General features: G+C 40.5%; 2 protein-coding genes across 2 annotated transcripts; both read right to left on the bottom strand.

The window, feature by feature from the left end:
- Positions 1 to 430: 430 nt before the first annotated feature.
- LOC115574879 (NACHT, LRR and PYD domains-containing protein 12-like) lies at positions 431 to 17793 on the bottom strand. The gene is made up of 12 exons (XM_030406503.1): positions 17701 to 17793; positions 15896 to 15972; positions 15265 to 15567; positions 12659 to 14393; positions 12392 to 12565; positions 10286 to 10459; positions 10012 to 10185; positions 8726 to 8899; positions 8417 to 8590; positions 3410 to 3583; positions 2784 to 2830; positions 431 to 2616 (listed from the first exon to the last, which is right to left on the bottom strand). Exons 3-12 carry the CDS (start codon positions 15536 to 15538, stop codon positions 2060 to 2062), a joined length of 3657 nt encoding a protein of 1218 aa, XP_030262363.1. The 5' UTR covers positions 15539 to 15567; positions 15896 to 15972; positions 17701 to 17793; the 3' UTR covers positions 431 to 2059.
- A 990-nt stretch (positions 17794 to 18783) lies between these two features.
- On the bottom strand, positions 18784 to 29484 carry nags (N-acetylglutamate synthase). Its single transcript, XM_030408597.1, has 8 exons — positions 28948 to 29484; positions 28038 to 28318; positions 27104 to 27317; positions 26729 to 26909; positions 26472 to 26511; positions 26136 to 26267; positions 25790 to 25972; positions 18784 to 21449 (listed from the first exon to the last, which is right to left on the bottom strand). Exons 1-8 carry the CDS (start codon positions 29320 to 29322, stop codon positions 21299 to 21301), a joined length of 1557 nt encoding a protein of 518 aa, XP_030264457.1. The 5' UTR covers positions 29323 to 29484; the 3' UTR covers positions 18784 to 21298.
- Between the last annotated feature and the right edge of the window lie 28692 nt (positions 29485 to 58176).

The raw sequence follows: 58176 nt of genomic DNA on the forward strand, positions 1-58176 counted from the left end.
ACATATATCATATAAACTGTATCAGATATCGTGTCAATGCTAATTGTAAATTGTGATTTTGTTGTTCTGTTCTATTCATGCGACATCTATTGCATGTCTGTCCACCCTGCGAGAGGGATCCCTCCTCTGTGGCTCATCCTGAGGTTTCTTCCATCTTTCCCCTGTTAAAAGTCGTTTTTTTTTTTCTCTATATAGCAGGTTTTTCCTCACTTGAAGGGGTCTAAGGATAGAGGGTTCAATGTCGCTCACTGTACAGATTGTGAAGCCCACTGAGGCAATGTGATTTGGATTTTGGCTGATATAGACAAAATTGATTTGGTATGTTTTGGCTTCATGAGGCCATGTTACATATTTAAATGTATAAAATCGCATAGAAATGAATTCCTTTTTTAATGTTTAGGGTTTGTTGGTCAAAAAAGTTGCAATTTTATGCAATTTTTTACAGAATCAGTATTCCTTTATTGTCTGACAGACGGGGAAATTTCGCAAAAGGACAGTAGTGTTTTAAAAAACAGTAACAATAGTGAAAAATAAACAAAATAATTAAAAGGTAAGAAATAGAATATAAGTGGACAGAATAGTTTTGGTTTTTGGAGAAAGAAACATGCAACAAACATCTAATAATTTTTAGACATTTTAGTACAGAAATCTTTCATAATATATCTTTATAACAGTACAAGACCATAACTGAGGACAAACAACTGGAACTCAGCATCAACAGTTTTTACTGGACATCAATCTACGAAATAACACGTTACCTGTCAGGCCTAGGCTGGAAGGAGGACTCAGAAGCAGGGCGAGAACAGTTAAACCAAGATTTTATTCTGAACACCTGAGTTTCTCCTGAGAGATGAGTGACAAACCAATGGCTATGAAACTCTACATAAAGCAGTAACATGAAAAGGGGAAAGGGGAAGGCGGACAAGGCGAGGAGAACACAAAAAAACAAAACAGAAGGCGCTCCAAATGGAGGGAAAAATAGAAAAGGCGAAAACTGATCTACTCTGATGAGGACTAACTATGAAATTTAAGCAACAAAGAACGCTCCAAAAGGGAGGATACAGGGGCTACAAAAGATTACTCTCCACTGATATATCTAATAACAAAGAACAGAAAGCGCTCCAGAGGAGCGAATCAAACAACAACCAAAATACAAAATAACAGAAAATGCTCCAAGGGAGGAAAATCAACAGCAAAGAAAACCTAGCTTCACTCTGAGCTGGAAAAAGTTACAAAATAAGGAATCACTCTTCTGAGGAAAAAACGAGAATCGAGAAAAAGGAATCGAGAATGCAAACACACTCTTGGTCTTGGAAACAATGGCTGTGACAAGGGCTTGAGGTACACGCAGGATGACATACTCTGGCAACGAGACAGGGGAAGACACAGACTATATACACATCAGGGGAGGGAGCACAGATGAGAACAATCAGGGATTAGGGGAGACATCAGACCGGTGACACAGAAGGAAGGGCAAGTGACCTGAAACAAGAGGGGAGTTATTTTTCAAAATAAAACATGAAATTCACAAGACAGAAAACCCAAGACAGGATGACCCTCACCGCGGTGTGACAGTTACCTATATTGATTTAACTTATCTGCTTTATCTTGTAACATTAGTCTTAAACCCATGTGATGCTGTGTTATTTGCTGTATCATTACCTCCAGCACTAGCTCACCTGATACTTGAAACCCTAGTTTTTGAAATATTTATGGTCATCATTTTTTTTTCTGCAAAAGCCCTGTAATGTATTTATAATAAGTAATTACCCAAGTTTAGTTATTTTGATTGTAAGAGGTATAGTTCCCCATTCTTCTGCTGGACTCAGTTTATCTTTCTGTGTATATATAATAATCAATTGTTTTATCTCACTGAATCATCTTTCACTGTTTCTTGTCTATAGTGGAGCTGTATTAACTTACTGCTGATGCAAATTAACACCCCTGAAAGTCACCCTGAACTGGATTTGTTATATCTGAAACAGTTCTTCTGGAGATTTAGAGCAGACCCCTAATAGCATCAGAATTCTGCACTCACTGATTCACTCACGGATTCTGTTCAATCATCTTCCTGACACAGAGACAGTGACAAACTCGCCCCACCAGACGAACGCTCAAAGCCAAACCCAGGGTAAAGGGGTTCAGTGAATCTGGAGTAGACAGGGTAGATGTGTGCCAGTGTGTCAGAGTCGACTTTGTAGAAGGACAGAGAGCCAGCAGGCCAGTCTAGATACACTGCTACTTTTGTACTGTTTTCACTGTGAGGGCAACATATCTGTGTTTCTGTGTTATTGTGGCAAAGAGCGGGCCAGTTGTAGACCTGCAGACTCCAGGACTTGTCATTCCTCCCAAATTTGCAATCATAACCATGGCCTCTCCTGCTGATTCCCCTGTAAGTCACTGTGATGTCAACCAGTCCCTTAATCTCGATTTCCCAGTAACAGCGACCAGCCAAAGCGTTTCTACACATCAGCTGTTTGAAGCAATTAAACCTCTCTGGATGAAAGGGATAAGACTGTTCCTCTTTTTCTTCCACATATTCCACTCGTTTGTGGTCCTCAGACAGTTTAAGCCGTCTGTGTGCTGTGTTTGGGTCCAGTGTGAGTTCACAGTGATCTGATGGAAAGAATAAGACACGATAAAGCTACAGAACATGCTCGTTATAGTCTGATGTTTAGTGAACAATATACAGTGCACACATACACTTAAACTGTAATGTTGTATAGATACCTTGGTAATGTGACAATATGCTAATAGTCAATGGTAGTCATTAAAATACGTACACTTCTGCAGGCCACGTTGTAACCTCTGCTCTCCACCATGGTCCATGCTGAAAGAATGGAAAAATGATCAAAAACAAATCTGCTCAGGCCCTGAGGTGCAGACACAATGACCACTAAGAAACAGCGTTCCACAAACCCAACAACATTACAGAAACCACAACTACATTTCTTAAAGCACAACAGCAATACAGTGAACACACCATTTAAAAAACACAAAACCATATGGTTGGGTTTTTGGATTTGATGTTGTGTTTTGCAAAATGTTGTTCTATGGTTTTGTTGTTTTCTGGGATTTATTTGTTTCTACTAATTTCATTGTGTTTTTGCACTTGAGGGAAACAATAATATTGTCTGTGGCTGTATAAACAAGAGCATTACAGATCCTTCATCAGGCAAAAGCAGACCTTTCTATCAGTTATAATAAAGAAAATGTTCACCAAAGTCACGGTATATAAGTAATAATTTTACAATTTGCCTGTTTTCTCCCCAAAGGTATATCTGGTGGTTTCCAATGATTGTTCCCAAGTTGTTCCCAACTTAAAATCACTTAATAACTGTTACATGTAACATCTGAATTAAGGTTTTACATTTCTCGGCATGAGCTATCAGCCCTCAATGAGCCATACTTTAGAGTTTCCAGTCTCCACTGTGGATCCTCCAGTCCAGCAGAGAGGAGTGCCACCCCTGTGTCTCCTGGATGATTGTAGCTCAGGTCCAGCTCTCTCAGATGGGAGGGGTTGGAGCTCAGAGCTGAGGCCAGAGAACAACAGCCTTCCTCTGTGACCAGACAGCCTGACAGCCTAGTAACATTGATGCACAGTTAGTTATTTGTTGTTTACCATATTTTTGAATGGTCTTTCATGCTTTGAGGTTGTAGAAAGTCATCTTTGTAAATAGATGTTATATTGTATGAATGGTTTGCAAAAACCACAACAACAAAAAAATACATGGACAAGGAGAATCAAATGCTGTACAGTGATTCAGAAAGACTGACAATCAAAAGGGCAGAACGAGACAAAGATGCCTATGAGCAGCTGCTGAATGAGAATCTGGCAAATCACTAGTCACTGGTAAAAGAAAATGTCTTTTGCAGATTTAAACAGGAACAGATTGCTGTATCAGTGTCAAGTGTACAATACTACCAAATGACAAGCTAGAAAAACTAGAAATGTGTTGTTTGATACTGTCGTTAGGGTTGGAAACTTATTCTCAAAGCATTTTTGTTATAATTGTAGAAAATCTCTTAAATTCTGACAACAATCAATAAACCAAATTTCCTGACAAATAATAGAGAAAAAATTAGTAACTCTGGCAGTTGCAGGACTCTAATAAGCCCATCCACCGATTTGGTGCGCGTCAACATGTTGGTGATGGATAGTGCGCCCTCGATGGCGGGCAGGGATCAGGGGCTCGTCGGGAGGATGGCAGCCGCGGCTCCGCAGGTGAGATCTCTACATTGCCTCATCCACCAAAGCCTCATGTGTGAGTTAAAAGAGACCATGGACTGTCATGGCCATTATAAACTTTATCTGCTGTACCTCCAGTTTACAGCACCGCCTTTTCCGCAAGCTGTTGACTGACATGTCTGCTGAATATAAAGATTTGCTCATTCACAATGACATTAGGTGGCTTAGCAAAGGAAACGCTCTGAAACGTTTTTGTGAACTAAGAGAGGAGATTCTGGTGTTTCTCCGCTCTTCACAATTAAAAAAAGCTGGCAAGTTCCTGTCTCTGATGGAAAATGATGAGTTTAATGCCGCTGTTTGCTTTTTGAGTGACATTTTCCACCATTTGAACCAACTCAACATGGAGTTGCAGGGCAGAGATAAAACAGTCGCAGAACTTGTGGAGAACCTTCATGCTTTTCAAAGAAAGCTCTCACAGTTCTCTGCTGATCTTTGTCCTGGCAAGATGCTCCACTTCCCAACATTGAGAAAATCTGGCCTGCAAATTACAGAGATGATGTCAGGCTTTATTGACTCATTGAAAAATAACTTTGCCACTAGGTTTGAGGATTTCAGCATCTCCAGTGAAGTGATGAGATTTGTGAAGGACCCTTTCTGTGTGAATGTTGAGACAGACTTTCCATTAAAAGGAAAGGAGCTGGTATCATCACTGGATGAGGGGTCTTTACAACTGGAACTCATTGACATTCAGACGTCAGATGATTTGCGACAGTCATTGCAGCAGGCAGGTTTTTAAAAATTCTGGACCCATGAAGTCACCCGAGAGAAATTTCCACATTCAAGGGGTCTTGCCCTTTTTCTTCTGACAATGTTTGGCTCAACATACACTTGTGAGTCGTCATTCTCTCACATGAATGCCATTAAAACTCACAATCGCATATCCCTTACTGACCAGCATCGCAACACTGCTTGCACATTGCTCTGACAACATATACACCTGACTTCACTGCTCTTGCCAAGTCAAAAAAATGCCATTTCTCTCATTAGATGGCAAATGCAGGCAAACTACATGCTAGGTAACAGGCATGTTAGTCAAGCAAGAAATGTGAATTGATTTTTGAACAGTATGATCTAATTAACATGTTATTTACCTCATATTATGCACTTAATGGTTTTCTTGATGTGGTATTATTGTTGAATGCAGTTTGAAATGTTTTGGCTTGATAAAGTGCCATGCACTGATATGTTGTTATAAGTCTATTCAGAGGCATACTATGCAGTTTTTTTTGTTTTGTTGGTGCACTTGGAATTAAAGTTATTTGTTAGATAAATGAATGAAATTCAACTGATATGGCTCACCTAAACTGAGTGATGCAGTTTGAAATACATTGCCTTGATAAAATACCATCAATACCATGTTGTTTTAATTCTATTCTGTACCATACTATGCACTTTGGTTTATTTTTTTTGGTGGAGATATATTTGATGTTGCCTGTCACTCAAATGAGTGCAATCTTAAATATACGTGATATGGCTGACCTAGATTGATTGTTAAGGTGTCTGGTGTATGTTCAAAATGGACAAAAGTGAGTACAGTAGTAGTCCATATGTGGATTTATAGGGAGTCTATTTATTTTTTTTTTAAAAGGAAAACAAGTGTGAGATGTATTCAGTTACGGATTAGCTGCATTTCTGTTTTTAGCCCGTGGAGAAGGGGGACAGTTTGATGTTTCTGAGAATTATTTCCCTCTTTACTTGTAACACTGACATGTATCTCCTCATTGTCAATTGATCTAGGGTCACTTAGGACTGGTAAGCAATTTGTCATAAAGTTGCTTGTATCCTCTTGTGAAGAACCAATACACACCATCAGTGATCATTCCTAACGTCTGTGACATATTCTACAGAAAAAGACATTAAAACTGTAGTATAACATTGGTGTGATGTTGACATGACTGTCTACATGTCGTTTTCAGATCTATTTTTGCAGAGAACTGCTTGTGTCGCGGTAAGAATAGGCCAGACTGAATCTCTAGGTTATACGCCACTGCAGCCTCGCTTGACACGTGCATGAAACACACCAGTCACGCAAACAATGTGGCTGCTCAAACCTGTTAACGTGCATGCTGAAATTAATAGAAAGATGTTGTGATCCTGCTTCAGGACTGCTCAATCCACTGAGACGGCCCTCCTCACCGTGACTGAGTCAATCAGTGCTGCCAGAGCCTCATCTCACTCATCATTCTCCTCGACTTATCTCCTGCGTTTCAGTCAAACAAATCCTCCTCTCCACCTTGGCTGAACTCAGCAATACTGACACTGCTCTAACATGGTTCACATACCTGAAAAATTGCACCTTTCAGGTCATATAGAATGGCTCCTTTTCCAAACCCAGCTTTCTAAATTCTGGTGTCCCTCAAGGATCAGTATTAGAACCACTTCTGTTTTCACTATACACTAGATCAGTGGTTCCCAACCTTTTTTCCTTGAAGCCCCCCTTGCCTGTGTCGAAGACAAGCCAGCCCCCCCCAACCCCAACCCGCATACACTGAAAGAATAAAGTGATTAATTACAAACTTTTACTTGCAAAAATAAAGAACAGTTGTAGGTTTTTGCTCGTATTCTCCTTGGTTTACAATGTATATAGATACATTTCTTCCTTTTTTGTGTCATCAGATGTATCACACACAAACACACACACACAGTTTACCTACCTACCTGCCTACCTCATGGGGGTGTTGGTGATAAATAGCTTAATGAATTTAAATGTGGACCAAAAATACGTTCAATTTGGATTATACAGACTTTTGATTATCCAGTTGGGTGTGTTATTGGGATTTTATATATTTAATGTGCACAAATATAATTTTGGTAACCTCACAACCTCAGAGCAGACAAAGTTGTGCGCCCCCCCTGCGATCTCTGGCGCCCCCCTAGGGGGGGCTTGGACCCCAGGTTGGGAACCACTGCACTAGATCATTAGGCTTCGCAATCACATCACATGGATTCTCTTACCACTGTTGTGCAGATGACACCCAACTGTCCCTCTATTTTCCCCCATCCTCCTCCAACACCCTCGTTGCAACACGCATCTCAGAATATCTGGCATCCCAGGGAAAGACTGCCCACGCATGGACCTATCAGTCACTATCGAGGATGTCATGGTATCGCCTTCGTCAACTGCGAGGAACATGGGCGTAATCCCGGACGATGGACTGTTGCGTGCCCCCAACATCACTTCTGTGGCCCTATCCAGTAGATCTGCCCACGGTATCTGGTCTTTCCTCACAAAGGACGCTACACAACTCCTGATCCAAGCACTGGTCATCTCCCACCTGGACTACTGCAATTCGCTCTCAGCTGGATGCTGCAGTGTATCCGGAATGATACAGTGTGCCTTGTTTTCAATCTACCCAAATTCTCCCATGTGACCCCCCTCCTCCTTGAGCTCTGCCACATTGTGCTCATGCAGCCAGGGTGTCCAGCAACTGAATGCCTTGCTTTGAGGCTTTCAGCACAATGCTTCGTAGATAAGCACAATGTCTGTCATTGGGATTGTTTTGGCAACTGTTTCTGGGAACTTAAGTTGGTTCCTTGTCAACTTTCAGCTCCCAGTCTGCCATTGCTAGCAGGCCAGAGATGGTGGTCCTGGTAGCTGATGATGGCTATTCCCTCGCCAAAAGAAACAGTCTTCTTCAATAGGCCTTCAGGATTTGGTCATGGCACCAGCAGTAGCACCCCTAGCCCAGGGATTTTGAACTGCTGCTACTTGGTACTTTGACTTGGAAACTGAATTTTACTTGGGGCCTGACTTTGTAAGCTCAACACATTAGTCCATAATGCTGCTTGATCACATTTTGTCCAGACTCCACGCTGTAACATTCAACTATCCAGCTGGCTCTCTTTCCTTCTTAACATATGCTCACACCTCATACTGGTTTTAAACTTGCCAGATCGGCCTGACTTTGAGTCTTAAACTGAATTGATTTGAGCAAACTGAATTGGTTTTAGGATTAGATGTCCAACAAGATGATATGGCTGTGATGGTCAGGTTTTAAGTAACTCTGGGCCATGTAGTACATTTGGTGTCAGAATTATAGTTTTCTTCTATATTAATTAATTATTATTATTGAAGAAAAGAGGGAAAGCAGCAGTGTAACAGGTGATTCCAAACTTATGAACAGTGATGTGTGTGACAGATGCTTTGTGTGTCCATGGCAATCTAACCTGAGAGTTTCCAGTCTACACTGAGGACTCTCAAGTCCAGCAGAAAGAAGCTTCACTCCTGAGTCCAGCAGGTCATTGGTACTCAGGTCCAACTCTTTCAAACTGGAGGGCTGAGAGGTAAGAGCTGAGGCCAGAGATTCACAACTTCTCTCTGACAGCAGACAGTGACTCAACCTGGATAAGAATAAATGATGATGATATAAAAACAGGGTGGGTCATCATACACAATTATTCAAGATATTATTGTAAAACCTTTTTTAAAAAAGATACGACCATCTTTAAAGATACCGCACATGTCACTCTGCTGACCTGAGACATTCCAGGGTACAGTGTGGACTCTGCAGTCCTGCAGAAAGGAACTTCGCTCCTGAATCCTCTAGACTGTTGTTGGTCAAGTCCAGCACTCGCAAGCTGGAGGTCTGGAGGGTGAGAACCGAGGCCAGAGCTTCACAGCTTTTTCCTGACAGGTCACACGCACTTATCCTGAAGAGGAAGGAGTTATAAACAAAAATCCTGAAAATTAAAGTTGTGATATTTAAAAGATTGATAAACCAACAAATACTATTTAAGACAGAAGAATATTGATGCGGCCCCCATTCAAGAGTCAGAATAGATGTTAACAGTTTTTAAAATTAATATCATAAGACTGCCACTTCCTATAGTGAAAGCACTAAAACACGGACTCCATTGTTTTACTTTATGGAAAATGCTCCTTCACAAAAGATAAAACCAGTAAAAACCAAACAAGCAGGATATCCTATATATGTACCACGATAAGAGGCAATGAAAATTGCTTTTGTTTCTGTATATGCACCCTCAGGGTTTGATGAAAATTTCTTTCCTCATCTCACCAGTGAATTGTTTTCACTTAGCCATACTTAATCATGGGGGATTCTTACATGTGGTCCGGTAATGTGAAATGGTGCATGACTTTTGGGATGAATCAACCTCAATTATATCTGATATGATTGGCCATCAAATCCCTATTGACCCAATTGTTTTGTTTCTTAATGATGATTCTAAATTAAACTTCTGTGCTAAACAGAGGAAAATTGGAGGGGGAAGGACTTTTCATACCTTCAGATAGCTACTCTGTATCAGTCAGTGCGTTTACATGCACAGCTTAGTTGGATTACAGCCATAGTTCGACTATGCTACTCAACCAGACGATTGCAATTATCCAAGTATACATGCCGGTGAGAAAATTGGATCATTGGGCCGAAGCATGTCATACCCTGGTACGATAGGTGGCGCTGTACCCATTTCAACTAGTGGTAACAGAGCCACCTCAAGCTGACCTCTTTACGTCACCAGCTGCCTCGGCATTCAAGATTATTATACCTGTATTGAATGAATGGTGTCAAAAAAAAATGTATCACAAAAAACTAAAAGTAAACCAGCAAAACAACTGTTTGGTATTGCTTCTTGAGAAATGATGGCACACTCTACACACTACATGACTAAACACTGTTCTTTCTTTTAGTAGCTGTGACAGCTGCACATGCATCTTGGTGCATTTGAGTATCTTTCCATCCTCCTTACATCCCTTTTTTAACATGGCAGCCAAATGAGAAGCTTTTGAGAAACCTGCTGACCTGAGAGTTTCCAGTTTACTGTGTGGACTCTCCAGTCCAGCACTGAACACCTGCACTCCTGAATCCTGCAGTTTGTTCATACTAAGGTCCAGCTGTTTCAGACAAGACGACTGGGAGTTAAGGAAAAAGGCCACAGCATCGCAGCTCTTCCATGTCAGTCCACAGCCAATCAATCTAAAAAGTAGGAAGTGTTAGAGACAAATATCACATTTTAAAATGACGTGGCATGGTGGCTTCAAACACATTTAAGTGTTTAATCATGGGGTTGGCTGACCTGAGGGTTTCCAGTCTACAGTGTGGACTCTCCAATCCCGCAGAGAGCAGCTCCACACCTGAATCCCTCAGACAGTTGTTAGTAAGGTCCAGCCTTCTAAGACTGGAAGACTGGCAACTGAGGACTGTAGACAGAGCTTCCAAACTCTCGGGTCTCAGTTCACAGCTACTTAGCCTGAAGAAGAATAAAAGATGAAGATGGGCAATTTTATTTTTATTTACATATAGGGCGCTGACTTTCACTGCCTTCATACTTCTGGGCATACTTGATAGCTTTCTGCTCCAAACCTTGCAAAGCAGCTGGATTTGCAGATCATAGGAATACGTAATCTCGCAAATACATCCTGTAGGGCAGGCTTTCGTCGAACAAACAGTAATTCAGATCAAAAGGTAACCAATGAGGAACTACTAGCAGCTACAGGCATGGTTGAGATGTGATGACCAGTTTAATGTAGAAGCTGCTATAGCATCAGTTATATCAGAACAATAGAGGAAAGAACATAACACTTGGCTTTTTTAACAGAAAAGATGTCATGTCATCTGGGTGACTTTGATACTAGCTTGGCTGGCAATGCTGATGGTAGCCCTGTCCTACTGTCGATCTGATTGGCTAAAGGTAGCTTGTGACAGTTGGTGACAGACAGATGGTTCGTCCAATCACCTGCAGAGTATTTTTTGACCGGGATTTTTCCAAACAGGTTCTGGTGTCCCCTACCCAGTCCCTCTGTGTAACAAACCACCTGGCACGTCAAGTTACCCAAGATCCAAGTGATTTCACCTTGATCATACTCACATGACTATATTTATTTTTAGACAGGAGTACACTGTCAATGAGCTAAATCAAATGAAACAGAAAAGACACAAGGATGGGGGAAGTGGCAGAAATGCAAAAGAACGTGTCTCCAAAGACACCTTTGCTGAGGAAACACTCCATAACCAACTAAAGGGGAAACCTTTGTGGTACCTGTTGATCTAAATGTAATCTAAATGTTGTATGTAAGATTATTTCAATCTGGAAAAAAAATAAGAAGCCAGGGGATCACTGAATTATTAGGATAGAAAACCGAAACATTTTGGTTCTAGATGACACATCAGGTGATTTTTAAATAGTATGGATGTAAGGATACCAAAAACTCACTGTACGAAATCATCACAATATTAATTAAAAAAGAAAAGAAAAAGATGACCTGAACAATGTTCTTTAATAATAAATATCATGTGTACAACATTTATTTAGTTTTTACTTTTGACTTAAGGTCCTTCTGCTTTCCTTCTACAGCATAATAAAAGTAGTGGGCTCTGACTTCCGCATGTGTGAAAATAAGCCATTGGAATTTACAATTGCAAAACAAAACAGCAACTAGTAGGAATCCCTTCCTCCCTCTGGATGTTCCAGGGCACACAGGTGGTGTAACACAGGAGGATAGCAAAGAACAGGCACATCCACATATCCCACCGATATCCCTCGCTTTTGTTGTCCAGCAGTGGACCAGGGCCACAAAAAGTGTCAGTGTAACAGACACGTTATTTTTTCCCATCTGTATATTGAGTGGTTGTCTTGTTTATGGGTAGACATGTTTTTCTCGCTGTTACCGTGGAGTAGAGCATAGACACTGCTGAGACGTGCCATGGTGCAGCCGGTTGAAACACGAGTAATGACTAGAACGGCCACAATCAGCTCTGGCGACTGCATCATGTCCGTAATGTGCCCATAGAGAAGGTAATCAACTAAACAGAACAATTCAATGACATGGCCAGAATATTGAATGCATTCAAACTAATTTTGCTTGTTAGATCCATTAACTTTTAAGCAAAATAGCCACATGACAGGTTGGTAGATATTGTCACAGTCTCGCAGCATTTACAGCATTTTTTTGTCGTGATTTTCAGTAAATCATTGCAGCCCGATTAAATAGTGACTTGTCCTTTGAGGATGCTGAACACCTGTTACATAAATCACGGCAGATAATATTTCAGATAATACACCCTTAGAGTCACACCATTATCATTGCTAAAAAGTCTATAAAGTGTAACAATATATTTTAAATACCTACAAAACCTTAACAAACAGAAGTAAAATGTTATTTCGTCAATAAAGCAAGCAGACCTGAGAGTCTCCAGTTTACATTGTGGATCCGTCAACCCCCTTGTGAGCTCCTTGAAACTTTGATTCACCGCAGGGTTGTAACTCAGGTCCAGTTCTCTCAGATTAGAAGACTTGGAGCCAAGAACTGAGGCCAGAGCTTCACAGCTTCTCCAAGACAGATTACAGCCACTCAGCCTAAAGATGTCATAACCAATGAAAGAGTGAGCAAGAACCTAAAAATAGAACATAATACTACAGTATTTAATATGTGCTAAATTGCAAACCCACATAGCTAGACAGGAAGCCTGAACCACTGGCTGCAATCTCAGAAAACCTTTCTCTGAAGCAGAGAATTTCTTCAGGTCTAACACCTCAAACTCATTCTCTGATGACAGTAAGATGAAGACCAGAGCTGACCACTGAGCAGGAGATAGTTTGTTTGAGGAAAAACATCCTGAACTGAGGTACTGTTGGATCTCCTCAACTAGAGACTGATCCTTCAACTCATTCAGACAGTGAAAGAGGTTGATGCATCGCTCTGGACAGGGATTCTCCCTGATCTTCTGTTTGATATACTGGACTGTGTCTTGATTGCTCTGTAGGCTACTTCCTGATTGTTTCAGTAGGTCTTGGAGTAGTTCTTGATTGTTTTGTAGTGAGAGACCACTGAGAAAGCGGAGGAACAAGTCCAAGTGTCCATTTGAACTCTGCATAGCCTTGGTGACTGCTGACTGGTAGAGTTGGCTTACTTCTGATTGCTCTGTGGTGAGCACAGACTGTTTGGAGGTTGATTGTTCTTCAGACAAGAGGTTGATACCTGAGTTAATGAAAGACACTATGACATGAATAGTAGCCAGGAACTCCTGAAAGCTCAAATGGACAAAGGAGAATTGCCTGTCCTGGTGCAGCCCTCGATCCTCTTTAAAGATCTCTGAGATTACTTCTGAGTACTTGGAAGCGGCCCCAATGTCAATGCCACACTCCACTAGATTTTCTTCATAGAAGATCAGGTTTCCTTTCTGTAGCTGCTCAAAAGCCAGTTTCCCCAGGGACAGAATCATTGTTCTGGTCTCTGTGCTCCAGATTGGATCTGTCTCAGATCTTCCATGATGTTTGACATTTGCCAGTTTGGACTGAACTAGCAGGAAGTGTATGTACATCTCAGTCAGAGTCTTGGGAAGCTCTCCTCTGTCATCTGTTTTCAACATATCTTCCAGAACTGTGGCAGTGATCCAACAGAAGACAGGGATGTTGCACATGATGTGCAGGCTTCGTGATGTCTTGATATGGGAAATGATTCTGCTGGCCAGTTCTTTATTCCTGAATCTCTTCCTGATGTACTCTTCCTGCTTTGGATGAGAGAATCCTCTCACCTCTGTCACCATGTCAATGGACTCTCGAGGGATTCGACCGGCTGCCTCAGGAGTTGTGGTTATCCAGACTTGGGCAGACGGGAACAGTTTCCCCATGATGAGGTTTGTCAGCAGCACATCCACTGAAGCTGAGTCTGTGACATCAGTCAGGATCTCGTTGTTGTGGAAGTCCAAAGCAAGTTGACACTCATCCAGACCATCAAGGATAAACAAAGACGGGAATTTGTCGAAACTGCATGTTCCTGCTCCTTTGGTGTCAGCAAAGAAGTGATGAATTAGATCCAGCCAGCAGTATTTCTTCCCCTTCAGCAAATTCAACTCTCGGAAAGTGAATGGAAATATGAACAGTGTATTGCTGTTAACTTTGTCTTCAGCCCAATCCAGGGCAAACTTCTGTGTTGTGACTGTTTTCCCAATACCAGACACTCCTTTCATCATTAATGATCTAAGTGATCCATCTTGACCAGGTAAGAGTTCAAGTAAGTTTCCTATAGTGACGGTGCGTTCCAAATTTTCATCTGTGATATGGAGCTCAGTGTAGATCTCATTCATCAACATCTGCTTCCCAGATTTTGTAGACTGAACAAACAAATGCTGAAACTTTTTCCTCAGGTCAAACTTGAGTTTGCGCTGACAATCAGTGAGAGCCTCTGAAAGAATAAACAACAGATATACAAATGGAGTTATGCAATATTTCCAGATAAATGGACACAATCAACACTGACGTATATTCACATTTGTATTCCCAACAGCTAGCCAAAGAAACAATGTATGAAGTTTGGTGAGGCCTTGTGCCCCGTAGGAATTACCTGGGTGTGTCACCTTGCTTAAAGGGATATTCCAGTGTAAATTTAATCCATGGTCTAACACACCGTGAAACTGTGTTAGACTCCCTCTCGAGAGATAAAGTTTGCAGACTGCTAGCTAACATAGTTTTAGCATCCTCAGAAACGACCGCACGACAACATTACATTGAAGTAAATGGGCCCAAATATAAAACCACATTAATGCTCAGAACACCACCAAACTTCAGCAACATTAGAAATAGGGTTCCAGCACATATTTCGAGGCATCAAACATTTGATATAGTTGCCGTAAAATAAAAATGAAACTCACCACCCGAGAAGCCTTCCTTGCTGTGGGGAAGCCCTGTGAGTTGATTACCGAGAGCAGTAGAGTCCCGCAGTAATGATCATCATTGAGCTGCGGAACTCTACTGCACTCGGTAATTGTTTATCTATTCCAAGAAATCCGGCAATGATATCAAATGTTTGATGCCTCGAAATATGTGCTGGGACCCTATTTGTAATGTTGCTGAAGCTGTTTTCTGCTCACATGAACACACCAGTGGCTCTTACTCTTGGCATACGTTTATAATGTAAGACTATTATTATTATTTTTCAATTAAGACAATGAGGAAAAGACATTATTGAACTACATTATTACATTTTCTCAAATGTCCCCAGATGGGCTCCATACTCTTCTTACCTTACTGGATTTGTTTAATTTAATCGTACCTACCTTTGGATGATGAGTTTATATTTGATAAACGCTGCACCAAGTCATTCTTTTTGATTTCCTTCAAAACTTTGATGGTGACCTCCACTGCATTTTTGTCATAGGTGTCAGTGATTTCATCCACTGTGTCCAGCCTGTCTGCATTCACTAAATGGCTCTTTGGAATCGCTGGGAAGCCTTCTAAGATGTCAGCCTGCTGCAGGAACCATTTGAACTCTTTAAACTCTCCATCTGCCAAATCCTTTAAGGTTGCCAGCAGCTCTGCAGGTGTTGCCATGGTTTCCTTTCGCTGCAATACCAATTAACCTTGGTACCAGATGACGAGAAGGGTGCAATCATTAAGATCAGTATATACTCAGTTGTATGATATATACTATTAAAGCTATACTACTAGTATGGGCACATGAACCAACGCTGGTATTAATGTGTAGAAACTAAACTTGTTACCACTGATTGATGATGTGTGTATTCACGAAACAGTTAGTCCAGCTATTTTAATAGTTAGTCTATAAAGAGACTTTACAAAAGAATGGCGAAAATAACATAATCATAGTATTTAGTTATTTTTAAATAACATAGCCCACTTTTTGCTAAATCAAGGTTACACTTAAAATCGTTAGAATTGAATACTGACCACCTGTAGGCTTGAATGGTGACTCTGAAGAGTTTGTAGCCTGCTTCCATATAGTTGTAGTCACCTTGAAATTAAAGCTGTTTGAGAGGGTCACACATAAAAATCTAAACAGCCAATGTAAAATAACTTCATAAAAGTATGAAAATAAAAAACAAGTATTCAATACCACACATATCAAACAAATAAATGATAGTTTTGTCAGTATAAAGATGAAAGTGTATCTGTTTGTTTAACTGTAACCACCATATCTACACTATACAAGAAATAATGAATTTGTTAAAGGAAATAAAAACTAATAAAATATCAAATGGCCGCAAAGTACACGGGCCAGGTTGGACAAACTTAACCACTGTTAACTCCCTTACAATATTAATCATTAATGCACTGTTACAGAAAGGGAACCAGTATCAAGATACGTTTATCAACTTAGAGGACTTTCACTTAACTCACAAACAAAACATTCCTCATGCATGACCATGAACAAAATGTTTGACTATTAACTAACAGCCAGACCCTTGACCCCAGTTAGAATACCACTGACTCAAACCACCAGTAGTAACACCAAACAAATGTTCTGAGCTTTAAGGATTCCGCTTGGCACAATAAATGGTAGGAAAGCAGTGTGCAAGAATGAAGAAAGCATTTCTCCTGTGAATCCTACAGCATGAAAAATGGATTATAAATTGAAAACATTGCCCAGCTTAAACTTTTTTGAATAATTCGGATGGAAATATTAGAATCATGTAACAAATCTTCGAAGCCAAACCATTCTGAAAAGTTAATACTGCTTAATACAGGTTATTCTATCATCGGTGTATGGCTCCAGAAACATGACTGGAAGTAAGTTATTCCAGGATCTTACTGTGCATCTTAGGGCAGCAAGACAGTGCAATCATTTTTAGAACCATATTTAGAAAGCTACATGCTGATCATGGAGGCAAATAAAAAAAAAATCAAATTTTTCACTTGATTGAACATTTGACCAAAGAGTAAAGTGGTGAATTGGGGTTTACAGGTGTAGTATGACTTCCCAATTCTCCAGTTGACTTTCATTTGTGTACAGATTAAACAAGTAAGATATAACATGTTTATTGGTGAGGTCAGGTAGGCAGCTTTTGTTACTTTCAGAGCGAGGGTAGCTGTTTCCCCGTTTCCACTCTTGAGTGTTTGGTTGAGCTATGTGGTATTATTTCATTTTATTTATATAGCGCTTTTTCAATGACCCAAAGTCGCTCATTCACACACAGTCATACTGGTGGTGGTAAACTACGATAGAAGCCACAGCTGCCCTGGGGCAGGCTGACGGAAGTGTGGCTGCCATTCAGCGCCTACGGCCCCTCCGACCACCACCTCAAACATACAGCAGTCATACACATTCACACAAGGCAAGGTGGGTGAAGTGTCTTGCCCAAGGACACAACAACCATGATGCAGTTGGCCGAGCGGGGATCAAACTGCCGCCCCTCCGAACATAGACTGACCCGCTCTACCACCTGAGCCATCAATCTTCTCATACCACTCTCAGCAATTTTTCTTGTGTCATTTCCCAAAATGACACAAGAAAAAGTTACAGTGTTCAAATGCACAAAATCCCATTCCGAATGCTGCCTAATCCTTGCCTTTCTGTTACCTTGTTCTGAATTTTAATGACTGGAATCAAAATTGGATGTGAATGATGACCAAACCCGTCTATAGTATCTTCTAAAGAAAGCTATGATTCTGCATGGGATCTGACATCCAAGCCTATCGTAAACACTCCTTGCAGGTTAGTCCGCAAAGGCAATAAGTAAAAAAACAATACCTACCTTTCCAGACGGAGGTCTGAGCATGAAATGCCTTCTTGAGGTCGAGGGCTTGGATCTGTGTTGTGTTATACCTCCTGACAGGAGGAGGTATATTTGCCAGGGCAAATTATAGAGAAAAGAGAAGGAACCTGGAAGTTCCTCATGTATTGTTTGTTCCTCTAGCAAGACTGCCTTAAGTTCCTCATACAGAATGGGTCTTATATTAATCACGATCTACATGCTTCCGTAATGTCAAAACCGCTTTCGCCACAACAGTTTCACTGTTATGCTGGTCACGATCGGCTTTATGTCCCACTCAAAACCTCCAACCCCAGTTGTCTAGCTTCCGTCAAGGCATACTTAACTTATAAACACTGTTGGATGTCCCACAACTTTCTACAGCTGAACCCAGACAACTCAGTGTATCCTCCGGAGCCCTTTGACTCGAGATCCCACTTATTACTTTGAGTTTACTGACAGTGTCACTATTGTTTTGGTAATCCAAATCCACTCCACTACCCTCTGTGCACTGTACACATTGTACATCCCCTTTTAGTAAGGCGCACACTACTTGTACAATCTAAGTGGAACATATGTGATACAGTGCTCTCTGGCCTTAGGTTATCTGTGTGCCAGATAGTTGTGGTAAAAAAAAAAATGTTATCACCCTAATCCCAACATTTTTTTAAATAAGTAAGGGTTTTAATTAAAATGGTGTCTGTCTGTTGTGTTTTTGCCTATGGTTTCATAATCAGATAATCATCCTTGAAAATGGGGTAAAAAAATAAAATAAAATCATTCTTTCAATATACCTTGCTTGAAATTATAGCCAGCAAAATAAATATAATAAATATACAGGGTTTGTGTTTAGTCTCACACAACAGAGCCATTTACTAACACCACATTGGCAAACACAGGACAAATTATTATTTTTATTTTTTCAGTTTTAGTGCCTAAAGTGCTTAAAGGAAGTGCTGACATGCGAGGGTGCAGAGAAGGAACAGCGAGGAGTGAGGAATGAGAAGGAATGAAGAAGTCACACTGCCACTGGGATACTTAGAGCTGGTTGGGGCTTGTTCATAAAAACAGACTTTACTGCAAGTAAAGGATCATTTTATTTATCATTTTTATTCGAAGGTTTTCTCCAAACAGACATAAAATGTTAGAGCATAAAAATCAAATAAACAGCCTTCTTCACTACTACTTCTACAAGCTACAAAACTGCACCAACAGCCACCATCTGCCACCAGAACTGCGGCGGCTGTGGCTCAGGAGGTAGAGTAGGTCATCCAGAATATGGAAGGCTCTCTGGGTTGGTTCCTCCTGCACATCAAAGTATCCTTGAGGAGGTAAAGTGAAACCCAAATTGCTCATGATGAGCAGCATGGCAGCCTCTGCCATCAGTGTATGAATGGGTGAATGTAACAAGTGTTGTAAAGCGCTCTGAGATGCAAGAAATGCAAAGTCCATTTACCATCTGATTAGCAGATCATTTAAACTGCTGAATGAAAACTGGTCAGCAGGAACAAAGTCACAAGTGTAAGAAACATGTAACAAATCTTCGAAGCCAAACCATTCTGAAAAGTTAATACTGCTATTATTAAAAAACTTGATAAGCTTATCACATCTCAGATCTGGGCCAGCATTCGTCAAGAATCTCTAAATCACTCCGAAGAAGTTCACATTTGACTAAAAACACTCTGAAATCGGTGCAGGATTTCAGATTCATGATGACTAATGGAGCATCCTACACTGCCACAGTGATGTGATGTCGGTGTTTTATGAAACTCGCAGCCATGAAGTAGAATTTACGATAACACACTGGAGTCATTCTTGGTTGGAGTTCCCTGACAGATGCAGTTAGAAATATTAAACAGAGGTAAACTTTTAAATGCATAAAAACCTTGCACCAGTTCTTTTAACGTGTGTAAACAAATAACTTAATAAGGTTATACTGTATATTCGAAAATTAATCCACCGTCAAATTCCCTTGAACTCTTTTCGTGTTTTCATGCAAGCAAAAATATAAGCCTGCTCTTATTTGGAAACACAAAAAATATATTTAGCAACAAATGATACCTATTGTAATTATGCAGGTGATGTTGGCATTGCGTCTGTGCATTCTAAGGCACATAAAATTACTTCAAAAAAGTTATTTTCTCTTAGAAACGTCACAGTAGATGAAAAAAAGTATTTAGTATTTAGGTGGCTGGTGAGGGAGTACAAAAGGAGACCGTTGGGCTTTGGCGGAGGTATGCACTCTACTGCCTTTCTAGTTAAGCAATACATTAATTTGGCATTAGTAATATCTTTCCATGTTTAATCTTGTGTGTTTAAAGTTATCTGCTTGTACATTTAAAACACATAAAAAGTGGTGCTACTTTTTGCATTGTGAATTTAAAAAATGCGGAAAGTAAGGCTAACAGGGAATACTAGTATATTTCATAATTTGGGTCAGTGTAAAAAGCTTCATAAATAACCCTCAAATCAACTCTAAAAAGGAGTGTTTGAACTTTCAGTGTGACACATTGGAGGGATTCTGAGATACTTGGTATAGTAAGCACAACGACGAGGCATGAGAAGTGTTTGTTCTTTAGGGGTTCAATAGTGCGGTATACTTAAAAGTGTACTGTTGCCCATAAGTGCTCCTTTTGGCATTTAAGTAGTGCATACAAATCAGATCATGGAGAGATGTTTTCTGAGCAGCTGCCAAAGAAGCTCTGGATCCTTAATTTAAATGGCCAGTTTCACAGTTCTGCCAGCCAAAACAACAGGAACATTATTCATCACTTTTTATGCTGAATTCACCAGACACCATGAATGGGGATAAAGGGGTGCTTAAGCTATTCAAGCAGAGACTTATAAATGACAATTTATTTTAAAAAAAAAGGTTAAAATTATAAAAAAATGTCCCACAATATAACTTGATAGCCTCTGCCTACGCCCATAGCAACACGTTCGTAACATAAGCTTCCTGTTAATGGGTATTTAGAGCATCCCAAGCAAGTTCCAGGCAAAGCTGTCAGGGTTGTTTTCTCCAACTCTGAAACCCCCTACAGAGCCACAGTTAACATCTTAAAAACAGTATTCTAAGAGTGAGTAGGTTTCCTCCTTCTATGGAGGGAAGTTTTAGTGACACTTGTACTAGGCACTCGGGTGTAGTGTCTTTTAAACTAAGAGATTAATTTAAGGTCTAGAGGCAACGCAGCACCTGGCTGTGCACTAAGTTTTCCTCGTCCTCAATTTCAATGCGAGACCGTAGTTTTGAGATTTCTGCAATAATACCCATTTCACCTCACGCAGCCTCACTGCACATTGCTCCTGTGTTTCTTAGATAACTAAAAAATGCCTCTGACACCCTCAACCCTGATCACTAGAGCACTTGAAGGTAATCCTAGCTTTACAAAAAGAGGATTGATTCTCACTGCAGCTTTGGTTTTCAAGATTCAAGGTAACCCAGGAAAAAAAAAAAATCCAGTCCAGTCCAAGCAAAATTGAGAAACAATGCCCAAAGCTTCAAGGCTGGACAAAAAGAAACATCACAGCCTTTGAGCTGAAAGAGCTCGAGAGTCAAAGAGCAACATGACTAGCAGGATCCTGTGGCAGGTGTCGGGGGCTGTTAAGGGGCTGTGAGAGAGGAGGCATGGAAGGATTCAGGGAGGTTCTTGGCGTACTCCACCAGCTCGTAGGAATCTCTGATGTCTGTCAGGCCAAACCAGAAGACCGTCCAAACCCCATTAACGAAGCTGCCATCACAATGTTTAAAGTACCTGGACAGACAGACAGAGCAGGTGTATTAGAATGTTTGAAGTTGGTTAAATATTATGGCAAAAATCGTTTCAGTTGTTCTTTAATTCGCTTTTGGTCAAAACTCACTTATGGCATTCTCCACTTGCACGATGTATACAATATACATCTTTAGTTATCGCACAACATTTGAATGAGTCTCCAACCTGTTTATTCCTCTCCTCCCCCCTCTGCTGGGAAATACTACACAGACAGGAAAGGCCAGTTTCACAATGACAGCGCTGATTGAGCTGAAGCGAACTAGTGACTTAGTGAGATTGTACTGTTTGTCAGAAATGATGGCACCTTTCCGGATCTGAAGTGGAAGGATTCAACAGAGCATGTAAATGAGAGCCCATGAGGTTACATAAAGCTTTGGGTAGACAGGATTCCTAGACTTTAATTGGCATTTGTACATTCTGTTCTAAACAGATTTCTTTTAGCTCCATTGTGACTTCACTTTTGGTTTAATCAGTGGTACATTGAGAATTTTTTCCATAATGCTGTCAGACACTTGTCAGGTCAATGCACATCTTCTGCCACAGCCTAAAAATCCACCTTTTCAACTACATCTCCATAACCCTCGTTCAGGGTGTGTACAGGTATCACACTTATCAGTTGAATGCTTTTTAAGACATTTCAAATATTTTGTAACCAAATGTAAAAGATATATGGACACATTCTCTTTATCTTATTGGAACAGTGCATGTTAGTATGGTGGTAAGTAGTACATACACTGATCAGCCACAACAACTAGTAGTTGGGGGCCTTAAGCACATAAATAGGTCATTTCGCACAAATTCATCTAAAAGCGCCAAATTTGGCACAGATGTAGCTCAGGTCATACTGAAATAATTAAGCTAGGGTGCCGGAGCCAGCGACCCTTGGGGCCAAGATGGCGGCCAAACCCAATATGGCCGTCGCACGAAAAGGGTTCCAACTATAACTTTTGAACCACATGAGCTACAAATACAAACCTGATGTCTTTTTCAGCTTAATTGATCATGGGAAACACATAAGAATATTAATATTTATGACCCGGTGCATCTGGACCCCTTAATCCTCCAATTTCAATATGGCGCCTGTCCAAAAAAGCAGTTTTGGCTGTAGTATGGGCCTTACACCGCATTGTTTGTGCCAATTTATCTACAAGCACCAAATTTGGCACGGATGCTGCTGAGAGCATACTGAAATGATTTAGCCAGGGCGCCCGAGCCAATGGTCCCTGAGATCAAGATGGCGGCCAAATCCAATATGGCCGCCACCTGAAAGAGATTCGGCCCTAGCTTTTGAGCCAGATGAGATACAAATACAAACTTGATGTCTATTTTACCTTTTTTGACCATAGGAAACCCACTGGAATACTTACATTTATGATTGGGTATATCAGGCCCCCCCAAATTCCCTAAATTCAATATGGCCACTGTCCGAAAAAGGGTTTTGGCAACAACTTTTTAAGCAAATGCGCTACAAATGAGGATGTAGTGTCTATTTTATGTTTATTGACCACAGGAAGTCCATTGGCAAATTTATATTTATGCTAATGTAAGTCTGGAACCATATTCTTTTCAAGACTGTGTTTAAAAATCCTTTTTTACCACAACTCTGAAGGATATTCTCAATGTTGATTCATTTCCTAATAAAAGTGAAATGCTTTCAGTGTACCACAGGTGAATACATTTCAAAGTGTAATCATATAAGAAAGAATAAGACACAATTATTATTCCAAGGCAATATTTATATTATGTCAAATTGTTAGAAGAATAATATAGTCAGTTTGTCCAAAACTCTTAAAGGCTTGCTTAGCATAACAAAAAACAGCACTAACATAAAACAAAAGTGAATTCTCATGGTTGAATTCTCAGAGCTGTGGTTCCAGCCGCGTAGATGAAGCTAGACATCACCTTTGCTAGAATGGTACCAAGGCTTTTGAGAACCTGCCTCCCACCCAAGCTGCACTGCAGCACATTAAAAGAGCACTGCTGCAGGCCAGCTTCTACTGGAATCAGGTAACCGCTGTCCAGCCAGATATCCCAGAGTTCGATGCATGGCGATGGTATCGGGACTCCACGAGCAAGACTTGGGATCCTTACTGGACTAATCTCAGAGACGCCAGTAAAGCCTGCACCATTCTCCTCCACTGTGGCTGCAAGAAAGCATGTTGAGGGCACTGCAAGTGGTGTAAAGCCGGAGTCCATTGCACTTCTATATGTGCATGTGAGGGTACTCGTACAAACAATGATGGTGAAGACGATGAGTGATCTGGTGATTGTGAGTGATGATGATAATTCATGTGAGAGAGACCATGATGTTACTGCTGTTTTTTTGTTATGCTAAGCAAACCTCTAAGAGTTTTGGACAAATTGACTATATTATTCTTTTAACAATTTGACATAATATAAACATTGCCTTGCGAATAAAAAAAAGTGTCTTATTCTTTCTTATATGATTACACTTCAAAATGTATTCACCTGTGGTACACTGAAAGCATTTCAATTTTATAAGGAAATTAATCAACATTTAATCAATCAATCAATCTTTATTTGTATGGCGCTTTTCATACAAAAAGTAGCGCAAAGTGCATTACAGAGTTCAAAAACAACAACAGAAAAAAATAAACAGCAAATAAAATCAAGAGAAGAAAATCAAAAGAACCCAACCCTCCCACCCCCACAGACATGCACAGAGACATACACAAATACATACACACTCATACACCCACTCACACCCACACATACACTAGCTGTCGTTAAAGAGACATGGCTGGGCAGCGAGACCTGAGGCGCGGAGGAAGCTACCTTTGGGGGGCCAACCACACTGAGAGAGATCAGTATAGTGTCTCTGGGACTTTGCACCACTCCAGTGATATTCTTTGAGCCCATTTCTCAGCCCACGCTGAAGAGACTACTATTTGGGAAAGTACCAGGACTCATTCGGCCCATTCTGCCATAGGACTAAACACTAGCCATTGTCTTATTTTCAAAAGACATCTAAGCACTTTAACATTGTAGTCTGTTACTATTTTTTGGTTATATTTGCTAAAATTGTGATTATAATCTGACAGTAGAATAAGATTGAGGTCAGCTGTGTAAAAATCCGCTGTCTGTGGCTCACCCAGTGGCTGTAATTTGGTTTGCAAGACTCCACTGCTCCCGTTTTAACACAACCAATCAGAGCCAAGGGGAGTGTCTGGAGAGCGTATGCACGAGCACTGTCAATCATGCTCATGCATAAGCTGCTGGCAGCCCCCTTCCCTCGCCCAGTGTGTACTCGGCAGTGCCCCTCCCCCGTGCAGATCCTGCTCTCACCTGGTCAGATAGGTTCAAGTTCAAGCTCAAACTGCGAACAGTGGCGGGGAGACAACAGAGCAGAAGGATGCCTATCCCACGGTTCGCAGCACCATTGCCCATGTCAAAGAGAAGAAATAAGAAGACTGACGAAGAAAAGCAGTGTAAAAAGAAAGAACTGGACCGAGCTAGAGAGAAAACTAGGATAAATATCGGAGTGTCATTTCAGAGGTGGAGGGAGCTGCGGGATTTGTAAGGACTCAAGAGCGCTGCAGAGCTTGATAAATGTTCAATTCTGTTATAACCACAAGGCTATGGTGGCGGCGGTTACAGTAATACTCACAATAGTGCATATCGCCAATGTTGCAGTCGAGCCACTTGTTGGTAAATCTAGCTTGTTAGCTTGTATGCTAACTCCGGTGTTTACCTTTGTCTTTATGGCTACTGGTTAGCAAAAGGTGTATTTCAAGTGACCAGGCAGTTATAACTTAGTGTTCAGTACGCTCTGAAGTGGTTGAATTGGTTTAGAGAAATAACATTACTCATGCTTCAGAAATGCAGCATGGTGTTGCATCGGGCAATGATTAGCTGGTAACTCTGTCTACAGCGATGTGAGGAATATTGTTCGTTCCTCGGGATATCTACAGTGATCGGGATGAGGCACTCGTCACTCTAATTTGGTTGCATTGATCAGAAAGAGAACAAGCAGGGCTCATGTTGTTTTGTTATTTTGAATGTGCCATCTTGGATATCTGGCGTCCTCTATTACCGTGGTTACAAGCCTGCTCGTGCACAGCAGGCTCCTCTGTGGGGAGGGGCTTTAAAGGCAGGGCTGCAGCAGCAGAGAGGAAGAAGGAGGGACCTGGGAGCTGTGTCATTCAAATTTCCTGACTTCGTCCACTTTCTTCTCATAACTCTGAACTGCAGCTTAAAAGGGACACTCCCCCAGTTCTTGTTCCTATGTGGTTTGGATGCACTAACAGTGAGATGGTTTGGACGAAAGTATCAGCTAAATTGACAGAACATAAAGGTCTCACCAGGGGTTAATCCTGTTGGTGGCTCTGGACCTCCAGAACAGTTTGCCTAGGTCCTGTCTGATACACTCCCACAGGATGTGGCTGGTGCCCTGACCCTGCTTACTGCTGCTCACCACAAACTTGTCGAGGTAGGGAGTGCCTCTGTTCACTGGCTCCATGGTGATGATGGCTGCTGCACTGTAGCTGGTGAGACAGAGATACAAAACCCTCAGCCTTAGATCCATATGTCAGACATATTTACACCCGCAGGCCTTGGTTTGACGACAAAGACAGGATGCAGATCATATCACCAACGCTGATTCGGATATATACGTGGATGTGTTTTCCTTGGAATTTGTGCACACACCCTTCAGAGAGGTAGATGGAGTGCAGCCTTCCTTTCAGAGAGTCGATGTAGTCTCGCCTCAGGGTTTTATCAAATGACTTGTTGATGAGAGCCAGCAGACGCTCTACATCAATTCCATCCAGAGAGCTGTACCTGCACACACATACAGACACACACACCAAACAATAATTCATCCTTAAGGCAATACATGACCAGCTGTCTGTTTTGTTTTTTATAACTCAGGATGGAAGAAGACACTCCACTCTTTTAGGTCAGGAAGTGATCTGGATTATGACTTGAATGTAGAGTTATGGCTCGGATTACACGTGTCCGTGTGTACGTGTGTCACGTACTTACCGGTGAATGGGGTCTCCGTTTTTGAAGAGTGTCCCAGAACCTGAGGGGAAGTGCAGACAGAAAGAACGAGCAGTTATTGAAAATCAAATGAGGATATACATCTCACGTTAATCATTGTTGGATGGGCAAAATCACCTCCCCACGCGATAACACACACACGCACACGCACGCACACACACTAACACACGTGGACCAGTACCTTCTTGGGTTACACCTCAAAATAGCTCAGCTCTCCATGTGCAGGAGCGTGCGCTCACCTCTGTGGCTGAACAGCTCGGTGAGCAGCGTGTCGGCGGAGGTGATCACTGCAGAGGACTCAGTCGACAGCTGGTTGAGCAGGCGGGCTATGGTGGTCACTCTGCGGCGCTCTACAGCACTCAGCCACTCTGCCATGGACAAACCGGGCAAGTCGCTAGGCAATGACACTGTACCAAGCACCTGTAACACACATACAGAGTGTTCAGGAGAAGTTATACAGCATGTGCGCATCTATTCTGCAGATTTACACTTTTGTGCACTTATTCAGACTGGACTGCTGCTTTCCTTACAGAACACTTGCAATCCGTCTGACTTAAAAACCTCCCAATGCAAACAATACAGTATTTAAGTGCTGGTCTAGCCATCTCTCTTGCCTTGCGTTCTTGGCTGCGCAGGCCTCCTGAGTTGTTCAAGAACATGACTTTGTGGGGTTGCAGGGCTCGGGAAATCGCTGCCGTCACCTCCGTTGGGTCCAGCAATACCGAGCAACCTTGCCCGTCCCTGCCCACCGGGCAAACTAAAGGGATTGTCTCGCAGTTCAGGCTCCACTGGAGGAGGCTGGCGTCCACAGTGACGGAGGATGGAGCACTGCAGGCAGAGAAAATAATAATAATAATAATAATGCTGAACTCAGTGTTCATTATCATCATTTATTTTTAAATTGAAAAAAATAAGCTTGGACACATTTTTTTTTATTTCTCAATCCATGCCCCATACTCATGATGAGGCATCTGATGGTAAGTCTTTCATATAAATTGGTGAGTAGTGATGATGTTTTAAATATTGATGATTGGATTGGATGGTGATGGCTGGATGTCTTTTCAGATTTACGGCTTATGTATTTTATGTAAGCTTGTGTGGTAGTTTTTGACATATGTTTTGGGGAAGGTGAAGTTGAAGTTCAGGCATATTTAGTTACAGTTTAGTCAAGGTTGTGGAACATGACTGCAACTTTTAGTTCTTGTGCTATTGCTGGATGCTGCCGGCATACTGAATGATGGCAACTCTACAGTATTTGCGCAGTAATGAACACATGATCAGCTCCTTCCTGAAAAAAAGTTATGAATGGGTGAGCACAACACAGTATGGCTGCACATCTACGGCTAGGCTTGGACTGATAGACGATGCCATCCTCCGTCTGGCTGACAGCCACTGACTACTGAGTCATGTACTATCGCAAAATTGTTCCCCGACCACAGAGCACAAAAATGTACCGTGTTTCCTCAAAGTTAGTGTAAGAAAGGAGTCGCTGGCATTTCTGTCATGTGGGGAGAGTAACCCGGTGCCTTGAGGTGTCTCAACCCTCACCTGCTTCCGGGTGGGGCTTCATGCAGCAGGAGGAAGGACTCTGCGGAGAAGAGTGGTAGGACAGTGGCCGAGTGCTGCTGCAGAGCCTCGGTCAGCTGCTGGCACCGCTCCACCAACCCTCTGGTGCATGGAGACCCGGCGACCGGCTCCTCGGGCCCCATCTCTTCATGCTCAGACTGGCCCATCACCACCACAGGCTTCATATCCATCCGCTGCAGGAAGGAGAGCCCAAAGGCCAGACTCTGAACCATCTCCCTGCTGTTGAACACTGAGCTGTCCACCTGGAGGACACAGAGACAGAGAAGCACATTCACTGACACTGTCTCAAACTAATTAGTTTCGCTTTCTCTGATTTAATAAGGATGAAATGAGTGGCTTTGTTTTACTCACTTGTAGTCACACTTTTGTGGCTTTTTCTATTAAGGTTCTTAGATTTAGGTCGTGGCAGCTCAGACTGATGGATTGCTGTGTCCTGGCTGACTTTTATGAGACATTCAAGTGACCACTGCACGTTTAGGCTGTCATTTTTAAATTTCATTTTTAAAATATTTTTTTTTTTTTTTTTTTCAGATAAATTCAATTCAGTTTTTTGCAGTTATCCTGCCCAACAAATGTTTTTTGTCAGTAAAATGAAAAGCTGTGCAAAATGTTTATCACACTAATCGTGAATCATATAACAAGTGCAATATCTGTCAAAATACTAGCAATCTGATTTTTTAAATGTATTTTCTTTGACCATATCTTGTAGCCCTTGAACAGTGGCACATTTTTTATATTCGAAGTTAACGTAGAAATGAGATGGTGCTAATATGTCATTATTTCTGACATATGAACCCTCCACCCTGCTGCTGAGTGGTGTCTGGGCTTTGTGTCCTGTTCATGTATGATGACATGTTTAAGCATGCCTTACCTCCAGTATAGCAAAAGCTGGAGACTGGCCCGAAGTCGCTCTCTGGAACTGGGTTAGCCAGTACCGAGCTTCCCGGGGGTCTCCACCGACTTCGTTGAGAAAAGCTTTCACGTCCCGATAAATCAGATTCCGGTTAGCGAGCACATGTCGGTCTTTAGCAGAGAAAAAGCCGGAATGCTCCTGCTGGGCCGAAGCCGCGGTCTTTCCTCCGGCGCCGGCCAATTCAGAGCTCATCATGCGGGGCTGCGGACCGAACATCCTCCGTTGGCGGTGACCGGATCCCCGGGTCAGCGCCGGCGGTGACGGACTTGACAGATACTTTCCGGCCATCACCACGGCACGACAACCGGAGGAACTGCTGTTTACTTTGGCCATGTTGCGCTCAGACAGAGTTTCGAGCCCTTCGGGTTGACTGCGGAGGTTGTGGAGCACTCGGCCGGGGGCCGGCAGCTCTCAGCAGCCGTGAAGAGTTTCATTGAACCCGCCTCCGCTGCTGCTGCTACTGCTGCTACTGCTGTGTCGGCACTTCTCATGTTTCATCAGCCCGGCTCACGGGGCGGGTGTTCCCGTCTGCCTCAGTCTGAAACTTGCATTTCTGTTGGTGAAAAACACTTTGAGTAAGTAAGTGGTATTTTAAAAAGATAGGTGCACTGCTGGTGTATTCTAGGATTTTTAAATTATTTTTTGTGAATGTAGTAGGCTATGTATAGCCTACAGTGGCTGGATAATCAGGCTACTAGCAATATTATTTTAAAGAAAGAATTATTACAGGGACATATCAACCTGTTAATTCGGCTAGTGGTTTAGTGGTGCTGGGAAGGCATTTTTTATTTTTATACAAGGTTTCATATTCACTTGTCATTAAATATCCTATTATACAAGCTTACTGTAAAAACAGGTGTCACTGTCACTGAACATGCTCTGATTGTGAGTGTGTGCAGTGCACACTGTAAACTAGATATGAGTGAGCACACCTGTCAGTTTTCATTTAGCTCATGTGTAGGCCTGTACTCAGTGATTTAAAATGGTACATGGTAGGGGTGATGAAAAAAATCGCGATTATAATATTGACGATTATGATTCAATTATTAAATTTCCAAAAATCGATTTAAAAAAAAAAAAAAAAAAAACTTTTTTTTTTTTTTTTTTTTGAATAGTAATACAAACTGGAGTACTCCTCTTACTGGCTTCCGCTACATGGTCCACAGTCTGGAGCAAAGATATGTTATTCCATCCCGGAGCTTTTTCACACTTAAATCGATTCCAAATCTTTACAAGGAGACAAAGCTTTCCGTACAAGAGTCCCTCAACTCTGCTCACAGGGTAGCAATAACGTGCGATGCCTGGACATCCAGAGCTACAGTCTCATATGTGACCATTACAGCTCATTATGTCAGCAGTTAATGGAAGCTAATGTCCTACGTACTTCAGGCGAAAGCTATGGATGATAGCCACACAAGTGCAAATATGTGTGAGTTTCTCAAAGCAATGGCAGACGAGTGGGGAATAGAGAAACACGCCCTGGTTCTCGTCACCAACAATGCTTCTAACATGAGTCCGGCTGCTGAGCTTGGCAACTTTCTTTTAACATTGAAACACTACAATTAAAGCAAATTAAAAAATAATGATTTTGATATTACAGTTACACTATACAATATTGAAGGTGCTGTGAGGTGATACTCAAAAGAGAAGTAAAATAATTCAGCAGCTGACTGATGTTAAATGGAAGATCAATAATCGTTAATAATTGAAAATCGAATCGATAATTGTTAATAATCGAAAGTCGATTTGTAATCGAATCGAGACTTCAATAATCGGAATTGAATGGAATCGTGAAATTGGGCTGATTAACCACCCTTAGTACATGGTAATGAAAGCTGAACAGTTTAATAGGCTAAACTTTTTTTTATAAACTTTGAACTCTATGACTGCCAATGCGCTCATGTTTGAAAGACAGACCCTACACAAGGGTATGTCTGATGTAGTACAGAGTGTGGACTTGAGAGAGTTCTAGTTTGACATTGTGTTGATGAAAGGTCCCCAAAACCTTAACTAACTAACTAACTAACTAACTAACTAACACAAACTTTGTAGTGCTGGTCTGGTATAATAGCTTGCTCGCAGAACTGCCAAACAACCTCTCACTTAAATGCAGTCATCGTAGATATGGCCCGTTTAATGTGATTTTAAATGTTGTTACTTTCTCTGAGCCAAGACGGCAACCATGTGGACGTCGGTGACGTACGTTGAGTGAGACGATCTAATTCACAAAACTAGATGATATTTTACTATCTTTACAATAAACAGCAACTTCATTGACTTAAAAAATTTATAAAAAATCCCAGAAAAGGTTCAATCAGAGGTGCCGTGACTTCTGCATATCCGAGCTGACTGAGGTTACTCTTGAGAGCCGAAGTTCAAATGTCTCTTTTTCTGGGCATTGTTGGGACTAATGTCCAACATGTCAACTCTCAACAAAAGATAAAATCTCAACTTCAGCGCTGACTTAAATTTTCCTCGGTGGCCGATGCAGCTTCGATTTATCAAGATTGTTTAGACCTTTGTATTTATTTTTAAAAGCTTAGAAAGTCATATAAGTGAAGTAAAAAGTGTATTGGACAAACTGCTGTGTTACAGTATAATGTGTGGATGTTAATGCAGTAACACAAGCTGCATATATTTGCCTCTACTATTGACATGTTATTTGTGCAATTTATGCAACCTTTTGTCTTTTTTTTGGTTTGTTTAAAAAAGTGGAATTCCTGCATCAATTGTTACCTGTTAGAGCTGTGATGCAGCGATCCAGCATGGCTGCTCATGGATTTTACTTTTGGATTTTCTTAGATGGAATAGTTGAGTATATGACCTGCTGTGTTGCTCTTGACTCATAAGGATGTAGTGACAGTGTTACACCACTGGGAAGTGCACTCGTCTTGCTGGCCACACTGATCTGTGACTATGACAGTGCCAAAGACTCCTCTCCAACAGTGGCCAGTAAGATCCTCCCTGTCTTTCTGAAATTCTAGCTGTTCATCAGATATCACATTTTCGTTTGTGTGAGGCTTGCTCTGTCTTTTGGTCTGATGGCATGAAGTGTAGAAGTAAATTTCACATGCCATGGTAGACTGAACAAGAATAAAGGGGTTACACCATTTGTTTCCAGTTTCCAGTCAACATCTCAGTGCCATCGAGAGTTGTAGCTGCTGGAGGCGTTATGTTTTCAGGTTGTCCGTCTGTACATCTGTCACATTCTTGTGAAGGTGATATCTCAGGAATGCCTTGGGGGAATTTCTTTAAATTTGGCCCAAGGGTCTACTTGGACTCAAGAATGAACCGCTTATGATATTGTAGTCAAAGGTCATTTTGACAATTCATATGATAATTATGAAAGGATTTTACACAAATGTCTAGTTGGATAAATTAATTAAGTTACGACATTTTATATCCAAAAAGGTCAGAGGTCAAATGCACATAATATTCTGCAAACAATGTTCTGGCCGCTTTTTAATGCCAGCAATTAAATTTTTTTCTTGGCATGACTGCGATTGTTTCATAGCCTTAACGACTCTTAATTATTGTCATTATAATGACAGAGGTCAAATGACTTCAACTAAACCGTCTCAACCCAAATCACAATCTTTCCCTGAAGTATTGTTCCTAAACCTAGAAAAAACTTAAAGGGAAACTCTCGTCAAAATGCAACCTAGGCTTTTTTTGTGAATGTAAATGAGTCAAACCTTCGTGTAAAAGCATAATTACGATGAAAGAGGCACTTTTAAAATTTACCGTATTTTTGTTTTCGGGTCAGACTCATTTTAAATGGGAATGCTATGGGCAAATTAGCGTTAGCATCAAAATCGCTATTTTTAAAACACTAAGAAGGCTCGACACAACATGAAACTTTGCTCGTAGTATCACCGGGGTCATTGAAAAAATCAAAAGCCAGAAAAGCCATGTGAGATATCGTGTGGATAGTTGTTGTCAGAAGACAGTAGTGGTCCACCTTAACTCTCCTCCAGGTTAAGTCAGAAATCGACACTTCTCACTGGCAGGACGGCGGCGAGTGGAGGAAACATCTGCAAACGTGAGTTGTCCAAAAACTCCCTTTTTAATAAACCCTGTGTACACAAACAATGTTCTCAATGCTCTTGTCCAGGTGTAGAGACCCTGGTGATACTATGAGCAAAGTTTCAAGTTGTGTCAAGCCTTCTTAGTGTTTTAAAAATCGCGATTTTGATGCAATCACTAATTTGCCCCAAGCACTCCCATTTAAAATGAGTTTGACCCGAAAACAAAAATACAGTAAATCTTAAAAGTGCCTCTTTCGTCGTAATTATGCTTTTACACAAAGGTTTGACTCATATACATTCAGAAAAAAAGCCAAGGTTGCATTTTGGCGAGAGTTTCACTTTAACGATAGCAACGTCACATCGGAAAACTTTTCAGGTAAGGTGACGTCCTCCTGCAGATATTGGCTTCAGCTCAAAGGCAAGGCACAAATTCTTATTCTGTCCTGTCTTGGAGACGCCTTTTTCTGCCCCCCCAAACCCATAATAACAATGAGACCTGCCAAAGTCAAACTGACAACCAGCTCAATGACTTTACCAGCACTCCCATCTGTTTAGTTTTGTTGTGCAAAAATACGCTGACTCTTTTGGTAAGTTTATACCCGTTATGTGCTTTAGCATGACTGCCAAAGTTATTTATAACTCTTTTTGGTTGTCACTGTTGGATGACATCATTCCTCATGTCTCTGTTCCTTCCCTATCTCTGTCTGTCATCAGGCGGGGCACAGAGGACTACATCTGCCCCGGCTGCCCTCTGGGTAGCACACACATTACACCAACACAGACACACATGCTCGCATGGGCACACACAAACACACACACACGCACACACACACACACACACACACACACACACACACACACACACAGTCAGGGTAGTGCAGAGGTGCACGTACTGTATAATCTTCAGGAAGTGATTAGGGGGTGTGAGATCAAAGGTTTTGTGTGACGGGAAAACATTCCTCCCTCCGTTCCCCTTCAGGGAGAGAAGGATGGACAGCTTCCTCATGTTTAACTCTGACTGCCCCGGCCGACACTCAAACAGCTTTTTACGCCACCAAAAGTCTTGATAAAATGTGTTTTTAAAGGAAAACATTTTTAGTAATAATTGCTTAACAAATGTCGGTACCCTTGAAATTATTACCATAAGGAAAGATTCTTTGAAGAGTAAGGCAAAGATTATTTAATGTGGGATCAACACCCAGAACATATAATGGCTAAGATAAAGAAAAGTAACTAAGAATTGTACCATGTGGTTTGGTAAAACTTTTCCCCACACCACAAAAATTACAGAAGCCTACACATACACGTGCTATAATAATATAACACTTACACGGGCTGCTCCTTTGCCTAAACTGTAGTTTTATTTCTACTAATTCCAACTGGTTTTCCTGACAATACTTTTACTTAAATGGGTTTTTTTACAAATAGAAGTTTGTTCACAGGTCTTGGGAGGTACTACTACATTTGTTCAAAAGTTGTACAAAGACTTTTGTGTCCAGAGGGAAGTGTGTAAGTCTGATAAACTACCTTTAGTGATTGTCAGTCTGACAATATTATAGGAGTGGAAAGCTAAATTGCTTAAGTACTCTTTTAACATTTTGTTTGCATTACTTTTACGGATAGTGGAACAGTTTTATTTTGTGGTATTGTTACTTTTACTTCAATGGGGGACAAGAATACTAGCAAATGGAATGGATTTGAAGTTTATTCTAAAAGAGACAGGAAGTATGTTTGTATGTAAGAATGTATTGAACAAGTATGTACATATGTCATGGTGCTTCATATTGATCCGGTAGCAGATAGTTGCAATTTACAACCATGTTTTCTTCATCAGAGTAGAGGACATTCAAATCAGTCAAGTATTACTATCAGTATTATTATTATTTATTAGATTATTATATGCCAACTGACAAACATGACCAACTATGCACTATACTCAAAACTCATTTCTCAGGAAAGCCACTTCGGAGGATATCAAAACTCTATCCGGGCTTTTTATTTACTCTGCCAAAGAGGTTACATTAGTGCCTGCGTCCATGTGTTCATGGAGTGGATGGTTGGTTTGTCAGCAGGATTACACAAAAACTACTTAACGTATTTTCTTGAAACTTGTCTGGAGGTTAGGTCTCGGCCTAGAATATACATTATTAACTTTTGGTGCAGGCCTGATGGACGATTTCTTTTCACACTTTCATAAACATGATAATAATCTGTTAGGCATGCATGGATCTGGATGAAAGAAAATTGGGCATATCAGTGCAATTTGATGCACATCCTAGATCTGGTGATCTTAGATTATGGTTAAGCAGTAACAGGTAATTTAAAAATTGGAGTGAAACAGGGCTTTCAAGTTTGATATTGGATTAGGCTTGATTGAATTAAAGGTGACTGTTGGGACCCAGAAGAGGTATGTGCTCTACTGAGTGCCCTTCTTGTATTTAAAGTATGAAAGGAGATGAAAATAGAAAGACAAAAGTGTGAAAATGACTTATTTAAAACTTTCAAAGAAACATTAATTGGTTTATTTCTACACTGTCTTATGCATAGGATGAGTCCCTAAAGTTGATGTGACACTTGTGTCATAATAACTCATTTGTTTTGTAAAATAACCGCTGCAATACAGCAAGCAAGTCAATCACACATGTTTCTTGAAATCACAGTTGGCAACATGCAACGCAGGTCCACGCAAATTCATATACATGTGAATGAATTTATGTTTTTGAGATAGTGATACCAGTAATGGCAGTGTTGGTGTCTTGTTTAAAAAAGAGAAAAACTAGTTTAAAGCAGCTTACTCCAGTCAAATGTGTTCAGTCAAAGGCAAAATGTAAATTCACTCATTTGAAAAACTTTGCTGATTTCAACTCTATGAACAGCTCAACCTGTCATATGTAATTACAAACTGATGACTGTACATTACAATTCAACAGAGCACGTTTACTTCTGATGTGGCAGGGCGAAACCACAGGACAGCTTAAACTTAATGCGTTCACCATGATCCTATTTGACGACAAGAATATTTTCTCTTCATCCACCAGAACTGTGAAAAAGGACATTTTTATAAACAGTAGAGGGCAGTAGACACCAGGGGCTGTAGGCTTTGTGCAGGGTATGTGCGTGTGTGTGGCTTTATTGTGTAGTTATTTATGTGAAATTATTTGTCACTGGCAATCTTTAAATATTTTTTAAGTTACCTGTATAATCATGCAGGACTACAATAATTTTTTTCCTGTGCTAAAGTTGCTATTGTTAAGATTTTTAACCATAACATAATTCTAAACTTGAGGCTTTCACAACAATTAGATGATGTGGTGAGACCACAAATAAATATGTTTTTAATTATTGGCAAAGTATGTTTTGGGTTTCACGTGGGTCAGTCCTCACTGAAAGTTCATCGGATTTGATACCTTCTATGATAATGGTGAAATTTATGAATGTGCTACAACTATGAAATTAAACTATCCCAATTAAACTACCACTGTATCCACTCATTGTATGAACTAGGTTAACTCATCTTCTTCCATTCTTTTCAATTTTCAGGAAATGTTTTACCCCTTTTCAAGTACCAGCTCAACTACTATTTCAATTTATCAAGTGTAGCAAAATTGGATATTATTGTATTTCTATAAGCATTTTTGCAGTATTTTAAAAGCAATTGTAAATGCAATTCATTAAAAATGTTACTGAATTATAATTTTTGCTCTACAGTTTAACAGTCGTGCACACAGATCTCCACACCAATGTTTATTTCTACCATGTGACGCTGGGTGTATGATGGCAGCAGGAAGTCCAGCAGGTAAGTTAGGTAAGAACAGTAGACAGACATAGTTCTAAAGCCGTGTCCAGACAGAATGCGCAAGTTGATACAAGAGAGAGATGTGATATGGTGTGAATTTGCTAAAAAATGTGACTGATGATTTGAAAATATGAAACTGCTTCGTAAATAGACAGAAGGAGAGAAAACATGAGCATGCCTGAGTTCAGTTAGAGGCTGGTCCAAACACAAACAGGCACACTCCTACGACGCAGCCCATGCATACGTTGCCAGTGAGGTTACAGCTAACTTACAGTGGGCATATTTCCGGTTTCTGGCAAGTAATTACAAATGACAAAACCACGAGGCAAAAACTGAAAATGAGTTTTGTTCTTACATTATCCTACAAGTTTCCAATGAAGTTCAAATCCAGAGAAGTCCTTAATACTGTGTTCCATTTGGTCGCCGGACGCGGTACCTTTCATGAGAGTCAGAGAGTGAGGAAGGATGTCGGCTATCTTGACTTAACATGAATTAAGCTTGAAAACATCGCCTCGTCTTTGAGCAATTCTGCCTGAGTCATGTAAAAAACATCTTTATTGGCAATTTTAGTTGCTTAACAATGAAGACAACAATTCCCATTATCCCATGCCTCTTACCTTTTTGTTTAGTTTACACCCCGTGCATTTATGAGTAGTTAGAACTTGGATTATCACTCATGTTAACCCACCTTCCCCCTCAAAAGCAAAACACAGTAATCAACACTGTTTAAGCAGAGCTGTGTTATAAAAGTTATCCATGGCTAACCTTGGCTGAGCTCAAATTAATGTAATTGTTGTTGTTTCCCCATCTGTAAACTGTAATACCATTTAAACTAACTGACTTCTTGACAATTCAGTTTTATTCCACATTGCTAAATGATGCGGTATACCTCAACTAATGCTAAAATTAACTAGCATTGACTAAAATTAACTAGCTTAGCAGATTTTAAGTAGGCCTTGCTGCCATCTTAACTTGTATTGCACTTATTTTGACACATATTTAAGCATATTACATTATATGGATATACCTTGAGTTCCATGGACTAATTTATCTAGCTTATTTAATTTCCCGCACTTATTTTTGTTCCTTTATTTCATATTGTCGGACACCTTTATTTGTTTCCTACCTGTCTGTCTTTGTGTCCGTCTGCCTGTCTGTGTGGGTGGTCATTTAATCACAGACTGTGTATGTGGTCCTTCATCCTTCTGAGGGCGAGAGGGTAGATTGAATTAGAGCTTAAGAGTATCTCTGATTACACGTGCAGCAGCTTGTGTGTGTACAAATCCATCAACAAGGGGTGTTAAAGTGATATTTCTGTCCGGTACAACAGTCCCATCTTTTTTTCAAACACACTTTGAGTCTCTACTGGCCAGTAAACATGCATGATTTGTTGGTGCACGGCATGTGGTTTCAATGCAATCTCAGTTCAAAACAGGTTGAAATATGTTTGTAAAAGCCTGTCTGTACACCCACAACACAAACACACAGTGGAGACATGCAAAATGGTATTGTTATTAAAAATGTTGTTATGTCATTGGCAGAAATCTAAGGTGTATGAGGTGTAGCGATAATATTGATGTGAAGATGTCAGATCAAAATAAAATAGAAAGCTGAAAAGTGGTAAAATCAAATCGTAATAATATACAGCAATAGTAATGGGGTACATGACGTGATGAGATGAAGTTTTGACTTGCAAGTCCAGCTTGCCTTTGCTCCATTGGAAGTTGATTGTTAAAACAACTATTCTAACAATTTTGGATTATGGGGACATCATCAACAGACATGCTCCCCCCTTCACAATTATGCCCTTAGATTCTGTCCATCACTTAGCTTTGAGATTTAATACTGGTGACAGCTACAATGGGCCAATCACCACCACATCATAATAGATGAGGTCGTTTCGCTTTCTCTGTCTGAGAGACGTAATAATCACTGGTATCTGTTCATCTTTAAAGCACTGATGCGAAAATGATGTATTGACCCTACATCTGTGTTACATTGCATTCTGGTCCATTTTTCAAGTCACTCCGATGATTGGCTGATTCTTCAGGTGCCTTGTGCAAGGAATGATCTTGAAAAGACTGTTATTATACTAGTGCTGGAGTCTCACAACACCTGGAATGTTAGGTAGAAGTGGCTAAAATACACAGGTTCTTTACTCAGACAGTAGTACAGATAGAAAAGACTGGTAAAATTAGTGGTACTGATTCAACTACCTTACTCAAAACTTAAAACATACTTAAAAGTAAAAGTAAAGGCTGTTAAATGTAAAAATATTATTTCTTGGAGCCAACAACTTCATACACTTCACTTAAATAAAGCCGTGGACGGGGGGTGCCTTGCGTCTCAGAATCCGCTGTGGTGTCGTTGGCATTTTTGTTTCATCCATGTCTCTGCCCTTGTCACCACACGCTTTTCCCCATTCGAGTCTCCCTCTGTGTCTGTTTTACGTCTTGTTACGTCTTTGGTCATGCGCCATGTCATCTTGCCACCTCTGCCGTGCGTGATGTGCACTGATAGGCTGAAATCAGACTTGTGATGTATTGAAGGTGGCGTGTAATGACTGACTAATGGATCGACAATTCCCCTCAAATGCATTAAAACTAAATGTTCTGAAAATGAATGCAGTAGAAAGTAAAAATATTGTATTGTGTTAAAATGTAAAAAGTTGACAGAAAAATAGATACTCATGCACGGTACAGATGCCTGAAAAATCTACTTAAGTATTTTTACTTTGTCATTCTTAACTAAATAACCATCCACTATTAGCCTGCAACTGTTTTTTATTGACACTGTTGTTGTTTTTCATGTTTGTATTTCTATTTTAATCTGGTTTGCCCTTTTAGTTTGCTTGGTATATTTATTTACACACTGCATCACTGAAAATGAGGATCTCTGTAAATCTGAGAATACATGAATACAATGCATTTTTATTGTAATACCACTACAACACACTGCACAAACTACTATGAGTTATAATTTTAGAATTCCTTGTATTTCATATGTAAAAAAAACATATTCTCTCTTTCCCCTGGCAATATGAAAAACTTTTTTTATGGAATTGTTTGTGAGCCACACCGTTCTGCAGGGTGCATGCCAGGAAGCCTGCAAAAACATTAAATTTGAATCTTTAGAAGCTTAATTTACTGAATCGAGTGAACTGTCTGCAGCACATTCATTGAAGTCATCATCTCACATCCAAACGTGTCGCGTTCGAGTGAAAACATGTTTCTGGTCGGTCTGAGAATAATAAAACTTAAGTTGAATTTTCTTGAAATGAATGAAACATATACTTACCCTCATGACAAAAGATGATTCCACTCAATTCCTGTATGATGTTCAGTGTGTATACCACAATGTTAGTGAGAATATACTGTATGTAATTTGGATGAATATACCATTTAAGGTAAGTACCCTGGAGGGGCACTATCTTCCTCCTCTTTCATCGCAATTCATCTCAAAGCACTTCCTTTGTTCTAAATACTGCTAAACAAAGAGGTAGTAATCAACGTCCATGGCGGCACACATGCATACCTCCCATTCATGCTTTAGTGATAAAGGGTTAAAAAACAACTGCACAACAGTAATTCCCAAAGTGCTCAGTAAGAAGTGACAGTGTGTAAAATGCAGCATTTTTCACCAAACAAAATGAGAGGCTGCTTTGAAGCCTGGCAGACAGCTTGTGGGCACATGCCCCCCTGGCAGTGTAGACACCCACAAATCCCCAGCGGTGCCACCCTGCCACTCTGCCACCCTGGTGCCACACAGCGACTTGAAACACAAAATTAGAGTCAGTTGGGATGGCGGATTTTGATGCAGATTCAGGGTGGGCTCATTGGTGTGGTTGGATATGTTGGCGAAATGTGGTTATGTGTGGGTATAAAGTATTTATTTTGGTGATAGCGGGCTGTGTGTGTGTGTGTGTGTGTGTGTGTGTGTGTGTGTGTGTGTGTGTGTGTGGTCAGTGTCTGTGTGTCTGAGAGTCCCACAATGTCATCTCCTGATTAAAATGTCACTACACAGCAGATTGAGAGGTAAACAGGCTGTCAGATCCAGTCACAGTATATTTTACAGGGTAAACAAACACCCATATCGCCCCACTCATCTGTACTTGTTGCGTTTTTAGTGAAATGTAGTGAAAATGTGCCTCACAAACTTCTGTCTGCATTGGTATTCTTTTCAACAATCTTTTCATTAGATGTTCTTGTTACAAAAATGCCCTCTTCTATCACATATCTCTCACAACAAATCATAAACAATAAATCATGGGTAGCTCCAGCAGACTTCCTGTCCTCCCAGCAGAGGCACAGAGAGTCAGACAGTAGCCTCCAGCTGTGCGGTTAGCTCGGGACTACCAGATACGACCACTGTCCACGCAGCACAAGAACAGAGCTCCCTTCATTCGGACCAGCCTGCCCTCATCAGAATAACCAATGCGTCCGTCACCTGTAAAAGCAGCTCATTAAGACGCATATTTAAATGATTTTGTCAGGCAGCAACCTGCAGTGGCCATAGAAATAAGGTGAAGTTGTAAACAGAGTCAGAAAGTTCAAATAGGGAGGAGGTCGGGGACAGAATGTCAAGTCAAACAAGCACTGGACTTTCCCCCAGGAGGCTGCTGTTCGTGTCCAGCGTGAAAAAAAAAGTCGAAAGTGATTTATTTTATTTTACCAACATCATGTACTTAAGGTAGGTGCAATCATAACTTAAGTTTCATAAGTAGCCTTGTCATTTTCACCCAAACCACAATGAGCATACGACAAAACCTCTCGCTCTTAAAAAAGTTCATTTATGTAGCTGTATTTTTGTGTGTATGATTAATATGTAAATTGTTTAATCGAACGATCATCTTATTTCGAGCGTATTTTGATGAGCTACATGAGGAGAGTAGGTACTATTCAGAACAGTACCTGCAAATACTGAAATAAGGGGTAATGTAATTGAAATCCAGCTAACAAAATGTGTGATCCAAGCACATAAAGTTGGTGACGTCACCAATCCATATTCCATTGTCTGATGTTTTTAGGAATTTGAAATCTGTTATGATGCAACTATAAGCCAAAAGCTAAGTACTAATACTACTAATTGGCTATTTATTAGTAACAGTTCCATAGAGGTATCAAATTGTCGCCCTCCCCCCTTTTTTTCTTTTCTGATCTCAGTCCCAACGTGTCAAAACAGCACCCTCCTCAGTGCCTTACTCTTCACAGTGCTGTAGTTCCCGCTGAAGACTGTGGTTCATGTCCCATTTGTGACCAACAGTCAATAACATAGATTTTAAATAAATCTATGTTAAAGTAGATAGTAAACCCAAATATGGGTAATAATTTATATTATTTCATTTGATTTATATTTAAATTATATTTTGGGCAATTCTCGTGGCTTTATTGGATAGGACAGCTTGAAGAGTGACAGGGATCGGAGAGGGGGGGGGATGAAATGCAGCATAGGGCCACAGGTCAGACTTAAACTGCGACGTCTAAAGATAAAGTTGTTTAAAGTTGACTAATAATTGATTAAATGTTTTTTTTTTTTCATCACAGTCCCAAAAACAAATATCTAACATAATATTGTATTAAATGCACAGAATTGTGTACAGTATGGTAACGTTAGTTGTTCCTTTCTCTGAATGAGAGAGTTTGAGTGTCATTCTACAGGGCTAGAGTCAAGAAAAAACCCCAGGTAAAGAATTATACATCCAACCATGAACAGAAAGACTATGACAAAAAACTTCTCATCCTGCTTCTCAAAATAAAAGAAGAAAGATCTGGTCTATAGCTATCAGACTGTATCACTCAGCACCTTTGATGATATATCTGTCAACACTACATGTTTAGAGAAAATAGCACTTAAAGATCCAAAGAAAAAACACTCCCACTGTTTCATCCCCACTGTTTGATTGAGAGGTGATGTTAGGAAAACGCAGTTCAGAGACAACACAGCAAGAGGCTGTGGTGCACTAATTCAGCATAAAACGATTATTCATTAAAATCATTTGTTTTCGGGTTAGTGCTGTATGTCTTTTGCTCGCAGAAAAATAGTAGTGCCCATCTAATTCCCCTCACGACTTTAGATCTCAGCATAGCACCTTGTACACACACACACACACACACACACACACACACACCATAAACAGTAATTGAAGAACACCCTCCTTGTATTTCATCCAAGTGTTTCTCTCTTCTTTTTTTTTCTTACACTCAGAACACCCGTCTCTTTTGTTTTTGCCCAAACTCTGGTGAAATTCCAACACGAGGCAAACGGGGCAGGAGAAGGACGAAGGAAAAACATGTTGGAATTTTCTTCTCCTCTCAGATCTTCAGGGTTTCTCAGCAGCAATTACACAGAAGTGTTACCAGATGCTTCTCGCCATTGTCGGACCGAAAACCACATATCTGCACAGAGTCACTTCATCTTTTGGGACTGGGAAATGCTTCTTCTTTTTTTTTTTTTTTTTTAAATATATATATATATACAACATTGATGCAGTTTTGAAATTTCACATTGGATTTTTCAGCTGAATACCTCTGGGTTAATGAGGCTCATTCAGTGCACAAACAAACAATAACACATCCAATACACACACACGCACACACACACACACAGATGCTATTCACACACTATTCTACATCTGCGTGGATAACACATTTTGAATATACATACAGAATGTACATGCATCAATACACAGTTAAGTACAAGACACAAGGCATCATACTAATACATAATAATAATAATAATAATAATAATAATAATACACACTTACATAAAATTGCATTTTACTCACACACCTTTTTGCTATGAGCAATTCATCACATGCATTTTACATCCATCCATTACAAGGCTAAAACAATACTGTGTGAATGTAGTTTTCCTCAAATAATCTTATCTCTCATGTCTTTAAGGCAACATGTGGCCATGGAAACATCTTAGACAGTCATATTACCAGCGATCAAGAAGGCACTCAGGAGTGAAAAGTACCAAAAAGTTCAAAATACTCCACTATGAGTTAAAGTCCTGCATTCAGAGGAAGTATTATCAGCAAAATGTACTCTAAATAGTAAAAGTAAAAGTACCCATTGTACTAACTGGTCCCTTTCTGGGTCCTTTAAATATTATTTAATGATCATTATTATTATTATTATTAATCTGCAAAAGTTCTGTTTTTTTTCGAGACAGATATATACAGATACATATAAAAATGTAAAAGACAGGTTTGCGGTACCGTATTATAAATAAATATTTTTGTATTTTTCGTATGATAAACAGTGAAAACAAGTCATTATGTTAAGGATTACAGACTAACATGCTTTAGACTGGATTAGATCAGATTAGATTAGATTCAACTTTATTGTCACTGTGCACAGTACAAGTACAGAGACAACGAAAGTATGTACAGTATAAATAGTGCAGCAAAGAAAGATATTACAGTATATATAGTATATAAATATAGTGTAAGTAGGTCTAGGTACAGTATGTACAGTATATAAACACAGTATATAAATATAACTGGCAGTACTTAAGGAGGATACAGTTTGTATAGTATACAAGTTTTCACCACCCTCTGCAGGTCTTTCCAGTCAGAGACAGAGTAGTTGCGATACCATACTGTCACCCAGTTGGTAAGGATGCTCTCGATGGTGCAGCAGTAGAAGTTCACCAGAATCTGAGCAGACAGATGGACTTTCTTTAGTCTCCTCAGGAAGAAGAGACGCTGGTGAGCCTTCTTGATCAGGGTGGAGGTGTTGAGGGTCCAGGAGAGGTCCTCGGAGATGTGGACAGATGGGGCTGGTGGTCTGCAGGAAGCAGAGCCTTAATGGCCACTTCCTTGTTGTCCCTGTCAAAGCGGCCATAGATGTGGTTAAGCTCATCAGGTAAGGAGGCATTACTGGATGGAGTAGAGGTGTAGGTGAGGTTGGTAGCCTGTGATGGCCAAGATGCCTTGCCACATGTGTTAGGGGTCAGAGTTGTTCTTGAAGTACTCCTCGATCCTTAGCCTTGTGGCTGTGCTCTGCCTTTTTGATGCCCTTCTGCAGGTTGGATGAGTTATAGACCCGAGCATTGCCTGTTCTGAAGGTGGTGTCACATGCTTTCAGCAGGAGTTGGACCTCCAGCAGGATTTGGTCAGTCAAAAAAATTATCTGCAAAAAAAAAAGTAAAATAACGTAATGTAGTTGTCAGATAAATCAAGTTGAGTAAAATGTACATTATTTACCTCTGAAACATAGTTTGGCAGAAATGTATAATAGAATACAGAGAGTACCACAAAATTGTACCCAATTGCCTTTTTTACGCAGTTCATTGTTAATGGCTCTCATCATGTTGAGGCTTTGCCACACTTCCGCCATAGTTCAAATGCTCTTTATGTTGAGAACATTGGACTGCATCTCCTATTCAACACTGATGAAGTTACAGCTACTTGTGAAGTAGCTTGTGTGCTATCGCTAGTTAGTGTGGATGGAAGTGTGTTTCCATGTGTTTAGTCAAGATAGGTCTCGATGCAATGTCACTGAGCTAACTCTTTGAATCCCTCGCCTTCTGTCACACCTATTGGCCAATGGGCAGCGTATTTCTTCTTGAAAAATAAACATCTAAAATCATCTTTAATGACCTTGTTTTATTTTTCAATGTCATTTTTTTTCAGTGCCAAATATTTGTTTTAATGCCAATACAACCTTTTCAAATACAAACACCAATGTTCTTTTGTTAGTTCAGGTTTGGTTTCAATGACACATTTTATTTTCGATGCAATGTTCACCGTCACTGTTCTGGCCCCATATCCTGGGACATGGCAGCAGGGCGTTTGTTCTTCATGTGATACAGCATAGTGCCACAGTAATACTAAACAAAAGAGAAGCATCACACATTTTAACTTATGTTTGACTTTGTTGCCACTCTGGAAGAAATGTTCCCACACTGAACTTCTTTTAGCGCCCATCACTTTTTCTTTTTTTTTACTGCTCTAGGGAAGTTGTTAGCAAAAAGTGTGTCTGTATGCAAACTAACCTGTAAACCAGACCGGTAATCGCTCAAAATAATCTCTGTGGTTAAACATTGACATCCCTTGTCCAAGCTATTGATTCAATATTGATTTTTAAATGAATAGTTTGCTATGCAAGTCACTTCCTGGAGTCTACGCTGCTTCCAAGAAATAATTTGTAAATTCTTTACACCTTGGGAAATACTGAAAAATACTGAACCCCAGAATGCTCCTGATGGCTCTTCCATCAGTGTATGCGTACATATGAATGGTTGTCACTCCTGATGAGCAGGTGGCACCTTCCATGGTAGTCTCTGTCACTAGTGTATGAATGTGTGTGTAAATGGGTCAGTGCTGACTTGTATTGTAAAGTGGTCGCTAAGACTAGAAAGGCGTTATTCAAGTAGAGACCATTTACGTTGTCACCGCACAGAATCAACAAACCATATAAAAAGTGTTAATAAGTGACCTTTAGAGGTGGAACTTTTGCTAAGGTTGGCTAACTCTAGGCAAAACAGAGGATAGGTGATAGGATAGGTTTTTAGCTCTTAATTCTTAGTTTATTTTTAAAGCCCCCACCTGACTATGTTGATGAGCTACATAGTTTGCCATATCTTTTTTGAGGAATAACTTGATAAAAAAAAGTCAATAACGTAAGAATGTTAAGCTGGTTCTAAAATGGGACCATGACGTATGCCTATAGTGGAATCTTGGAGTCATATGTCATCATCCAAGACTGTCTTATAAGAGGGGCATGGCTCCTTTAAGAAATAGAACCCTTCATAGCGTGTTACTGGTAGAGCGAGGTGAGAGAGCGATGGTGATTGGGGTGCAACCTTCTGGAGGACACGGAACGTTTAGCAAGTAAGATGTCCATTAACAGTAAATGTGCAGTAGAGGTTACAGTTTTCCCATGAATAAAGTCTGCAATTCCTCAGTACCCAAGAAGAATGTTTGAGTGGCTGCTATCACTATCCATGCCAATATTAGTTTTTTATTGGTTATCCATCCCTAATGCTACACAAGTAAGTGTTGTTGATCTTACCAGATCAGTGGTCTGGTTGTGATGGTAATGGGTTACGTGAGACTGTTAACCACACCCCAGTTCTCAGGTCTTCTTCAATGTAGTCTGCCATGTTGCACCGCCATGTTTCTATGGTAGTCCAGAAGGAACAAACAAAACACTGACACTAGAGTGAGCATTCTAGTTTTTTCTCTCATTAGCAGCCACCATAGCAGTTGCTGGGACAAGGGATGCTCAGTTGGTTGCAATCTTTAACCGTGTCACTGGATGCCACTCCTCTTAAAATTTTATGGAACTGAAGAGTACTTCTCATACAGATATGTGCATGCATACAGAGTCTTTCTATCTGTGTGAATGGTCAGAGTTCAGGCAAACAGCAGATCCAATGACTGATTTACTCTACAGGCAATTTATCTATAATCGACCAATCATGGGGCTTGCTTGGCCCAACAGGTCGGCCCCACCTACTGTACAAAGCTAACAGTGCAATTACGATAAAACAAATATTTCTGACACTGGTTGCTGTTTCACTGGCTGAGCCTCAGAGAGCATCAGCTTTCATTTCAAATAGCAGGAGCTAGGGGCCGGTTGTAAAGGGGAAACTAAATACCTCATGTGGGCACACAGAGGGATTATGGGTATTTTCGGTTGTGTGGGTTAGCTCAGTTTTTGACACGGTCGCTTTGGGGTTACGATTTGGAGCAGAAACACGTTTGATATGCACACACACACACACACACAAATGCATACTGTAATCATGCGCACACATCTCATCCACACATCGCACCCCTCTCCCCACACACACCCACTATTACTTACTCATTCATGTACACACAGAGAAGCTGCCTATGCTCTCAGTTTCTCCCTGTGTCTCGAGGGAGAGGGTAATTGCTGCGGAAGCCAAGCTACTGAGCGCCAGCCGTCTGTTTGGTTGATAGGGATCAGTGGGCAAAAAAGTGTAGTCTACACAGTCCAACGCACAACTCTTGACAACTTTAAAGCACAGAAAGCTCTACCTTTCTCTACTCCGATTCTGTCTGTTCTGTTATTACCTGTGTTAAGCAAGATCCCCATTGACTTACTGGTTATATATGGCAAGTGTGACTCGTCGGGGAGCCAAGCATTTCAGGGAATGGTATTTCTAGAAGGTAGAAGGTGTGTCTTTGACCAATGATGCGCTTGTCCCCCTCTACCCAAGAAGCACTGCTAACCAAGGGGCTCCCCTAATTCAGTTACAAACATGTTTCATCTCCTATAACTTTTTCACAGTAAAACTCCCCTGTTTTTTAATCACCATTATCATCATTAAACAGGAAACGTGTTTTCAGCAGTAGTACTGGTAGAAAAATGGCATTAGTTGAAGTTCAGTTACTGATGTTGACTCTTTAAACCCATAATTGAATTGAAATAGATGACTGTCTAAAGCTAACTTTGGCCAATGTACAAATTGTACAGTTGTAAGCTGTAAGATAGCTAGCAGTGATGCACCAGCCATGTCTGTGGTGGAGGTGTTTCATTGTGTTTTTGTTCAGCTCAGCCTCTGACTGATCTCTGAACTGAACAATGACTGTATTTCCTTTAATAGCACAGACACGCTTCACTTGACATTAACTTTCTATGTATGGAATTATATTGTACGTACTTCCTGCTGTGTGTAAACCTACAGTAAGAGTCTGAAATTTAAGTATTTGCAATTAGTTGGTCCATTCATTGTCACCAGCAAACTTGAATCAGTCAGTGAATTAAAATTAATATTAGCTAAGCACATAAGCAACAAGTACATTTAGCTGTGAAGGATAACAACTCACAAGCATTCGCGATGGGTGCATATCAGAGCTTAGAGGTTCTGCATATGTTACTGTACATGGAAATTTGCTGATGTCAAACTTTAAAACAATGCAAGTTGTTTAATTACTGCAGTTTCATATGAATGAATCAAACTGCTGATTTAGGCTAAAGAGGAGATAAAAATGATTTGATTATTTCTATGGTTGTGTATCTTTGAGTAGCAACTGTTACATATATAGACTAAACTTATCTTACCTATGTCCCCATACTGCCAGAGTAATCTTTCAGGCTTTTGCAATTTTGAAAAAACTGGAACATTTCATGGTTCTCAGAGGATGAAACCTGTTGACGTTTCTGATCCCAGATTATCCGATTAGTGCCAGCAGCAGGTCAAAGTTATTACATTGGGTTAGGGTTAGTACAGTGAAATGTTGCAGCAACTACCAGATAGATTTGTACAAATCTTTGTACAGACGATCATGTTTCCCATGAATGAGTACTTATGCCTTTGATATTTGCTTGACTTTTCCTCCAGTGCTACAATAGTTTGCATTTGTGGTTTTAAGTTAAATAACTCAACGTTTCCATTTATATTTAGGGCATTTAGCAGATGCTTTTGTCCAAAGGGACTTACAATAAGTACATTTGTCAACAGCTGTTGGACAAATTGACATCTAATTTGGTTCAAACTGTCATTCCCTTTAGGATTATCTATAATAATGGTGATGATTGCCATACGCATCATCAATGCATGTTTGTTAATGACCAAATACCTGCAGAACTAATGACTATCCCATTAGCCTGAGCTGTACTTTGTGTTAAGTGGTGTTGGCAAATGTTAGCATGCTAATAGGCTAAGTTTGCCATTGTTAAGTTTAGCACATTAGCCTCTTAGCAGGCTTGCTTATTGATCAATATTGTTTAAGAAGCAATAAAGTCCCACACTGTCTGTGCAACCACTTAATTAATTACTTGTTTATGTGTTAAACAAACAATTAAACAGACGTGGGTAAGTGGTTGCACAGACAGTGTCTGGGTCTTGATTAATATTTCAAGCCAAGTGTGACAATATGGCTTGAGATATTAATAGAGAGATAGATTAACAAAGATGAGAGAGTCACTGGAGCTTAGCGAGTGAAGATGGCAAAGAGCGAAACTGAAAAAAATGAAACCAAAGGTAGGAATGGTTATCAAAAGAAAGTCCAAGACATAGAGAGGAAGAGCTCAGTCATGAAAATTTCACCTCCGAAACTAAAGTGAAACTAGTGACTCAACCCCAGAGCCTCTTGAGAATGTAGTCATACAACAAGCTTGGGTATTCTAGGGAGTTTTGAGAATGTGGTTAGGAGGTAGTCCAGAGGTAGTTTCCATTGTATTCATTTTTTTTTTATTGCAAAGTAGCCTTCCTTTTTATGTAACAATAATGTAAAAATATTACATTCGCAAAATTCGGCATGGGACAGTAAGTCTATTCGAGCAATAACCATGGAAGAAGGTGGGTTTACAGTTTACAGTTCTGCAGAGCTAGTAATGTTGTGAATGTTTCTGTGGATATTTTTCTATGTAAAGCTTATTTTTTTAAATAATCTTGTAAAATGATAGACCGGGAAACCTCTACATCTATTTTTAATCCTTTAAGCCAATACTGTTTTCGGGCCACTTGTGGGAAGCAGAACAAGTTCTTAACACAACACATCATTACATTTTTAGGGTAAAACATGAGCAAAAACAGCTAGACAAACGTCTGGCTGCACCAGTCGTCAGTCTGGTATAGGGGGAAAACACTCCAGCCTGTTTACATTTCTTTAAACCAATCCCAGTTGTCATGGGCGGTGGGCCTTGGTATTATAATGGCTAAATATCAAGTAGGGATAAGTAGCAGCCTCTAGCTTGTTGAGTTTTTACCATTTGTGAACAGGTTAGGGTCATAGTAACTTGCCATTTATAGCATTAGGTTGCTAGCTCGGAGGGTGTTGTTCTTTCAAGAAGAGAGGGGGATTTTAAAAACAGTAATCCTAGTGTTGTGATTCAGACTTGCGCTTTTACAAATCCCACTTACAAAGAGACGTATTTAGCATCATGGATCGACTGACTGACAGCTGGTTGATGTTCTCACCTCCATCTTCAACCTTTCCCTCAGCTACAGCACCGTTCCCTACTGCTGTAATAACACAACCATTGTCCCCCTTCCCAAGAAGAGCCCACCCACCTGCCTGAATGATTACAGACCAGTAGCACTCACTGCAATCATCATGAAGTGTTTTGAGATAGTGTTGCTGGCCCACATTCAGAGTCGCATAGCGGACACCCTAGACCCCATATTTCTGTCTGTATGTCTGTACCAGCGTTATCTACTCCCAACCCCACCATTGCTTTTGTTTCTCTGTCGTGCTTTGTCTTTTGTTATCTTTATTTGCTATTGGTGTATTGTCTATGTCTGCTATATCTCTGTAAGCGACTTTGGGTCCTTGAAAAGCGCTATATAAATTAAATGAATTATTGTTATTATTATTATATGGTATGCCTACCGGCCCAATAGATCCACCTTAGACACCATCGCTACTGTTCTCCACTATTCCCTCTCCCACTTTGGAAATAGACTCTCACATCAGGACACTCTTTGTGGACTACAGCTTCGCCTTAAATACGATCCTAGACTCCTAGACTTTTTGACTATCAGGCCCCAGTCTGTCAGGATTGGTAATAGGACTTCAGCCAGCATTATTATTACAAATATTGGCACTCCACAGGGATGTGTCCTCAGCCTACACCCTGTTCACCTACGAATGTGTTGCCTCCCACAAGGACAGCATCATTCTAAAGTTGCATATGACATCGCAGTGATGGAATGCATCACTGGCAGGGACGAAGCGGCCTACATGAGGGAGGTGGCCAGTCTGGTGTTATGGTGTGAAGACATGAGGAAGAAGAGAAGACCTCATCAGCCACTGTACATCCAGGAGCTTGACGTAGAGAGGTAAGCAGTTTTAAATACCTGGGCATCCACATCAGTGAGGACCTCACTTGGTCACTCAACACCACACAGCTGTTTAAGAAGGTCCAAGAGGCTGAGGAGGTTTGGCATGTCGCTTGAGATCCACAGCAACCTCAATGCTGCATTGTTGAGCACATCTCGACCAGCTGTATCACAGTGTGTTATGGCAGCACTACTGCTATGGACCGCAAACGCCTACATCCTCAAGGACCCCACCTACCCCCAGCACGGACTGTTCACACTACTACCCTCAGGCCGGAGGTACAGAAGTGTTAAATCCAATAACACCAGACTAAAGAACTCTTTCTTTCCTACTGTGATCAGACTCCTAAACAGCAGATAGGAGTATACAATCACGTCTATCTCATATAACTGCCCAGACTGTTTACATTTTCAAATTGCACATGCATAATCTGACTGTTTACATTTTCAAATTGCACATGCAAAATTGCACGGCTCACATTTGCACTGTTTTATCATTGTTGTTGCTTTTTTCTTTATTTTTCACATGCTGCCTTTTAAAATTGCTTTATATTGTATATTTTCTTTGTATATATTTCTTTTTACATTGTTGGCATTCTGTTGACAGCAAAGGAAGTTCAAAGGAATTTCATTGGACAAGGAAAGATGTTTCCTTACTGTGCATATTACATTAAACAATTTGAATCTTGAATCTTTGAATCTGATGAATATGGCCCTTGACACACTGGACTGACAGCTAGCCATCGACTATCTGTCCCCCTAGTTGTTGCGGTGGGTCCCACACTGTTGGCACTAGTTGGCCCTTGTCCTTGTTGGTGGCAACTGACCAAGCACAATGAACCGGCAGTGGAGCCAGTCAGTGAGATAAATGCCTCTGATTGGTTGTTCAAATCAGTCCATGAACAGAGAAACAGACAGAGAAAGGATATCCCTTTGAGGATGTTGATTTAGTATTCATGATTTCACCCATTTAGTGCAACCTCTATTCTTGGTCTTTTTTTGGCCAACTTTTTATCAGACATAGTCTTAATAAGAAGTGGCTATTTTAGCATTGGGCGGTCCGAAAATGGTAGACAAATGCTACATTACCATAACAACACTTAGATATATTTATCCGCAGCCCCAAGTCTTCCGGCTTTCCTCTTTGAGTGACAAGAAGTGACTTTTTTCTTATCTGCTTTTAGCTCTTCTTTGTTGTCTAGCACCTTCTGTGGGAAATATTTAGGACTTTAGTTGTAGACCACTATGTTTGCTATCAAGTTGCTAACTTGAACTGTCTGCCATTTCGTGCTAGGCGGCTCATGCTTTCAACCGAGCAATGAATTCACCGGAGCTTTTTAACAAAGAGCACTGCAATCAAGTTGAGGCCGTGTACAAAAAGAAGCTAAAATACTCTGTAGAGCTGAGATGAAAACCCTGATCAGGTAATAATTCTCTGTTTAAAAATGGAGCAGCCATTTGTAAAATTGCCATCTGGACACACGTTAGAAAAGTTGAGAGTTCTTGTTCAGAAACAAAAATGGCAAAGACTTTGGGTTTCAGTCAGTCTGAGGTTTACTACTGCATCTGAAACACCCAAAAAGACTATAACTAGTACATATTATGAATGAAATTTTATATACTAATACTGATACAGTAAAATACGCAGTCATTAAAACTCCACACATATCCTTACCTTTTGACTTATCTGACTATCTTGTTCATTTTGACCTGTGAGTGATACGCTGAAGTATTTCTTCTCTTTCATGTGGTTTTAATGCTCCTCAGTCACTCTAGAGGATATTTATCTTTTCATCCGCACTACCTTGCTGTAACATAGTGTAAACTGTCATCCTCGGTGCAGCATCTGGGTGGTTTGAGAGGGCGCGGCATAAACAACGTTTTAGAGGGATTCAGGTTGATTTGATTCCCTCCACGCTGGGATGACTGCTGCACAAGGGTGGACAGTGTGTTTTGAGTTTTGAAGCCAAATTGAAGAGATGGTTTGGCGAAGCCGCACTAACAACAGAGCAACAGGGAGACACTAACATTTATGCAGAGAAACCACACACAAGGATGCACATGTACTGAGTTACATGGTTACATAACATGAACAAGCCACATACACACATCCACAAGAATATATATGGATTGGTGTACATTTACAACACAGGAAAGGAGAGATGCCAACAATTGGAAGGGGGAAAATTAATGCAAATGCACACACACAGATGGTGGTAGCAGGGCAGACCCCCTAGTCTGTCCACATATGGCTGCAATTGACCGGTAGGGTGGGTGGATAAATGGCAGCCGACCAACCGGTGGTATAATTATCTGACCAGCCTCTTTGTGAAGCCTTAAATAGCAGTCTTGTTTGCACTAAAAATAAACTGTCATTTCAGCCTGCCGACATTTGACCCCTAACACCTGACCCCGGGCCAGAGAGGACAAAGGTCTGCCATCTTGGACTTGGCGCTAAAAATAGCAGATGGATCTCTTTTCACCCTTGAACCTGAATCAAAAAGAAAGGTGTTTTGTTTTACTTTTCTTTTTTCCTCTTTAGCCCAAAAGAAGCAACCCACCATTTCAAGAATGTGTCACCTCCTCTTACACATCAACTGAAAACACAATGCTAAAAAAAAAGCTCTTTTAGCTCCTAAAGTAGAGTACTCCGCACCCACGAAAATTAAAATATTCTCTGGTTGTGTATGTTTTTGCGGCAGCGGGTTTGTATTACAAACAGCCAGCTGGGGTGGTGTTACAGTGGATTGCCATATTTTACTGTCCCAAGAGAACATGTTGCGAACATGCTGGGCAGTGCTGACAGGCTGGTGTGGGCATGGCAGACTGTGCCTACACAAGCACTGAGCTTGGATGCAAGAAACGCGCCTGCCCTTCGGTCACTTAGCTAGTCCAGAGACATTCAAGCAGCTAAGAGTGGCTTCAGAGGAGGAGTGTTAACCCAAGAACACTGCTGTTGTTTGGATCATCTGCCCCCTCTTGTGGTAGCCAGTTTGTTCAGTAGCTAACGTTGGAAATGCCAGATAACGCTGCTAATGTTGCTAACGCTAGCTGGCAATGATAGCATTTGTAACGCTAGCTAGTGACGGTTAGGGCAGTATAGTATGCATTACACTAGAACTCAGAACACAGACACCATGTGATAGCAACTCTGGGGAACAACACGTCTAACAATCCCTATGGACTACCCTCTAGAGGAGCCGCCACTCTTCTTTCTCAAACAAACAGTTTCACTGGTTGTCTCACCTGTAGTTGCTGAAACTCTGATTGGTCCCAACCACTTTGGGTCAGCCACATAGCTTATACCCCGGCAAGATGGATTCTGATGATCACATGATCTTCTAAATCTAGTTGCCTCGCAAGGTGAGCAAATAACACTTTGTTTGAAAATCAGCAATATTTTCAAATCAGTGTTTAAAGGAGAACTTCGGTCGATTTAAACATGCAGCTTCATTGCTCAAGCTACCCTTGACTTGCCAGTACAGAAGACGCGAAAACATTTGGTCCAGCCATTACAGAGCTCCGTGAACGGAGACTTAGCATTGAACGCTAACAGCATGGGGTCAGAACTTTACACTGTGTTTTAAGCGTCTTAACATGCTCCACATCTCACACCTTAGCACACAGCACTGTGGCGTGTATGACTCAAAAGGAAAAAAAAAGTAGTTAAAACAGTGTGTTTGTGCAAGCAGCCACGTACCTGTTTGTTGACATCCGCGTCTTCCGGTAGCTAGACCAAACTAGTCAATCCGTCGAGCGTGCGCTTACTCCCTCACTGGCGGAGACGGAAACGTATTCCAGCATTTTCGTGTTTCTGTTCATAATGTACATGTCCATGTTACAGCCTGTCATGAGCCATGAGCCTTACAATAGCCTGTTAAGCCTGTTAAGTGCACACTCGGTGGATATACTAGTTTGGTCTAGCTACCGGAGGACGCAGATGTCAACAAACAGGTAAGTAGCTCCTTGCACAAACACACTATTTTAACTACTTTTTTATTCATTTTGAGTCATACACGCTACAGTGCTGTGTGCTAAGGTGTCTGCTGATGTTGCATAACTTTTGGTGTGAGATGTGGAGCATGTTAAGACACTTAAAACACAGTGTAAAGTTCTGACCCCATGCTGTTAGCGTTCAATGCTACATCTTCGTTCACGGAGCTCTGTAATGGCTGGACCAAATGTTTTCGCGTCTTCGGTACTGGCAAGTCAAGGGTAGCTTGAGCAATGAAGCTGCATGTTTAAATCGACCGAAGTTCTCCTTTAAGGCTTAACATTTTTAAACCATCTGGAATACACTCCTAAATTTTAGTTAAAAAATAGGAGGAATTGTTAGAGGTGAAATCATATATAACCGTAAGACTGTCCTGTGCATTTAAGCCATTTTTTTAACCAGAGCAAGTTGTAGTCATTTTTTTTCTCTTTCTACTCTCTCTTTCTGTCTTTGAATAGCAATTCACCACCTGTTCACCCTCAAAGTCCCCTCCTTCCCCGAGTCATACTCACTCTCTCTCTCTCACACACACACACACACAAACACACAGAAAAGAGTTAATGACCATGACCTGTGATTATGATAGCCTGTGGCGTTCACCTGCAGCTCCGCTCCAGACACACTCAAAAGCAGCGGCTGCAGAGAGTGAGTACACCCCTGACCTCTGCAATAACACACCAGGCCAGATGTGGTGGCAATACTCATTCTCATTCATGCACACACAAATACGATGCATTGGATGGAGGATCTTAATGTCCCTCTCACATGAATGTAAACCTATGTTTTTTTTTTAGTTTATTTTTGCCATTTTCCAAATGGTGTATACAAAATCGCCTGTAAAAGTTTTCACGCAGCATTTTCAAAATAAGACGGACATTTGATCAGCAACGACTTTGACAAGTAAAATGATCAAATGTTGATGTTTGAGTTTTTTTGCTTTGGGGTTTGTCCTAACCACAACATTGACAGGAGAAACTTAACAAAAAATGTTAAGTTACAACAGCGGTTTTGAAGACTTTTTGTACTGCTGATTTGTATAAGCATTTGATTGAAATTGTGTTTCTGTCCACTTGCCGGGTGGAGATGCAAATATATGCCTTCCATAAGCTTTGTTCATGTCTTTCGGAAAAAATATCTGTAGCTGCTACATTTTCCACAACGTCTACAAACTAGTTGCGAACTTTGTCTATCTGAAAGTTGGGGGCTGTTTTTTTTTACTGAGAAATGCCTTCACCATTAAAGTCATTTGATTTATTGCTGCTATAAAGATAATTCTTAGTGCAGCTTTGATTGTTAACAAATTGACTGCTACCAGTTGTGCAGTCAATCATTATGTGATGGACTTAAGTAAATACTTGCCTCCTTTTTGGAATCATGATTATCATAAACTCATAGATTTTAACAAAATGTACTGTACACTTATTTCCTTTATTGAGACTGCGTATATCAAAATGGATGTAATAGCAACATGGTATGTGCACTAGTGCAGCAGAAGGAGGACCATTCTGTGTGTGAATTGTTCCAGCTAGGTCATGGATAAGTGTACTGTATGTAGAGCATATTTACTAGCATATCGTCTGGGTGTTAAACAAAACACCCTTTTTCCCATATATGGTTTTTGGCATGGGTCTCGTCAGTTTGATTTTCCTTGAGGAAACTGTTACACAGAATGTAAAGCAGCCCAGACACTGGAGAAGGGAGTGTGGGGTAAAGTACTCTTTCAACAACGTCACATTTGATCATATGTGACATGGAAATTGCTCTTTACAAAATCGCTGGCCGGGCAAAGAGTTCATTACACTACCGCAACTCTGTTTTAAGGTTAAATATTTCTCGTTTTTGCTCCTCTTCGCAAAGCCTCCTCGTATTGCACACATCCACATGTACAACCATATGCAATTTATACCCGAGAATCAATAGCTTCTCTTTAGAATATGAAAAAAATATATATATCAGCGTATAACTTTATTTAACTTTTCATAACTTTTTCTTTTAATACTTTTTAACTGTTATACTTTTAGGAAGAAGGCTAAACATTTCTATTTATAAAAAAGAGATTAATATCCGCTACCTCACTTCCAACCATATCAAGCATTACTCAAAGACCTGCAAAGAAGTCTATTAGTGTTTTGACACCTTCTCGCTGATGTAATCCAATAAGCTAAGCATTGGTTGATATCATGCAGTATACATACCAACATACCACCTGCTTTAGAGGAGAAAGGAGCTTTCTAGACATGTATTGGGCACAGTTTAATCTGTTTAATCTAAAGTTTTTATTTGTCTGATCAGTCATCTGCATGGGAAAAATTAGCATGACGGTAAAAGCAGCTTATAACGACCCGTATTTATGCATTTTGTTTGATGGCAAACCTCTGGTGGCAGTCGTAATTATTGCGGCAACAAAGGAGGAAGTCAGATGCAGTAGTATAACCACATAATCACAGAATCACAGCAGTCTCATGGTGAAGTGTATAAGAAAAAGTAAATGGTTAGTTTTTTTTTTACTTGGAATCATAACTGAAGTAATTCAGAAATAAGAGCTGTATCATAGGAAGCTGGACTTGTTTCAGTTTCGTGGAGATGTTTCACCTCTCATTCAA

This window comes from Sparus aurata, chromosome 23 (assembly GCF_900880675.1).
Source record: "Sparus aurata chromosome 23, fSpaAur1.1, whole genome shotgun sequence".
In the NCBI taxonomy this organism is placed as follows: domain Eukaryota; kingdom Metazoa; phylum Chordata; class Actinopteri; order Spariformes; family Sparidae; genus Sparus; species Sparus aurata.

Excerpts from the sequence above, each read along its gene's own strand:
- LOC115574879 (XM_030406503.1), bottom strand. The coding sequence starts at position 15,538 with ATGGCAACACCTGCAGAGCTGCTGGCAACCTTAAAGGATTTGGCAGAT. Across the intron at positions 10,460-12,391 it reads TGTAAACTGGAGACTCTCAG|GCTAAGTAGCTGTGAACTGA; the intron begins GTCTGCTTGCTT and ends ATTCTTCTTCAG. Across the intron at positions 8,591-8,725 it reads TGTACCCTGGAATGTCTCAG|GTTGAGTCACTGTCTGCTGT; the intron begins GTCAGCAGAGTG and ends ATTCTTATCCAG.
- nags (XM_030408597.1), bottom strand. The coding sequence starts at position 29,322 with ATGGCCAAAGTAAACAGCAGTTCCTCCGGTTGTCGTGCCGTGGTGATG. Across the intron at positions 28,319-28,947 it reads CAGCTTTTGCTATACTGGAG|GTGGACAGCTCAGTGTTCAA; the intron begins GTAAGGCATGCT and ends TGTGTCCTCCAG. Across the intron at positions 26,910-27,103 it reads TGCGCAGCCAAGAACGCAAG|GTGCTTGGTACAGTGTCATT; the intron begins GCAAGAGAGATG and ends TGTGTGTTACAG.